General features: G+C 33.1%; 6 protein-coding genes across 6 annotated transcripts; 2 read left to right on the top strand and 4 right to left on the bottom strand.

The window, feature by feature from the left end:
* Positions 1-16,206: 16,206 nt before the first annotated feature.
* Positions 16,207-20,541, bottom strand: LOC114417056 (thiamine thiazole synthase 1, chloroplastic-like). Its single transcript, XM_028382147.1, has 3 exons — positions 20,081-20,541; positions 17,697-18,185; positions 16,207-16,637 (listed from the first exon to the last, which is right to left on the bottom strand). The coding sequence occupies exons 1-3, from the start codon at positions 20,471-20,473 to the stop codon at positions 16,482-16,484; spliced, it is 1,038 nt and encodes a 345-aa protein (XP_028237948.1). The 5' UTR covers positions 20,474-20,541; the 3' UTR covers positions 16,207-16,481.
* Positions 20,542-29,497: 8,956 nt separating this feature from the next.
* Positions 29,498-31,896, bottom strand: LOC114417055 (protein translation factor SUI1 homolog 1). The gene is made up of 5 exons (XM_028382146.1): positions 31,741-31,896; positions 30,969-31,055; positions 30,486-30,691; positions 30,354-30,407; positions 29,498-29,753 (listed from the first exon to the last, which is right to left on the bottom strand). The coding sequence occupies exons 2-5, from the start codon at positions 31,003-31,005 to the stop codon at positions 29,709-29,711; spliced, it is 342 nt and encodes a 113-aa protein (XP_028237947.1). The 5' UTR covers positions 31,006-31,055; positions 31,741-31,896; the 3' UTR covers positions 29,498-29,708.
* Positions 31,897-36,727: 4,831 nt separating this feature from the next.
* On the bottom strand, positions 36,728-39,400 carry LOC114417054 (protein translation factor SUI1 homolog 1-like). The gene is made up of 5 exons (XM_028382145.1): positions 39,211-39,400; positions 38,424-38,510; positions 37,929-38,134; positions 37,797-37,850; positions 36,728-37,031 (listed from the first exon to the last, which is right to left on the bottom strand). Exons 2-5 carry the CDS (start codon positions 38,458-38,460, stop codon positions 36,987-36,989), a joined length of 342 nt encoding a protein of 113 aa, XP_028237946.1. The 5' UTR covers positions 38,461-38,510; positions 39,211-39,400; the 3' UTR covers positions 36,728-36,986.
* A 3,501-nt stretch (positions 39,401-42,901) lies between these two features.
* Positions 42,902-47,031, top strand: LOC114417053 (trafficking protein particle complex subunit 3-like). Its single transcript, XM_028382144.1, has 5 exons — positions 42,902-43,063; positions 43,305-43,402; positions 43,868-43,967; positions 45,972-46,154; positions 46,718-47,031. Exons 1-5 carry the CDS (start codon positions 43,007-43,009, stop codon positions 46,838-46,840), a joined length of 561 nt encoding a protein of 186 aa, XP_028237945.1. The 5' UTR covers positions 42,902-43,006; the 3' UTR covers positions 46,841-47,031.
* Positions 47,032-49,402: 2,371 nt separating this feature from the next.
* LOC114417052 (putative multidrug resistance protein) lies at positions 49,403-56,684 on the top strand. The gene is made up of 7 exons (XM_028382143.1): positions 49,403-50,078; positions 50,847-50,901; positions 51,041-51,228; positions 51,636-52,093; positions 52,197-52,737; positions 53,371-55,322; positions 56,096-56,684. Exons 1-7 carry the CDS (start codon positions 49,899-49,901, stop codon positions 56,466-56,468), a joined length of 3,747 nt encoding a protein of 1,248 aa, XP_028237944.1. The 5' UTR covers positions 49,403-49,898; the 3' UTR covers positions 56,469-56,684.
* A 6,851-nt stretch (positions 56,685-63,535) lies between these two features.
* LOC114417045 (protein NDR1-like) lies at positions 63,536-64,739 on the bottom strand. The gene has a single exon (XM_028382139.1). The coding sequence runs from the start codon at positions 64,545-64,547 to the stop codon at positions 63,741-63,743; it is 807 nt and encodes a 268-aa protein (XP_028237940.1). The 5' UTR covers positions 64,548-64,739; the 3' UTR covers positions 63,536-63,740.
* Positions 64,740-65,337: the final 598 nt, after the last annotated feature.

Raw genomic sequence — 65,337 nt, 5'->3', positions numbered from 1 at the left:
ATCATAATAAGTTAATAATGTAATACAAATTATAAATAAATCGATTTTGTTTGAAATAAACTTACCGCTTCCCAATTATTCCTAAAAGTTCCTAAAATGATGGTGGACATCCAGTGTATCACATAGTAGCCGCACTCAGTACTTCCTTTTTGTCTATTACACTAAATACATAATGAAATTTGGATATTAATTAAATAACTAGTGTACGGACACATAAAGAAATATATATAAGTGGAAGTTTTATGTAAATGACGTACCTTGACGACAATTCACCTAGCAGAAGCCTTTGATTTAGGCTGTGGAGCATCATCAAGACCCTTGATAGCAATGTTCCATATGAATAACAATTAAAAACTGGTGTTGTACGTTGAGGTATTACAATGCAAATGTATTGAAAAGAACACTAACCTATTAATAATCCTCTTAAGGTAGTTGTCTGGCCTGTTATGCAATGAACAAAACCAGACAACTAGGTGTTCCTTGGACAGGATGACCACCATCTGCCAGTGTCCGCTGTAGTGGAACCTAAAATGGGTTAGTACATTAGTAAACATTAATTAAATTTAGTTATTTTGTGACTTACCCATTTAGGTAGGCTCCAAGATAGACATCGCGTTGTGAACTCTGCATCCAACTCTTTATGTAACTTTCAGACTCAAACTGCGATTGCCCAGACCTTTGAATGGACTGTGGCTCGAGGAATCCATAGATATCAGAATTCCCCACTCGCATACATGTTTCAGTGAGATGTCTGTTTATGTTAAGTCAAAGTTAAATATTTATGAATTGAAAGCCGTAACTTAGGTAATTAAAAGCCTTTTATATAAAGACTTACAGAATCCACAACTGTAACACTGATATGCTGAGACATTGACCACCGTGTGCGATTTCGGAGAGGTCTTCGTGCTTTATGTAGAGGGGGAAATCTGGATTAAAGATCCCGAACACGGTGGCATCCCATCTAACCTGATAAGGCCTCAAGAAAAGCTCTGGGATGGTCAATGTCATCAGATAAAGCGGATCATCGACCTCCGGATCGGGCTTCGGAGGTGGTTTTGCCGGAGACACAGCTACCTGTTCATGAAACAAAGTTAAATAGCCTAATTTGAGGCACGCTTAATGAATTAATTTAAAAAGAAGAAACATATAGTAAGGACAATAAGTACCTGCTGTGATAAAGACTTGACCAGATGTGTCGGCCAAGCAAGGAAGGTGTGAAGTGTCTGCCCCACTAAGGAAACCTCATCAGTGGGTACAGGAACTGGAGCATCTGCATCTGTAACCTCTTCCACACTCACCTTTACTTGGTCAGACAACAAAGGAGTGTTCTGAACAACAGTGGATCCCTCATAAACTCTCCCCATGGCAACCAGGTGGGCAGGATCTGCTTCTATGTACAAGCCGCACCTGTCAGAGTCACCCGTCTCAGGATCGTTTCCTAAGGGATCAACACAACTCCCCTTTGTGCTCACTCGAGGACCGGAGGGACCAACCAGAGGCTCAGGAGGCACTGCAAGTCCCTGAGATTGCATCTGCGACTGAAGTTGGCTGAAGGATGTCATGACCTGCCTCGTCACTTTCTCTGTGATGGACTCCTCTAGCTGGTCCCTGATCTGCTAGGTCAGCTGCTGTAATTCGTCAGGAGGTATGGAGGAAGCGCAACGGGACGTCCGTGGAGCCGATCCAAAGTATTGCTTGATGGTGACACCAGCTCCAGCAGCACGGACACGTCCAGGGTGCTCTGGACATCCAATAGCAGCGACGAGAACATGCTGATGTCCATGGAGGACGAACGATCCCTGTGTGGCCTGCTCCTCAAACGAATCATGCACAGAAAACACACAACGGTACATGACATTCTCAAAATATTGAAACATAATTGTAATGGCTAATTGAAAATGACTTACAATATTCTCAGCGATGAAGGGTCATCTTCCACTTCACGTGCGGGCCATCTTCCACTTCACGTGGCGTCTGACCGGGGATGGAGGGTCAAGGACGCCATCAACGCTTCCTGACTGTGCAGCTTCCTCCATCTTCTTCTTTGTCTTCTCAGCCAGGAGCTTCTGCTCCAAATAATCATAACCCCCACGAGACAAAACGTGAGGGGCAGTATTCTGCTTCTGGATGACCTGTGCTTTCTTGCGCACATCCTGAAAAAATTAAACAATAATGTTTGAAATGGGTAGAATGAAGTATAACAACATCATGTTTAATATGAAAAACAACTTAAATGGCAAGGAACATACCTCCCAAGAAGGGTCTCTGCGAGTCTAGCAAAACTGGGCTCACTTTTCCTTGCTGATGTCGTATTTCTCACAGACAATGTCCTCGACACCGTCCTGATCGGCTGCAAGGGCCCATTTCCTCGTGAGGTCTAATTTAAACTGCCTCCATCTCTCCCCCATGGTTTGTAGTAACTTCCTTTTCGTCCTACTGTCAGAAGCCTCTGGGATATCAAATTCCGCCTGACAACATCAAATAAAGTTTATTTGTTACAATAATGTATTTTTTCGCTATTAATTAAACAAAATCAAATAAGAAAAGAGAAATACCTGAATATCCTCCTAAATCAGGTCCTTCTGAGCAGTAGGGACCTCCTTCCAGTTCTCGTAGGTCATGTCCACCTTATCACGCGCCACAATCCCCAAATATGTTCTTAATTTATTCCTGTGGGGACCGTCGGCCTTCCCGGTAGCAGGATCAACATGTACCACTGGTCTCTCAGCACCAGGTGGTCTAGTGGACAACGATCGTAGACGTGAGGCTTTGCGTGTCCGCTTCACGGCAGACGGTGAAGCCGATGCATCCGAAGGAGGAGGAGGAGGAGAAGGAGGAGAAGGAGGAGGAGGAAGAGGAGTGGAGGCAGGTGGAGAACCCATGATCTTTTATACAATAACATACAAAATAAGATTAATGAAAAGAGACAAGACAAATTAACCAAAGCACTCCGAAAGTTTTTTATATCTTTTATATCTTTCATAAGTTTTTTTTGGAAGACAAAAGTATAATATTATTAAACAAAACCCCACCACAGAAGGAGACAAGACAAATTAACCAAAGGACTCCGAAAGATTGGTAGTTGTGCTTTTTAATTGTGATTTGGGGCAACCATGTTATAAAAAGTCTATTACATGTAATCAACAGCCAATGTATGCTTGATGGAATATAAATACTATATCTTCATAAATACACATGTACATAAAAGAGTACCAGGGTTTTTTTTTATGGAAGCTGCCTTAATGTTTCTGTCGTACTAGTATTTTCTGTGTGTGGTTTTTTTTTTTGAACCGCCAAAACTAATAATATATTGATATAAAAGAGTACCATGGGTACTACAAATAACACAGTAGAGATAGCTCCTGATAAAGTACAGATGACAAGAACCCCACAAAAGAAACAGCACCACCCCAACCATACACATCAAAAACTTAAGCAAAGACTAAAGGCATTGCTGATGACCATTGGTGATAAGGAACATTGAAGTTCTTATCCCACCCTTTGAGCCAATTCCAAGTGAGGAAAATAGAATTATCAACCAACTTATAGGTATCAAAAGAATGATTGTGAAACAACAAGCCATTCCTTGAGTGCCATATTGATTTTGTAACAGCCAACCACCATATCTTCCATCTTCTATTGATGTCCTTTCCTCCAGCTGTAGATGAGTGTTGAAGGAAGTTATCCATTGGCCTATAATGAAGAGTTGTGTCTTGCTTGACGCAGGAAAAGAATTCCCACCACAGAGGCAACACTTTCTCACAGGTGAAGAATAAATGAGAGGCAGTTTCTGGTTGAGTATGTGTTTCTCTCTCTGTGTGTGGTTATGTGTGTGTGGTTGTGTGTGTGTGTTTCTGTGTGTGTGTGTGTGGCTGTGTGTGTGTGTGTGTGTGTATGGTTGTGTGTGTGTTTCTTTGTGTGTGTGTGTGTGTGTGTGTGTGTGTGTGTCTGTCTGTCTGTGTGTGTGTTTCTGTGTGTGTGTGTGGCTGTCTGTGTGTGTGTGTGTGTCTGTGTGTGTGTGTGTGTGTGTGTGTGTGTGTTTCTGTGTGTGTGGTTGTCTGTGTGTGTGTGTGACTGTCTTCCATTGTGTTCCTTATTCTAATGACTGTGCCGCGAAGCAAAATAGGGAATGAAAAGAGAAAATCGTGAAGGGGAAGGTTAAACCGAAATCTTCCAAAAGGTTAAAAAAAGATGAAAGATAGAAAGAAATATTAAGACATGGTCGGGACTGATGATAAGAATAAAGAGAAAATAACCACTTTTGACATCATGGGGGTGTGTGAGAGAAAGAGAAAAAAAAAAGGGAATTATTCAGATGATGTTGATTCCAATAGTGTTGAGAAGGTAGTAGCTATGTGGGAGAGGAGACTTTCGTTGAAACTTCTGCTTGCTGCCTTGAATGGAAAGGATTCTGCAGTAGCTATGTGCAAATTCTGCAGGCTCATGGGTACTACCACTGGTGAGCTATTGTTGAATCGGTAAAGAAGAACAAAAGTTCAGTTTCTGCTGATAAGTCCCTAACACTGATTTCCATGTTTTATAGGTTTAAGGATACTTGGGTGTGGGGAGCTGCATGTAATTGGATCTTCTCTACCAAAAGTTCAATAAAAAAACAAATATATAGATAATACAAGAGAGAGAGAAGGGTAGTGGCAGTCACAACATATATATAGAGAAGGGCAGTAGATAAAATTACAAAAACATTCAACACTAACAATGAACAAGTTCTGAGAGTTAAAATCACAGTAAATACTTCAACACTTTCTCAGTCCAATGAAAGAAAGGTCATGTAGAGAGGCATGAACATATCAGTCCAATGAAAGAAAGGTCATGTAGACAGGCATAGCATAAGTTACAAATATACCAGTAATGCATACAACAATAATTTCAAATTAGTTTTCGAATCAAACATATAAATACCTGACTTCGAGGCTTCAGCACAATTGACTTTCTAGCAATAACCGCAGCACCAGTTTGAATTTTCAAACAGCAATCACCACAGGATCAACAATGGCTAAAATCGCTCCTAATGGAATCTGAAAATAGTATGGCAGTAGAATTTAGTGTTTAGCAAATTAAATAAAATAAGGAAAAATGACATTATAAATAATATATTTGATTATGTCCTGCATCCATTTCCTTCCCTCTATCTAGTTTGGAGTCTTATACTCAAATTACTTGCTGACTTTCTTCTATATTCACTCTTGCATTTGTGGGAGCTTGTGATTATGCTTAGCCATGTTAATTTCTTCTATATTCAAAATATCTAAATATCCAAATATTAGCTTAAAAAATATCTAAATATCCAAAATCATTAATATAATTGTAGGTTGCACAATATATGCATAGCAAAATCAGAAGAAAAAAAAATATTGATTTCATATCTAATATATACATTTCACTTTTTTTTTATTTGATGGTTTATAGATGCGTTTGAGTAAATACAATTTAAGTTCCTTTTATATATTATGTAATGGACTATCTAGTAAAAAAAATACAAGAAAGAGAGAAAAATCTTGTGTAAATGATAATTAAGTTGTTATTCTGAATTGAAGGTACATGATGAAGGGAGAAGAAGCTGTTCATGCAGCAAATCTAGATGTTCTAGTCATTCTATCTGGGCTAAATTTTGACACAAGCTTGTCATTCATTCGGGACAGACCAGTGAGCCTCACGTTCAAAGGGAAGCTAGTATTTGAGGTGCACAAGTATGGCTTCACTGATGGTGGAGCTTGGGCTGATGGGAACCCAAACCAAGTATGTGGAAAAGTGACAGCAGATATAAAGTAAACATCTACCTTCTTAGTGGACCAAGGATGGCCATTGTTTGTGAGTGAATTTGGTGGAGACTTGAGAGGTACCAATGTGAATGACAATCGATACCTTAACTGTTTTTTGGCACTGGTAGCTGAGCTTGACTTGGATTGGGCATATTGGACTCTTGTTGGTAGTTACTACTTTAGAGAAGAGGTTATAGGAATGGAAGAGTTTTATGGCCTTCTCACTTGGGATTGGACTCAGATTACAATAGTGTAAGCAAGAGGTAGAAGAAAGGAAGGGAGAGATATGGAGGAGTTTTTTTCTGGCAATGAAACTGGTTTTTTCAGTTGCTGTTGTGGGGATTCTAAGCTGGATTCTTTCTGTGTATGGTAATTTGTGGCATGAGTCTCAAAGGGTGAGGAAGAGGCTACAAATGCAAGGTATAAAAGGGCCTCCACCTTCTTTTCTACATGGGAATCTGCCTGATATGCAAAGAATTCAATCTCAGGCCAAAGCTGCTTCCACTTGCAACTCCAACCATTCTGATCAGTTTCTAGCACATGACTACACTACAACCCTCTTCCCCTATTTTGAACACTGGAGGAAACAATATGGTACCCTTCTCTTACTTTTGATCTATTAATCTTAACCATTTTTTTATAAATTTTTCTGATCATTGCCCAATTTTACTCATATCTAAGAATGTGGATTGGGGGCCTAAGCCTTTCCGGATGCTGGACTACTGGCCTCAAGATAAGTCTTTCAAGGATGTGGTTATCAATTGTCGGTCACAGTCAGAACCAAGAGGGTGGGGAGGATTTGTTCTCAAAGAAAAAATCAAATGTCTCAAAGAGAGGCTGAAGCTATGGAACAAGGAACAATTTGAAGTCACATTTAAGAGGGTTAAGAACATAGAGGCAGAAATTAATAAGCTGGAAACTGAGTCAGCTGATAGGATTTTAACCCCTGAAGAATGTATGAAAAAGAAAATGCTCCAGCAGGACCTATGGACAGCAGCTCAATCCCATGAGTCACTAATGAGACAGAAAGCAAGGTCAAGGTAGATAAAGGAAGGAGACAACAACTCTCATTATTTCCACTTGCTGCTTAATTCAAACCGGAGATTCAATGCAGTAAATGGAGTGCTTATTGATGGTGCATGGGTTGATGAACCAGCCAGAGTGAAAGAGGAAATTTATAGGTTTTTTCAACAGCGCTTTCAAGAACCTGAGTCTATCAGACCGCAGTTGAATGGTGTCAGTTTTAAAAGCATTAATCAGCAACAAAATCAGTTGCTGGTAGGGTGTTTTTCTGAGGAAGAAATTAAGAGGGCAGTATAGGAGTGCGGCAATGAGAAAAGTCCAGGCCCGGATGGACTTAATTTCAAGTTCATCAAGCAATTTTTGCAGCTCTTGAAACCAGAAATCACCCGCTTCATCTTCGAATTCCATACAAATGGGATCTTTCCCAAAGGAAGCAATGCCTCTTTTATTACCTTAGTGCCTAAAGTACCAGACCCTCAAAATCTCAATGATTTCATACCTATTTCATTAATATGTTGTGTCTATAAGATCATGGCCAAACTTTTATCTAATAGACTGAAGAGAGTCATGCCGAACATTTGGAAGCTCAAAATACCAAGTAAATCACTGGTTTTTGCTTGGAGGCTAATTAGGGACAGACTTCCAACTAGGATGAATCTTAGAAGGCGGCAGGTTGTGATAAATGAGGTACAGTGCCCATTTTGTGGAGATGTAGAGGAGGAGGCTGCCCATTTATTTTTTAGTTGTAAAAAGATCCTACCCATATGGTGGGAGTCTTTATCTTGGGTTGGAGTAGCAACAGTACTACCTCAAAATCCTAGGGACCACTACCTGCAGCACATGGCTGATTTTACAGGGGGAAAGAAACTCACAACATGGATATCCTGGTGGATTGCTATGACTTGGACAACCTGGAAGCACAGAAACAGAATAATATTCCAAAATGACACGTTTGATGGAAGTAAACTACTTGATGATGCACTTCTAGTACTCTGGACGTGGATTAGAAATATGGAGAGAGACTTTGTAACACATTTTAATCAATGGTCCTCCAATCTAAAGGAAGTGTTTAGTAAATAGGCTGGAGAGGATTCAGAATCTATGTATCAATTTGCTTGTTGTAAGTGGTTCTGTTATAAAACAGCAACCAAATGCACAAATATATCTACAAATGTAACCTTAGTACCACTGGTACTTTTCAATATATATAATATCTATTTTTGCTGAGCAAAAAAAAAACTCAAACAGATTATAATGACTGTGTTTACTGTGTCGTTTCTGAAGCTCCAAACATTAGTTGACACTTTCCAAAGCACGTAACAAAAAAGAACAACATTACTGAAAAAACTGGATACATAAAGAACACTATACTTACCAACAAACAACAAAAATCTAGGCCTCCAAACAACAAAAACTGGATACAAACTTAAACCAACAAAAACTGGATACAGAAAGAACATTGTACTTACCTAGGATCAGCTCCAAACAAGGATAGATAAACCCACCCAGTTGCCTTCACGAGTTCCACGGTCTTAATCTCCTAAAAATGTTCCCAAAGTCAACACCAAATAATTAAGCATAATCATCCCAATCAAACCCAAACCAATAAAATAAAAATTTACCTTCAAGTTGCGAAAACCATCATCGGCACGGATGGAAACTTTGCTCGGCATGTAACTCTCGTCAAGCTTGAAAACCAGAAAAAGCACAATCAACTGCCACAACAAAATGAAACCCCACATTACCATTCTTATTGATACTTTTATATGGTTAGCCAAGTGGACAAAATGACCCAATAATTTGATAAGAACCTTCGGATAATGCCACCGCACTGATTAAGAACTTACTAAGAAGAGCAACAAACTAAGGTAGAGCTCATACCTTGTTAACTGGCAGCGTAGAAAGCTTTGAGCTTTGAGCACCCACGACTGTTCCAAGAGCAGTGTAGGATTTTTTCGACCCACACAGTTCCAATAGCAGTGTAGGGTTTTCTTCGACTTTTCTTCGATAGGAGGTTCTGTGGGTTCCAGCCAGCGATTTCCGACAATATCGAAATGAATGTGGGGCAATGTGGGTGTCGACCGAGCGGTTTCTAGTAGATTTCAGGTGGGAGGAGAAAGAGAATCGAGAGTGCAGAAGGGTTTTCGAGCGCGCGAGTTGTGAAATTTCAACACGTTTTAACTTATTAACATAACAACATCAACATCGGTTTTTTAAGGATAACTGATGTTAGGATGAATCTGCTAACATCGGTTTTCTAAAACTCGATGTTAACTTCAACAAGGTAACATCGGTTTCTCAAAAAACCAATGTTCAGTTCAACTCCTTAACATCGGTTTTGTCAAAACCGATGTTAACACTATGAAGTTAACATCGGTTTTTACAAAACCGATGTTAACATATTCATCTTAACCTCATGTTAACATCGGTTATTTAAATAACTGATGTTAACATTAAGTAGTTAACATCGGTTTTTATAAAACCGATGTTAAGTAACTCCATTTATTTACAAAAATGCCACTGCGCTTTCGTTAACATCGGTTTTTGCAATAACCGATGTTAATTGACCGATGTAGAAAGGCTTTTTTTTAGTAGTGGCTTCAGTATATTAGCATATCAGATGCAACTTTTTAAACTTAGTATTTATTTGTATTAAATCAAAATTATTGAGGATCCTTATTTGTCTTATGACTCAACAAACATTGTCAAAATAGAAAACTCATGCATGAGGGTATAAGGATGGGCGTCAACAATTTTGGGTCGAAAAATCTCAATCCAAAAAAATATGGCCAATGAAAAATACGACCCACACTCGCCTATTTGAGACTTCGGATTATAATGAGTTGGGTTGAATCAAATTCGAGTAAGTGTGGGTGGGTAATTTTGGATTTGCATTCCTACATGATTTCTTGCTCCATCATGACAAAGTAGATTTGATCGTCACTCACCCCCACAATTATAAGACTGATGTCAGTTATTGTAAACACCATCACTATCTCTCAAAGGACCTATGTGTTTGGCACACTCTCTTGCCATAAAAGCCAGCATAGTCTCAACAATTTGAAGAAAAGTGTTGTCTTAGTCATGCATCATATATAAGTTTCTTTGTTTTGGGTTTGCAAAAGTAATAAACATAAAAATGACAAAAAAAAAACATGTAAAAACTCTTGTAACAGGGCCCTGAAGCCAATTTGGAGGTGCCACCGCACTTGGCCCATGACTAAAGGAGCCAAAAAAAACTTTTATGTGAGAAGGAAAAAAGATTAACTCCTTTGGTAATAATATAATTTTGTCAATTTTTTTCAAATCTCTCAATTCTTAATTTTAATTTAAAGTTCACAAAATTTTAATCTCTTTTTAAAAGAAGTTTATTCACATATAATATAATATTATGTACTTGTATTTTTTTTAGTGGAGAAAATATTTTATATATATTAAAATATATCATTTTAATAAAATTACGTGCCTAGTTTTTTATTGAACATATATTTATATTTTATAATAGGCTTAAATATATTTTTTCTCCTTTAAATTGGGATCAGTTTTGGTCTCCTAAATTTAAATTTATTTTTTTTAGTCACTCAACTTTGAAAAGAAAAAAAAAATCTATTTAATTCCTCCTTGTTTATTGTTTTCGGTTTTGATGCATAATTTGTAGTGAATTTTTATCGTAAGTAAGAAAAAAGTTTTTTTTTAAATTAAGGGACTAGAAAAAAAAAATAAACTTAGGTTCCGTTTAGAGTGGTGGTAAGTGTTGGGTTTTTTATTTTCAAATTCAATTTTTAAAATATATTTAAATATTTACAATACTTATATATAAAGTGGCCCTATATATTATTTTGCACTTGGTCCATAAAATGTCAAGATGGGCCCTAGTAACATTACATTAGACTTTAGGGCAGTGTTATTAAAATTAGACTGGTCCAACCGGAAATTAAAGAGTACACCTGACCGAGCTGACTCGGCTGGTTTTCGTTAAAACCGGTGACCCGAATCGAGTTGAGTACTTTTTTTCTGAGACACTTTTGTTTCTCAAGCTTTTTTTAAGTCAACGTTCTCTTTGCCATTTCCAATGATAAATGTCACGTGTTGGCAGCTGGCTCAATGCACTGTAAATTTACGTTGTGTTTAAATTTTTTTAAAAATCAACTTTGGCAGAGAGAATGTTCGAACCATGTTCTCAACCACGTAAAAACTACTTTTGCCACTTAGCCAGAATCTCAACTAAAGTTAGTACAACAAACTTAAATTTTATGGAATCATGATCTTGTGATTGAATTTTAAATTTGACCTCTTGGAATATAATTTTATATTTGGGAGTATAGATTGAGCTACCAATATATATATATATATATATATATATATATATATATTGATTCGATCATTACTTATTGATCGAGTGTCTTGACCTGCCCATTCTCAACATAATTTTAGAGTTTAGAATGCTTTTTAAAAAATAATATAGAATAAGATTAGTAAAAAAAAATCTTTTTGTTAATTCAAAACCTGTGGCAGGAGAGTAATTAGAGTGAAGTGAAGGAGTGCACATATGTCTTCTATGGTAGACGTGCAGTGATGGCAGTATGCAACACTTCTTAAAAAGTTTATACTCAGAAACTTATTTCAGTCTTTCAAGTATTATCGTTTGGTCGGGTTCAAATTGTTATTTTTAACACCAGTTCAAATTCGATTAAGTGTCTGAACTCGTTCGTTTTTGCCTTTTTTTTTTACCTTCGGTTAAATCGAGTCGTCAGTCGTGTTATTGCTGTTTGCCCAGCCTTAAGAGAGCATGTCTCAACCTTATAATATTCATCGAATATATATTTTTAAGAGTGGATATATGAATTCGATCACGCCAACTGACCCACAAAGCCTATGATCCAAGCGGATTATGGGTCTAAAAAAATTTGACTCGTCTAATTGTAAATGATTTTTGGTCTGGTCCATGAAACTTATCAACTTTATAGGCTTAATTTGTGAATCCTGCAAACTAACTGCGTAACAAAAAAAAAAAAAAAAACACTTTTGATTATAATCACTTTACACTTTGACTTTAACATTTGATTTGATGTGTTAAAAGTGGAAATTGCTTGGGGTACCCAGTATTTTTGTTGGGGCACCCAGTAATTTTTCAAAATACTGAAAATACCCTTATGGTATTTTCGGTTATAAATAACAGCACAAATTTTTCATTTCTTTAGTGTTATTTTTTTCACAAAATTTTCGTCACTTAGTGTAACTTGCTTTCGTTAAGGGCAGTTTGGAAGCGTATTTGATCTCCAGTGGTATACATGCATTTGTTAGGAGTATATGATGATTTTTGATCGATTTTCGTCGTTGGAGAATGAAAGGTAAGCAAAAAAACAATGGTATGCACATATAGATTAGTAATTCGTATGACTCATATGGATTGACATCAATCCATATTGGGTCTCAGGATTGTCAATCATATGGATTGACATCAATCCATATTGGGTCTCAGGATTGTCAATCCTTACGTGATCATACGGATTGTCACTCCATATTGGGCCTAAGGATTGCCAATCCTTACATGATCCATAGGATTTTTTTTTTAATTTTTTTTTCAAAAATATAATTTATGATTTAATTTAAAAATTAATGGTTAAAGATGGGATTGAACTTGTGTCACCTAAATTATTAATAAAGCATTTAAACCAACCAAGCTAATACACACATTAAGATATAAACAAATAGTGTCGCTATATATAACACTAAAATTTTTAATTTATATTTAATGTATATGTAAATTTACATAATAAATTTTATGATGATTATTTTTTATATAATAATTAATTGTTTTACATATACAAATAAAAATGATAGGTTTAATAAGTATTTACAGATGTAGAAAAATATCAAATTTATTTAATTATCAATTGCTATAAAAAAGACATCTGAATGCATCATTCAATTAAATATCATATTTATTTAATTTTTAATCATTATAATAAACATCTAAATACATCATTTAATTAAATATCAAATTTGTTTGATTATCAAATTTTGTAAATAAATTAAATGAATAAAAAATTTCTAAAAAATAATTTTTAAAAAATTAAAACATATGGATTAATAAATAAATTTTAAATCTTAAATCTTAAATTTTGGTTTTAATATTTTTTATAACTACCAAATTTAATATATTTTTAAATTTTATTTCAATCATTATCTTAAACTAACAATCTTATTATATTTTAAATTTTAAATTTTTGTTTCAATATCTTTTATAACTACAAAATCAAATAGATTTTTAAATTTAATTTTAATCATTGCCTTAAACTAACAATCTTATTATATTTTAAATTTTGGTTTCCATATTTCTTATAACTAAGAAAGTTAATATATTTTTAAATTTGATTTCAATCATTGTCTTAAACTAAAAATCTTATTATTTTAAATTTTAAATTTTGGTTTCAATATTTTTTATAACTACAAAATAAAATATATTTTACAATTTAATTTCAATCATTACCTTAAACCAACAATTTTATCATGTTTTAAATTTTGGTTTCCATATTTCTAACCAACAAATTTAATATATTTTTAAATTTGATTTCAATCATTATCTTAAACTAACAATCTTATCCTATTCTAAATTTTAAATTTTGGTTTCAATATTTTTTATAACTACTATATCAAATATATTTTAAAATTTAATTTCAATCATTACCTTAAACTAATAATCTTATCATATCTTAACTTTTGGCTTTTATATTTCTTATAACTAACAAAGTTAATATATTTTTAAATTTGATTTCAATCATTATCTTAAACTAACAATCTTATCATATTTTAAATTTTAAATTTTGGTTTCAATATTTTTTATAACTACTAAATCAAATATATTTTTAAATTTGATTTCAATCATTATCTTAAACTAACAATCTTATCATATTTTAAATTTTGGTTTCAATATTTTTTATAACTATTAAATCAAATATATTTTTAAATTAGATTTCAATCATTATCCTAAACTAAAAATCTTATTATATTTTAAATTTTAAACTTTGGTTTCATAATTTTTATAACTAACAGATTTATTGTACAATTAAAAATTATGTTTCAATATTTTTATAACAAATTTTAATTATTAAAATTTTCGTTTAAATATTTTTTGTAAATAAAAAATTTAAATTATTTTTAATTATGATTTCAATATTTTTCATAAGTAACAAATTCAATATCTTTTAAATATTTTTCGATTTTTTTAAAAAGTTAGACAAATATAATATAACAATATTGAAAATTAATTGTTTCACCAATCTAATCTTAATTTTAGCAATATAATCTAATCTTGGTAATGACTAATATATTTTTTATAAATAAAATCAATACTTAACATATAAGTCAAAAAAAAATTATAAAAATTTCACTAACATTACAAAACAACATTACACTAAGAAAAAATTAAAATAATAATTGACAAATAGAATTTTTTCAAAAAAACAAATTTAGAAGAAAAACTAAAAAAAAAATTATTCAACAAAAAAACTCATACGCATCAGCAATCCGTATGGGTCATACGGATTGCTGATTCGTATGAGGTCTTTCCAGAAAAATATCATTTTATTGTTGGAGAGGAAGAAGAAGAATCATAGCGATGCGGGAAGTGGAGGAAGAAGAAGAACCGCAAGAAACAACCACAAACACGAATGGTGACCGGAAGAAGAAACGTCATTTCGTCGTAGGAAGAGGAAGATGAACAAGAAGCACCATAGGAAGAGGAAGACGAACCGACGTAGGAAGAGGAAGAGGAAGCGAAGGCCGTAGGAACAAGAAGAAGAATGTGCGCGAAGGCCATAGGAACAGGGAGAAGAAGGATGTGCGCGTTGTACGGACGAAACTGTAGCTTTGTTTATATTACTAGGGTGAAGGGCATTTTTGCCATTTCATCATACATGCTGGGCGCTCCAACAAAAATACTGGGTGCACCAAGTAACACTCGTTACAAATTTGATGTTTTATTATTAGATATATATTAATCTTAAAAATGTTTGATGTTTTATTTAAAGTTAAATATTTAATATTTAATTAAATGCTTATATTTATATTTTTTAATGTATTTTTATTTTCTATCCTATCTTAAAGAGAGAAAAAAATCCAATTATTTAATAAATATATCATTTTTAAAAAAATAAAGTTTTTTTTATTGAATCCACTGACTGGCTTATTTAGCTGTAGGCTTCCAGCACATACTAGAAAAATTTAGTTCATTTAATTTCATTAGTATCCACATTGTCAACACTTATCCCCAAAATCGACTTAATATCATCAGGTGTCGATTTCATAGTTTTAACCCGCATTAATCCTACCACATGATCCTCACAAAGCGAGGAATAAGTCTAGGTCCTTCCATGATGTACACAAAATTATAATTAAGATAGTATATTTTAAATTATGGTAAGACTCAAATAGTGAATCAAAAAATAAGGGGACTAATTTAGTGTAATAGATAAAATAGGGGGACATATTTTATAATTAAACCTAATATTTTCCCATCTTTCTATCTTATTGGTCATGTGCTTCTAATTTTTTGGAGAAGCTTCAATCGATTTTTATAATGTTAATGAAATTTTATAATTTTTTACATAACAATTAACATCAATACACAAACTCATATATCAACCAAATCACATCATGATATATAATTTTATTTAATAAATATCACATATATTTTGGTCTCTATACTAATATAATTATGAATGATGCGCTGTCAATAACACAAACATTTTGTATAGAAATTTTTGTCAAAAGTTAACCAAATTCGCAAATTTTATGAAATCGTTATTAAATAAAATTTTAAATTTTTAAAGGGAGATATAGAATTAAAATTTGAATTTTTTAAACGACATCTATGATCACACTAGTGGTATCAAATTAAAAAAAAAATTGAGCTTCTCAACGTCTTATACTGTAAGTTGTGTCTCAAGTCTCAACCTCAGTCGAAAATCTAATAAAACTTCACTGACAACCACAAAGCATACAGAATTCATAGAATATCATTTTATCTAATTATAATTAAATTTAATTATGATTAAATTCTCATATTATTTCACTGTCTATCAGCTATTCTTGTGTTTTCTACACTGCTAGATTACAATCATATTGTATTTCTGAAGATCAACAATGACAATGAATTAAAGCATTGATCTCAATCGATCCAAAGAGAACAAACAGGGGTTTAACAGGAATAGGAAGACCCCACCGTCTTCAATCGTCAATGTCATAAGTTTCTGAGTAGGAGAAAAAATGCACTTAAAATAGAGGAATACTTTTTTAGTTAAAAAGGACATTTTTCAATCAATACCTTTTTAAGGTCCTTATTAGGAATTTTTCAAATAAAATTACTACAATAATAAATAAATTGAACAAAACATGAAACTTGAGACGAAGGTATGGATGGTACACCACCCTCTCCATTTATAATAGAAAAAAGACCCAATTAAATTAGGCTTCGAGGAAAGTAACACACAATAGATCACTAGCAACACCCTCAAAGCTTCATATAGTATTAACAAACTTCATAGAGTCGCATCAACCACCCCAATAGATCACTACTAACACCTTCAAAGCTTAATTCCCTAAGTACAAGTCTACAATTATTATTTCTAGTTGCAAGCATTGATACTATTTTAACCTAATTTGTTGCAACATTAATTAAGCCTCAGCAATTTCAGCGGATTCAGCAGCAGCTAGGACAAGCTCAGGATGAACGTTTCCCACTGAATCCAAAGCATTGGGAAGTCCCAATGATCTCAAAGCCAGATGGGCTGCTTTTTGCCCTGAAATCATCATTGCTCCAAATGTTGGACCCTGCATTCAAAATTTAACAAAGCCCAAACAATTAGTTTCTCCATTTTTATGTTAACACAAGGATATTTTATTGAGCAAATCTTCTAAAAGACATGAACAACAAAAATAAAAACTAGAGCATTACTTCACTACAAAGGGTTTGTTTAATTCCCCTTTCACTTTTTTTAAAGACCATTTTTCAAAACAATTCCACACTGCCAAGTAAGTAATTTTCCATCCCAAATCTATTGTTCGAAATTTATTTTCAAGATAATTGTTTGAAATTTCCCAAATCTGGACAGGCAACAATTTTTTTTTTTTAAAAAAAAACAGAAAGGTACTCAAAAGACAAACACTTTTCAATGTACTCAAAAGATGTAAAATTTTGAAAAACATAAAACTGTTTTTGAAAAAGACAAATGTTTTCAAAACAGTTAAGTTACCATATAAATCAACCAACATACTAGAGGATTATAAAAGGCACACCTTATTATATATGAAAACAATTAACCAAATTTCCTTCCTTTTTTACATTTCTGGTAAAATTTACTTTCTTCTCCTCCTCTAATTATCAAATGGGTCAAATTATATATGCAAACAATTTAACAACACCCCCTTCCCCTTCCCCAAAAAAGTATAAACAAATGTAAGTAACAAAAAAAAAATATATTGCAGATGCCAAATGTTAGCGAACTGGTCCCACAACCCTTTTTATAAAGAGAGTTGTTTCATGCATTATTTAAATTCCCTTTCAGTCCCAGTGTGCTGTTGGACCCATCACATAAAATATCTCTATCTCTATTTTTTTTAAAAGGCAATATCTCAATCTCTATGCTAAAGAAAACAATCTCAATCCTCAAAAAAGACAAGTGTAGTCTATGAATATCAAAAGGTAAAATTTTACCATTCTTGGAGCACCATCAATCTCAAATTTTACAATTCTTAAAACTTTTTTTTTCACTGTAAGATGATTATACTATTTCATTAATAATCAAAACACTGAGAGAATTTTAAAACTTGTTTTAAAAATCTCAAATTGAATAAGTGGCACAAGAGTATCAAGAGATAATAGAATTTTACCATCCTTGGAGCACCATCAATCTCAGCAACTTCCATCCCAGTAACAATCATGCCAGGCACAACCTCCCTAGTGAGCCTCACAATGGCATCCTCAGCCTTGTTCATGTCAAGTGCCTTCATCCCAGGCACACTATCAATTAACCCAATGCTCTTGAGCCTCTTCACCCCAGTGGCTCCAAAGGGTCCATCATGGCCACAAGAACTCACCACCACCTTAGCCTCCATCACATTGGGGTCCATGCAGGATTGAGTGTCATGGTTCAATGAAACCAAGGCCCAGTTGGTCACCACCCCACCAACTCTCCCGTTCTTCACAATCAAGTCCTCCGCCGCCACGGCATTGAAGAGCTTCACGTTTGGCCTGGCCAAGAGCTTGCTCATGATGGTGGATGTGAACAATGCTGCGTGCTTGATCACCACATAGTTGTCTTGTTCGTCATACTCCACATTGAGCTCGTCTAGGAAGAGGTGTGCGGGCTTACGCACTACCTGCACTCGCACATTCACGATACACCATTAGAGGTCTTGGGTTATCAAATTAATTATTCTTTATTTTTTATCAATAAATGTTAGTTGGTTAAAATATTAGTTTTATTTCAATAGGAGATGGAACTTTTTGCTGTTTCCTTTTCTCTCAAAGATCCAACACATCTTATATATTCAAATTAATTATTCATGCATCTTTACATTTTGTTCATTATTTGTTTCATACCCTTTGATATACTCTTAAAAATCACAAAGATATTTTTTTTAATAATCAGAAGGATAGTTAACAATTCAGAAATCACAATTATAAATAGTGTAATCAAAACGGATGATTAAACAAAAAAATCAATATAAAGTCGTTTTATAGTTTTGAAGCTAACATACAATAATAATATATAAAAAAATATGTCTGAATTAAGTGTATTCCTATATTTAGTTAAACATTTAAAGTGTTATATTATGATTATTTTTCTACACCTATAACAATATTTAATTTTTTTGCTGAATATATTTAATGGTAATTACAATAATAATTTATTATAAATTATTATATAATAAAGAGAAAAATGAATATATGTTAATAATGTAAAAGAATTTACACGATCATTTAATTTCATTTAATTTTACACCGTAGATAGTTTTTTTTTTTTTAAGAAAAGAGACTGCATTAAAATGATTTTGACATTAACAACAGATAACCATTAAACTCGTTTTTATCCCTTCTTATTCATTTTCTCTCCTAGTATAAGATTCGCATATGCGTCTACCAAACATCTTCACATTTTTGGGTGAAATTTGAAAACCGGTGATTGAATAGTAGGGGGAGTTTGTTCCACTATAACTTTTTTAATCTGGAAATATTATTCCTGAGATTAAAATATGGAAATCTTATTTTCATACATTTAACAAAAAAATTGTGTTTAGTTAATTAAAAATTTAGTTGAAAATATTTTTTATATTCTTATGAATAATTAAGTAAAATGTTTGATTAAATTATTTGATCTTTCAAATATATTATAATTATTAAAAATCTTTATACATATGTATTATTAAAATATCTTTATTATTTCAAAGATATTATTTTTTTCATAATACAAACAATTTTATTATATAAGACAAACAAATTATACTTAAAAAAAAGACGGTAAATAAAAATTGACTTATGACCGAAAATTTTAGTATCATAATGGGTATGAAAAAGATATATGTATATTTCTTCTTAAAAAAAATTGTCTAATGAAAATAAATATTTTCTCTCCCTCCGTCATGACTAAATACTAAATATTACTCCAAAGTTCAGTGGAATTTATAAATATGCTCGAAATTAATTAAAATTAATTATTTATAAGTAATAAATACAGGATTATTTTTTCCTTTACAGGATTATGTTCCATACTAAAAAATTTACCCATGAATTTTTCATTATGTCCAGTAAATTTCGCTTTCGATCAAAGATCAGGCAAAAAATACCACCTGTGTCTTAACTTCAAAATTTTATCCTCAGTAAAAAAATGTTACTATGAGATGAGGAGAAAATTACTCATTTTATTCAATATTCAATCAGCCAATAAATAAACAAAATAATTTAAACTGTAAAGAAACGGTAAAGCTATAAACTAGGAAAAATAAGTGCAACCTGCAAAATGCTGCAATAATTCTCCTAAAGACTTGATAATAACTGCCGGCTAATTAATCTCAACAAAAAAACTAAAATAAAGTGGCATTTGATAAGATTTTTCATCTGGTTTAAAGTTAAATTATTATTAATTTATTACTATGGAATTTACCGCGGCCGTTGTTTTATAAGAAGTCAACCAATATTATATCTATATTTTTCGACAAATAGAAAACAAAAAACAGAAAAAGAGGAAGGAGAATTGCTAGGGTGAGTTACCGACCATGGCGGAGAAGAGTTGGCCGCCGAGCCAGGCGCCGCCGCCGGGGCTGACGGACTGCTCAACAATGGCGATGTTGATGGAGGGATTTTTGGAGAGCTCGTAGGCGCACGAGAGACCCGCGGAGCCCGCGCCAACGATGACGACGTCGGTGTCGGCGTGGGTGACCATGTCGATCATGTACCTGCGGGTCATCTCGCGCGACACAATCGACTCTCTAATCGGATCGAACCGGAACGATCCGAAGTCGTAGGGCGGCGCTGAGGCGGACATGGAGGCGCGTGGCGCGAGGGGGCGGAGAGTAGGGGTGGCATGGAAGGAAGGGGATGATGATTTGTTGAAGAGAGATGAAGGGGGTGATGTTAGGAAGGAGGAGGTGATGGTGGAAGAAGCCATGTTATGGTATTGTTTTTTTTTTCAGTTTTGGTTTCAGTTGTGAGTGGAGTGAGTGAAGAATCAATGGACTGAGATATTTATGGGATGGGACAGGGTCAAAATTGGAAAGTTTGAAAGTACTATCATACAAGAGCGGGTTTCTAGAGAATGCACGGATGACACGTGGCAGTTTATCATGCAAAATCAACGGTGTAGACTTCTTCTGTACCATTGGTAGTGCAACGGTGGAGTGCTTATTTACCATATCCCAAGCCTAAAAGAAAATTTAAATATATTTTTCCTTTATGTAGTTTAATATTATTTTATAAAATTAATTTTTTACTTTAGTTCATGGAAAAAATGTTATGAATGGTAAAATAATATTGTCTAAAGTGTTTCAAGAAAAAAAATTAAATAAATATAATTTATATGAATTAAAACAAAAAAATTACAAAAACACTAAATCACAACAAAATAAAAAAAATTAAAAAAAAAACATTTTCCAAGAAGTAGATCAATAAAGGTAAAATTTAGATGCCAATATAGAATTAAAACTGAAGTTGATGTAAATATCGTACATGTTTTTAGTTCTTTCGTATAAAACAAAAGAATCAAAAATTAAAGTTTTAGGTTAATAAGAATAATATTTATTTAGTAGAATCATTATGTTTGATTCTTTTCATGCGCTAAATTTTTCTAGACCAACGGTCATCACTTACTGTAAATATGATTAGTCTTTAATCCAATTCAATGATCAAGATATATTTGCGGTTTCTAACCCAAAATAAAAAGAAAAAGGTAGGTTAGTATAATCATTAATGCAATAAAATTAAATTTGATCTCAATAATATTCATAAGATTATTCTCTTCGTTTCATTTTAATTTAATCTTAAGATTTTAACGCATATATTAAGAAATGCAATTAATATCTTAAATTTTATAAAATACATTATATAACTTCTTAATATATCATTTATCTCTTTATTTAATTAAATTTTTTCTCATTTACTATACAACAACTACTTTCACTAAGAGCATCTACAATGCATAATAATTTATATGAATATTTTATCATAAATTTGTGGGTTTTATAATTTTATATAGATTTAAGTATTTTAAACAAAAATTCACTCAAATATTAAGATTGTTAAAGTGAGTACTTAAATTAATTTTATGAGTTCTATAATACTAAAAAGTATATTATTTATGATATGATATTAAGGAGTGGTTGCTAATATAATCAATTATGCTTATATAAATAATTTAAGGTCATATGCTCCGGTGTGAAAAAACTTAAACAATGTTATTTAACATTAAACAACTCATATAACAATTATTTTAGAATGATTTTTTATTAGACAATAGCTATAACGGAATAGAATGAGTACAAAGTGAAAGAGACGGGGCAAACGATATAAGTAATCAATGAAAATATTTAATGATAATACACTTAATTTAAGTGATAGTTTTGTTTCACCAATGGGTGTTAATTTAATAGGTCAATTATCCCATTCATTTGCACAAAAATTACCATTTAGCAGCAAGGGATTTAGTTGAGTTAGTTGAGCAAAATACTTTAGTAAGTTAACAATATTATAAAATCTAAATAATTAAGGATTCAAAAGAGAATTAATAACTAATACCACCTTTGGAATGAAATATAAACAAAAAATAACTAATCTACGCAAATAAGAAAATTAATTAACATAATTTAATTTTAGTAGTCTCAATAAAAAATAATTAATTTTCTAAAGTATCATTTTATATTTAACTGCTTCGAACAAAAGAGAGAAAAAATTATTAGAAATAAAATTATAATTAGATGAAAGTTATTTTAAAGATGATATCATTAAATAAGGAAAAGTTGGTTAACATTTACATATATTTTTGTCCATCTACAAAGAACTTTTTTTTACTTGTAGTTTAGTTTGGAGGTAGTATATCTGAAAGTGAGTTCATATCTATTATAATTAGGATAAAAATATCAATTATTTTTTAAACAAAGGACTAGAGGAGTCTCTTTTTATTAAATTTTCTACACACTATTTCACTTCCTCATAAAAAAGGTATTTTGAAAATATATAATAAACTTAATATTTACATATAACGAAAGTGAGTATGACCAATTTGAACTACCAAAAACTGAGGCACCGGTGAATCACTTTTTTTAAAAAAAATTATAATAGTTTGTTACTCACTTCTTTTTTTAAATTATAGTAACAAGTTAATCACTTTTTTTTTCAGGATCATTTTCTCAGCCTCCCGCCCTTTCCTTCAAAGGGTTTCAGATCCAACCCTTTTTCTTCTTCCTCCCACTCTCTCAGTCCCAATGAGTTCAAGCAGATTTTTGTCCTTTATCCTTGAAAATTCTGAAAAAAATCCACATTTGAGTTGTTTTAATCCTAGATTCATGAATTGAAGTGGAAAATTTGTGATTGGGAGAAAAAACAACTTAAAATTAGTTCAGATTTAGTGCAAAGTAAGCAAACAATAAAAACACTGTAAAAAGATCAAACTTTTGTTTGAACAAAGCAAAAGGGAAATTTTTTTATTGAAACCAAAAGCAACAACATAACTAGTACAAGATGTACCCAGAATTCCAATCACAGTCATATCCTAAAACAATAAAAATACTGCTACAACCACACCCTCATCCTTGATTTTAAATAATACTCCTTGGGGATCTAAATCTAAACAACAACAAAAAAATTGAATTTAAATTTAAGTAAATATTAACTAACTTTTATCTCATTTAATAATATTCTTATCAAATCTTTCATTTAATGAAATCTTATTTTTAATGGATCATTTATCTTTATTCTACCGTCACTATTATGAAATATAATCTAAGAAGATTTTTTTAATTAAATATTATTAACTGAATTTCTTAAATAACGTATCTGGTCATTAAATTATGATTTCCTGTAGATCATTTATTAATATTCTACTCACACTCCTATGAAATATATTTTAGGAAGAGCAAGCAAACAATGAACAACATCTGGTTGTGGGCAATTTTAGATTTCCCTGGGATGTGATGAGGACATTTTTGTAATTGAGTTTTGAACCGTAACGTTAACTTACACCGTCAAGATAGAGGTACCAAAAGTAATATCTTCATTTGGAAGGGGTGCATGTATTAACTAGACTAAACCTAAGGAAGTGTCAGAATAATTAATTTTATTTTGCTTAATTCAGTCATAACCTACTACTTTAGGTAAAAATTAATTGATTTACAAAAGTTTTACTTTTTAGATTAGTTTGAAAACGATAGAAAGAAGATTTAGAATTATTATAAAAAAAAAGTAAGAAAAAAGTAGTATAGACTGGTAAGTGATGCGATTGAATTTTTTTAAAAGAGAAATAGAAAAATCAAATACAAAACAGAAATGAGATGAAATATAAATGAAATGAACATTTATATAAAGATTTTTTACTAAGAGATATAATTATTGCAGAAAAATATTCAAGTTAAACCAATTATGTGTACAACAAGTAGAATAAAAGAGATAGAAAGAAATAGGCGTTACTAGCCTTGCATCAAGTTTTACTAGCCTTTGTAAAGACGTACAGACAACAGTGTTTCTTAAAAAAATAATTTAATTTTATGTAAAAATAAAGAAAAAAGTAGTTTTTATAAAAAAAAATTAAAATAGTTAAAAAAAAGTTGTATATTCCTTCTCCCTTCTAATCCTCAATAAATAAATTACATACTAAACACATTTTGTGTCCTTACAATTTAACATTTTTTTTATTTTTTATCCTTATAAAAAGTTATTTTGTTTGTATTTTTAAATTTTTCTTATTTTTTATCCTTAAAACGATTTAAATAATGCATTAAACAGTAAAAAAGAACGTCATCTAAATTACTTAAAAAGGATGAAAATAAAATAAATATAATTTATAAAGAATAAGATTAAAAAACATTGAAAGAACAAAAAGAAAAAAAAATACTAAATTACAAGGATTAAAAATATAATTAAACCTAAATTATATATACAAGTAGAATATTGTGAGATAATTAAACATTTGAAACTAAAATAAGCAAATAATTTTTATTTTGTTTTAATTTTAAGCAAGGTTAATCTCTCTTACACAGAAAGGTTAATTAATTTGTCTCTTTACACATGCATATATTATAGAGAGAGAGATTTATTTTTTAGGTTAAAACATATTTTTTATTTTCATTAAACTAAAAATATGTTGTTGTTTTTTTAAAAATAATATTTTTTTTATAAAATTGAAATGTGTCATTTTCTTATTTTCATAAAACTCTAAATATAATAGCAGAATAGTATTAAAAATATCTAAAAATCAAATCTTAATTTTGTTACTTTTATATATGTTAGTTTTTGTCATGAAATGATCCAACATTCTAGATTATCATCTGGCAAGTGCAACAAGTGTCATTCATGGAAAAAAGTAAAGTAGAGCAAGTGGCTTCTACGGTCCCAAGTCAGAAGTATAACATGTTCCATGTTAAGAGAATCTGTAGTGAAAGAATTTATATTGAGTTTTTGGATTATTTTTTTGTCCTATAATATTATATAGAATGTAAATTTTTGTCATTTTTATTTTAGTGATAAAATCTAATTTAGGTTATTTACTTGGATTCTCAAATAACATTTTAGACAAATAAATTTTTTGAGTTATTTTCCTAAAATTCAATCTTCAACATAAAAAACTCTTATATGAAAAAATAATAATAACTCTAATAGACATATATATGTTGTTGTATAATAACTCAACTCAAGAACATCAATTAAAGTTGTTCTAACCCAAGTTCATGTGAGTCTGGGTAGTATATGCATTCTACTTTTTAATGGGGTTCCATGATTTTCTCACACGCACTTTTTGTGATATTTTGCCACCAAAAAGGTCCATTTTTATTTTTTTTTTGTCACGATATGCCCACCAATGAAGATTATCTGGTGATCACTTTCTTTGTAAAAGGACAGATATCACGGATTGTTTGGAAAATCATGAAGGTGGCTTTAATTAAAAAAGTAAAAATGTTTTTGGATTATGTAGCTTTTCATTTCGACCTCTTTGATGTCTTCATCTGTATTGTTCTTGCAAGATGAGTCATTATGGCCATTCAAGGTTCAGATTCGTTTGGAATATCTTTAGCTTGTCTTCTTTTACCAAATCGTTCGTCTAGTAGCATTTAGAAAATAATAATTACTGTTATTTTTAGTTCATTTTTGTGATTTTTCTATATCATTTATTGTTTTCTTTATACTTTTTTCTCTTTTTTCTTAGAGCTTATTTTTCTCAGTGTAAAAATTTATGCATTCACTATAACAAGGAAAAAAAATAAGAAAATAAAATATAATGAGTTTATGCATAATTTAATTTATAAAAACTGTCGTATAATTGTTTTGAAAGATTTTTGTCTATTTTTAACTTATGCATGAAATTAATTTTAATTTTAAAAAATATTTATTTAATTTTCTGATTTTTTCTCTTAAAAATCCTTTTTTACATGAAAAAATTTTCTAAACATATTCATACTTTTGTTTGTTGGTAAGATAAATAATCTATCCCGTGAAAGGGAATCATAGCATATTTCAAAATTTCTAATTAATTTCAAACTGTGAAATCAAATGAAACGGGACATACTCAAACCAATAATAAGTAAGAGCTAAAATTATATATACTTTAAGATACTACCAGCATTTTAATAGTAGATCTTGAGCTAAAAAATTCCTAGTTCAAGAACTCTTGTTTATTATATCTACTACTTTTTTAATTAAGAGTTCTTTGGGTTGGAGGTTGAGTTCCAAAACAACTTTATTTTTTTCAAAAAAATATATATTGTGTTTTAATGTCATTTGAGAGAAAAAAAAAAAAAGATTCTATTTTCTTTTTCTCTCTCAGTAAAATTTAAGAATCTAAATTAAATTCTCCCACTAGAGTAAAAAATGATAAAATTCTTACATCTTATATGATATTATAAGACCCAAAGTGATCCAAAAATTCAAAATACATTCTTTCACCAATGAAAAGCTAAAACAATTAAGAACAATGTTATTATACTACCAGAATTGCTATTTGCAATTTCGCTCTACTAAGTCTATATATGACCATTTTACCCTTTTGAGTTTTCTTATACCCTCAATCTTTATTACTTTCTCTTTCACTCTACATCATCACACCCCACCGTTTCCCTTCTTCTCTCACACTATTTTCTTTCCCTCCATTCTTTAAATTGATTTGATTAATAAAAATAATTCATATAATAATTAATTCAATTATGTTTGCAAATGTTAAATTTTATATAATTAATTCAATTTTAATTAAAAAAGATATTGATACTATTAAAAATAATAAATTATATCACAATTAATTTTATTTCTTTAAAAAAGGTAATTTACAATTAAAACTAATTAAAAATGGATGTAAAAAAATAGACAATAAAATTACAATTCTATTATATTATTTAACAACTAAATCATGACGTTGCATTTGATACTCAACAAAAGTATGTTTCCGTGAAAAGGACAATTATTTTAAAAATAAAAAGTAATTACCCAGGTGGGTAATTTAAATAGCAACTGTGGCAACGATAATAATATGTTTCAATTAGTAATCACTCAACCTAAACTAGACAAACCCATCACAAAAGGCACCAAAGCCGCTTCACATTACCACATGAAGCCCAGACATGTTCATACTGGTTAACCCATAGTGAGAGAGGCACTAATAAGAGTTAAACAGGTCATGGTGTTGTGCAAGCGAGGAAAAAATATGAAGGAAATTTATGCAAATGAAACAATAAATAATCATATAAATAAATTTGACATCACACTTCACTTATAAGATGTTCAAGTTTTTCATTTTTATCTGATGTGAGATTTTATCTCACATTTTTATTCTAATGACATGACAAAAATTTTAATTTTTTCCTTTTCAGTTGTTATTTTAAATTCTTCAATTTCCTTGAAAAAATTAGTCAATCAAACTGCTGAAGAATTAGAGATATAAGATTAGTTTGGTGGTGAAAGAGAAGAATGGAGGAAAAGATAAATCATGAATTTGAATCTTATAAAATTTTCTGAATTTTAAAACCTCTAAGCAAAAAAGTTTCTGATCCGATTTTCTTTATAAAGTGAGTCATAAGTATTCGATAACAACACCCCATTTGACATATGTCAAACTTGACACGCGAATGTAATTACTCACCACATGAGAATGTTCTTCACAATCAATATTGTATCGTTATGAGGAAAAACAAACAAATCTCTGGAGCTAGATATATCTTATTTCTATCAACTTTTTTTGTTCACTATGCTTTAGCATAAAGACCTATTTATTCTTTAATGGCTTTACAACTTCTGTGTACCGACTTCATTAGCGAGTTTAGCTCAGCCTGAAATGCTTATTCTCATCATGGACAATATTACTATTATCCATAATTTAGGTTCATAATCCCACCACGGAGAAATTATTGTATGATCGACCATGTGAGTTGTATTTCTAGTCAATAAACAAGTGATACATGAACACAAAGAGGTGAGTCACTTAATCTTGGATTGGTTGAGACTTGAGATCAAATAGGAAAGAAAGGAGAAGAAAATTTTCAAATTTTTGTGATCTCACACACCTTTATCTCTTGCTTTAATTTAAATATTTTTTTCTTCTCTTACATTCTTTTCTCTTCTCTCCTACCAAACGAACACTTGGCAGTGTTATCATAATCAATTTACACAGGAAATCATGTGAAAACCAATTTATTTAAAATTTAAAGCTTCCATTAATTAACTTAATTGCAATTCTGCAAATGTGTCAAATGGAATTTCGTAAATCATAAAAGATCAATTTCCAAAAATAAATGTAAATCTTTACTTCAATCTTCCCCATTTGAAAAATAAAATCAAGTCAATTTGCCATTGATGCACGAAAAAAACTATATCATATGAAGGATATCTTGCCTCCTTGTCATCAATACTTCACTTGCCAATGCTGTATCAAAAACAACCGCAACGCAGTTACTCAGCTTCTGTAATTCTCACGTCCGATGTGTCAAGCTCAAAGTTTAAATAGAAAATATCTCCACACTTGTGTGTAAAAGAGTGCTACATTGCATACAAAATCGTTTTCAATAACCAAACCTCTTAAAATTTCGAACATATCTACACTTTCTTCTAGAGTAATTGTCTCAATAAAACCACCTTAATTGTTTACCCGAATTATCTTGCAAAGAAGTTCTTAGCAACCAGTTAGTCCACTATCAATGAATTACTGTTAAGTGTTAACTTTCAAGAGGAATTGTCTCAATAAAACCATCTTATATTTTTACCCGCTTTCTCTATCAAAGAATTTCTCGACAACCAGGTAGTCGTCCACTATCAATGAATTACTATACTATCTATAAATAGAACACCAATCAACATGGGTATTTGATTAGTTAGCTAGGCTTCTGATTACACTAATTTACAGTGTTTAGTGTAAATTATATCAATAAATACTAACATTTCCAAGTTGCATATATTCTAATGTTGGGAAATAACTATAAACATTAGATAAAAAGATCTCTTGGTAGTGACTCGTAAGGTAAGCTATTTGAACATCGTTGTATCATTTTTTATTTTTTTTTGCGAGTACAAGTTGTCAATGTTTTTTGTTATAAAAGTGCATAAATTTCCTAAGGAATCCCCTAAACTCTAATGGCTATTGCTTCCTGCACTTTCCATGGTACTTCCTGCAAATCCTTTTTCCTTCCAGAATGTCCATTTCAGTATGCAGAATTACATTCCATACGCAGGAAGCAACACGAAAGTGCAAGGATGCAACAGCCAACTTTAAGGACTTTCTTGTGAGAAAACTATCAAGTCCCTAAACCCACCTTCTAAAGAAATTTTCAAATGCTCAAATCAATAAATTAACAACAGCGTGAGTGTAAAATGAAAATCGAATTCGTGCCCTGAAATTAGCTATAATCTTAAAATTCGTTTGAATCTCTTTCAAAATGGGTATTTTGAAGCGACAGCTTACAAGAGCTCGAGCCTTCAAAGCTACATTTTTTATATGTTCTAAATGAAATAAGATTAAATACGGGGGTCCATTAAACCGTTTTCATATAAGTCTTCAAAGCAAATAACACACAATGTTCTGAAATCCATAATCCCACATCACATGGTAAAACATAAGAACACATTAGAAATACCACAATCACATCCACACGACTCAGATTATATATTATGCCTAACACATAGTCAGGCAGGTAAAATTTGACACTTAAGACTCCAACAGCTCAGAAACCATGAATCTTGATATGATCCTTCTTCACGATACCAGCCTGTTCACATTCACAAGTGAAAACATCCAACAAGATAATTAGATACAGGATCCTGGTATCCAAATATTTCAAAGAAAATTGTTCAAAAACAATTCCAGATTAGATTTCACATCGCTGGAGGTATGCATCAAGGTGTACTTATCAAAATGTCATCGAACAAGTATGATCAAGCATTCTAGAGGGTAACAGATACAATCAATTTAAATTATAAGATTGCAAAACATTGTGATAAGACCCAACTATGATTTGTGCTAAACAAAACTCATTCAGCGACAATCCAACCATGATTTATACCATTAAAATCTACTGTTGCTTGCTTTTCGTTTTTCTTTTTGCATTCTTCCTTTTCGTTTTTCTGTTTACATTTTTCTTCTTACATGACCAAAAAACTTTTAGGTTAAATAAAATTTACACTCTTTATCAGAGCAAAAGGCAAATTGAGAAGCTTATTCTCAAAATGAGTAATTCCAAAAATAAGCCATGAAACACCATTGTGAAAAATAGCAAAGCAAGAAAAGACAAGAAAAAAATATGAAAATTAAAATGGAGAAATTAATCAGGACAAGACGCTATGTAACACAAACATGAGACTATAGTTACCTGGACTAGGAAGGTAGAAACATTCTTCCTCTGATCACCTTGAAGTTGAATAACCTACAACCACAAACAAGTGCTACATTAAGCAACAAGGGATAGATAATTGTTTAATAGGAGGATGTCAACAACACAGACCTGTCCTAGTTCTGGGTCCTGAACAACTGTTCCATTGCAACAGAACTCTTTCTTGACGTCTTTAAGTATCTTGTTATAGCTGAATTCCTTTTTCAATCCCTGAACGGTTGTCAGGCTTTTCCTACCATTTCGCTGCTGTACACGAATATGCACATACTCCTTTGACCCAGCACCCGAGTCATCAGCATTTGCATCAGCAAAAGGATCTAAAAATTGAGGACAGACAGCAAAAACATTATATAATATATAATATATATTACATTCAATCACACTAACTAAGTACCTATAAGGTACAAATTACTAGAGTAAAACATAAAAGTTAGAGCAGTTTGACATAGTGAAGTTAAACAATAGGTACCGTATTCTACAAGTACAGATAACCCAAAGAACTAAGAGAGGAAAACATATGAAGAAAAAACACACTACGCTAATTACATATATAATCAACTGATATTTATTCCATGGAGAAAGATCAGAACATACCGAAGGCAGTAGGAATTTGATCGTCTAATTCAGACATAAAACTTGACTCACTAAGACCAAAGGTTCTACCAACCAGATTGCTCAGACCTGAAAATAAAATCAACATGTTAGTTAAATTGAATTACTATAATAGCAAACTTTACAAAAATTCAAAAGCAAAACCAGTGTCATTAATCATCGCATCAAAACAATCTTCAACACACCAAACGAAAGAAGATATCAGCAATGACCATCCCATGTATTAAAAATTGCCTACCTAATTACCTTTGCTTCAAATTAAAAACACCAAAAATAATGCAACTGAATGATTTAAAATGAAAGCGATTAAAAAAATCCCACAATTAGTTTCAACTTTAGATACATTCAAAAGATCTCAGCAGCATAAAACAGAATGCTTTCCTAGATTACAGGTTTTGACTTAAAATTGATATAGTTCATGGTGACAATCTAGCAACCACACCGTCAAAAAGTTATCACAGAAAAAAAAAGCCCATAACTCAAAAATCATCGTACACTTAAATCAAAATGAAATACTGAATTAGGAAAAGGAAAAAAAAAAAAACACTTTTCACTAACAACAAATACACGATTTATAGCTGAAAGATCTGATAAAAAAATATATCGAACCCCCAAAAAAATGTACGGTAACGGGAAAAAAAAAGCAGAAAAGAAAATTGAGTCAAACTTAGATCATGGGAGACAAAGCGAAAGTCGAACCCTAAAATTAGCGCGGAAGATAAATCAAATCTGAGAAAAAATGATCGGAGATTACCTGATCGTAAATTTAAGGTTTCGATACGTGAAAGATAGGGTAGAGAACCGAAACCCTAAACTGGATAAGGCCGAAGTGAAACTATGATCGCTTTTTTCTTTTTCTGCGACTCGGTGTGGTGTGGTTATGGTTGGAAGAACAGATATTTAATAGTGAAGATATCGCAAGAAGCACGCGTGTCACGTGTTATGATCCGAAAAACAGGGAATAAAGTCGATACTTATATCAGCATTCATAAAATTGATTTTAAATAAATTAATTTTGTAAAATTAATTTTAAAATAATAAGATTTATGTTTAAATATTTTTATTAAATTAAATATTACTATTGATTTATTATATTTCACTGTCATTTTATAAATTTAAAAAATATATATTTTAATAAGTTATATTAAGAGTTTTCTTTTAGTCATTTTTTATGTTTTCCATTAAAAATATTAGCTAATGTCCATTAATGGAAAACATTAGATTAAGAGTCGCGGGAAACCGGATTGAGATGACATTAGAATGAGAGTCGCAGATGAGGTTCACGAAACTGAAGTTGTTGGTAGCACGGGCGGTGATTTGAAGAAGTGTGGTGATGAGCTTGTCAAGGGGGAAGGCGCAAAGGTCGGACCAAGAAAGGAATTGGAGGAGGAAGTGGTAGCGATTGGCGTCGATGAAGGTGGTCGGGGAGAAGTGGTGGTCGTCGGCAGCGAGGTAGGTGTTGGGGACGAAGAGAATGGAGAGGGATGAGTGGTCTGAGAGATCCACGATAAGGGGTATGGTGGAGGCGAATTGGGAGAGCTCCAGCACGATGATGGATAGGAGGGCGATGAGGTTGTTAATATTTGGAGAATGAGGCGCATATGGAATAAGAAAGAAGGTGTGAAATAATGAAAAGTCAAAAATAAGAATAGTATTGTATTTTTACTTTTGTTAGACACTAGACAAAAAGTTGTATGGAAGTTTAGTGAGTTACAAGTTTTTGGGTATTCATCCAGTCCATCCTTCTTTATTTTGTCCTATCCCTCGTCTGATGTAATCCTACCCCCCAAGGGTATTGGATAGAAGACTCCAAGAGGCTTGGGCTAGAGCTACTAAAGAAGGTCCTAAGGTTCTCATGAACCTTAGGGTAGATTTTTGAGCCCATGGGTCAAGGTTGGATCCATTCTTCTTTGTAAATGTTAGAATTGGGTTTTCCTTCTTTTGGGCCTTGTATTTTGGCCATTCTAGTAGTATAGGGTTTTAGCCTTGTATTTCAGGGCATTTTGAGTAGTCTTTGTAATAGGGATTTTTTTTTATATTTTCATGTATTTTGGCATGGGGGTGAGCTTAGCTATTATAGGGGGTGTGTGTAACTAAGCTCTAGCTTTTTTAGGAATCTTCTCAAGGAAGCTTCTCAAGGAGGTGAGCTTAGTTATTAGAGGGGTGTGTGTAGCTAAGCTCTAGCTTCTCAAGGAAGTTTTCTCAAAGAAGCTTTTCAAGAAAGTTTTCTCAAGAAAGCTTCTCAAGGAAGCTACCTAGTCTATAAATAGAAGCATGTGTAACACTTGTTGTAACTTTGATGAATGAGAGTCTTGTGAGACACAACTCAGAGTTCAACTTCTCTCCCTTTTTCTTCCTTCAATTTCGTGCTTCCCCCTCTCTCTTTCTCTCCCTCTTTCTTTTCCTCCATTGAAGCATCCTCTCCAAGCTTCTTATCCAAGGCTCATCTTGGTGGTGAAGCTCCTTCTTCCATGGCTTATTCCTTAATGGATGATGCCTCCTCTCACCTCTTTTCCTTTGTCTTCCGCTGCATCTCCATGGTGGAAAATCACCATTAAAGGACCCCAATGAAGCTCAAAGATTCAGCCTCCATAGAAGCCCCACAAGCAAGCTTCCATCATAGTCCCTTATTTTTTAGCTAATCAAACGCACCCTAACTCTCTATGTGAAACATAATACCGCAACCCTTGACATCTAGAACTTTGCAAACACGCACAGTGGCAAGAGGCTGATGAAGTTGTTGCAGTTGATTTTGATGTCGTCCATGATGTAGTGAAGGTCCTCCAACAAGATGCCAGTTTCGAGAAATCGAAGCATGTTGTCAAGCTTGTCGGCAAAGATCTTGTCATTGTGGTTGGTGTTGAAGAATATCTCTAACTCATTTATGACTTCGAAGTACGAAAAGGGCACCAAACTTAAGTTTTGGTTCAGGTCAGATTTTGAAGGCACAAGTGGGTTCGTTGCCATTGTTTCGCTCGAAAAAGATAAAGATGGTGTTTGGATCGAATCAACGAATGAAGGTGGTTTTGGTTCCAAATCTAAGTCTAAACCTCAATGGAGGAAGATAGTATTGAGTCCAGATCTTGATCTTATCCACACTAATTGCACATTTTCTTCTCAAAACTCCATCTTTTTGCCCCCTGCCGCAAACCATTTCCTCTTTGCGATACCCAAACTTTCTTGTAGTACCCAATTTCAAGCTATGACTCACCCTGTAGAGACTCTTAATGCGTTCTTGCAACACTCACTTTTACAAATCTAATTTATAGCTTTGGTCCTCACTAACTCTTAACACATAATTTCTAGATCAGAGTTTAATCACACAATTTTAGTTTTTTGTTTTTTTGCAAAACCAAAACCGTGTTTGATTCAGTTATGAAGTTTGTGGAGCGTTTCTTAGGAACAAAGATGTTGAAGGTGAGTCGGCTATTATATTTGTTCATTGAGTTCAAGAAGTAGAGTGTGATGAATGGGTGAAAAGGTAATGTCGTCGTCACCGTCATTAGCGACGAAGGCCACCACGACATCTACGACGGTGAATTTGTCGTGTCTCCATTGAAACTGACATCATCCACAATCCACAACTCTTCCTCGACGAACATCTTGCATCCCATTGCATCTTTTTTTCCACTTATGAGCTTGAAAATTCTTCACATGTTTAACAGGATCCTAGGTACCATCATAACCTTTAGGGATGTTTGCAATGCGACTTGATGCAATTTTGACTTCAAATTAGTATGAACCAAATAAGAAAATTAAGTGTGGTATGATTTGGTTTGGTTTAAATTATTTATGAAATCCAAACCAAACCATTTTTTTGTGATTTGGTTTGACTCAATTTTTTCAATTTGAAAATACTTCTTGTAGGTATTAAAAATGTTTAAAATTTTTGTTATTAATTAAACAAAACTTGATTAATAACTAGTTTAACAATCAACAATATAAATCAATAACAAAAGTTTCTAACAAGTGAACTTGAAGTAAAATAGTTATCGTTTTCAAGTTGAATAATACTTAAAAATAATCATTCAACATAAAAGTAAAAACAACACATAATACTTGCTTCTAAGTTTCAACAATTGAAGATAGAAAAAACAATAAAAACAACATTCATAATACTTGCTTTCAACCATGAAAACTTAGAAAGTAGATATTAAACAATAAAACACTAATTGCAACAATAGTTTCTAGGCGTGTTTACAATGCAATTTGGTTTTTTTCTGTTTACGCATGTCAAACCGCGCAATTTGGAAAATTATAAAACTAAACCAAACCAATGGTCATTGGTTTTTATGCGATTTTCAATTTTTTGGGTCAATTTTAGATTTTATGCTTAGTTTAATTATGTTTTGAACAATAATAACAAGTGACTGTGGGAAGCAGGTAGTGTTAGGGGATCTATTTAGCTACGATTGCCTCCACGAAGGACTAAAAATTCACTTGGGGGCTTGACCATAGTCTCACACTCAGGGCTTCTCAACATCCTTTAGGCCTCATATGTCCTCCTCTTGATCTCCTCCTTTGGAACCTGCAACACTTAGTTTGCTTGCAATGCCTCAAGAGAAATTCTCCTTGAATCCTCATGATGTTCCTTCATTGTTTGCAACTCCTACATCACCTCCTCAACTCCTCCATCACCTCCTTGGCTCCTCCATCGTTGGCCTCACCATCACCAATCTCATCTAGATACAAAGCAAACAAAGGGCATCAGGAAACACTTCGTTGAGGCCCATGGTGGGTATCAAAATGTTTTAGGATAAACTTCCTCATATATGGAGATGACCTAGTCGAGAACATTCAAGTGAAATGTATTGCTTAACATGTCTTCTTTGGTTACAATTAGGTCTTATATGTTAGTTCGTTTGTCTAGATTCCTTCCTCCTCTCAATATTCAAAGGTTGAGAGTTGTTACATATATCAAGACGTGTTAAAATCCTGTTCTCCAAATATATTGGAGTATTCAATCCCAACTATATCACAATATGATTATAGACAAATTAGTATCGATGTGGATCGGTTCAGATGGAGATCCAACCCGAAGGATGTACAACTTTAAATTCTTCAATTTTCTTAGAAGAAATTAAATTAGCCGATCAAATTGATGAATAATTTTACATTTCTCACTTATATAACAAAGTGTTACATTACATACAAAAACGTCTTAAAATTTTGAGCATATCTCTATTTTCTTCAAGAGCAATTGTCTCAATAAAACCATTTTAATTTATTTACCCGATTTATCTTGCAAAGAAGTTCTTGGCAATCAGTTAGTCCATATCAATGAGTTACTGGTAACTTTCAAGAGGAATAACTCAATAAAACCAACTTTTTACCCGCATTATCTATAAAAGAACTTCTTGACGACCAGGTAGTCCACTATCAATGAATTACCATACTAAATAGAACACCAATCTAGATGGGCATTTGATTAGTCAGCTAGGATTCTGATTACACATCTAGACTTAATTTACAATGTTAAGGTATAAATTATATCGATAAACACTTTCCACGTAATATTTCCAAGTTCCTTATTTTAATGCTGGGAAATAACAATAAACTTGATGCAAAAGATCTCTAAAGCCACCTTCTAAAGAAATTTTCAAATGCTCAAATACCTAATAATGACGTGAGTGTAAAATGAAAATCGAATTTGTGCCCTGAAATTAGCAATAATCTTATAGTTCGTTTGAATCTCTTTCAAAAGGGGTATTTTGAAGCGACAACTTACAAGAGCTCGAGCCTTAAAAGTTACAGTTTTTTTTTAATTATTATTAAATTCTAAATGAAATAAGATCGAATAGGAGGTCCATTGAACTGTTTTCATATTTGTCTTCAAAGCAAATAACACGCAATGTTCTGAAATCCATAATCCCACATCACATAGTAAAACATAAGAACAGATCAGAAATACCACAATCACATACACAACTCCGATTATCTATCTATTATGCCTAACACATAGTCAGGCAGATAAGGCTTGCCACTTGAGACTCCAATCGCTCAGAAACCATGAATCTTGATATGATCCTTCTTCACGATACCAGCCTGTTCACATTCACAAGTGAAAACATCCAACAATATAATTAGATAGAGTATTCCTGGTATCCAAATATTTAAAAGAAAATTGTTCAAAAACAATTCCAGAATTTTTTTCATATAGCTGGAGGTATGAATCAAGGTGTACTTGTCAGAATGTGATTGAACAAGTATGATCAGCATTATACAGGTAACAGATACAATATCAATTCAATTGTAAGATTGTAAAACATTGTCATAAGACCCAACTATGATTTGTGCTAAATAAAGTCCACTCAGCTACAATACAACCATGATTTACACCATTAAAATCTAGTTATGCTTCCTTTTCATTTTTCTCTTTGCATTTGTTTTCTTACAAGACCAAAAAACTTTAAGTTAAATTAGCATAGTAAATAGGGGATAGGTGCACATTCACCATATATATTTCCAAAACATTGGATATGGTCTCTGGATTTTAACTGGCAAAATATTTGTCAAAAAACTCTACAACTAACATTGCAACATCCAATTTACGTGTGAAGTATTCTTCAAAAGGATATCCAATTGCCTATGCTATTACTATATCAATATCATTGCCAAAACAATATAATAAAGCAAAAGGCACAATCAAGAAGCTTATTCTCTAAAATGAGCCATTCCAAAAATAAGCCTAGAAACACAATTATGAAAAACAGCAAAGAAAGAAGAGACAACAAAAAAAATATGAAAATTAAAATGGAGAAATTAATCGGGACAACACACTATATAACACAAAGATGAGGTTATAGTTACCTGTACTAGGAAAGTAGAAACATTCTTCCTCTGATCACCTTGAAGTTGAATAACCTACAACCACAAACAAGTGTTACTTTAAGCAGCAAGGGATAGATCATTGTTTGACAGGAGGATGTCAACAACACAGACCTGTCCTAGTTCTGGGTCCTGAACAACTGTTCCATTGCAACAGAACTCTTTCTTAACGTCTTTAAGTATCTTGTTATAGCTGAATTCTTTTTTCAATCCCTGAACGGTTGTCAGGCTTTTCCTACCATTTCGCTGCTGAACGCGAATATGCACATACTCCTTTGACCCAGCACCCGAGTCATCAGCATTTGCATCAGCAAAAGGATCTACAAATTGAGGACATACAGCAAACACATTACATAAATCACTAAACCTAACTGGTATAATCACAGTAACTAAGTACCTATAAGATATACTACAAATTACTAGAGTAAGACATAAAAGTTAGAGCAACTTGACATAGAAATTGTGAAATTCATCAATAGGTACCCTATTCTGCAAGTACAGATACCACAATATAACTAAGAGAGGAAAACATATAAAGAAAAAACACACTATGTGAATCTTACACATAATCAACTGATATTTATTCGCTAGAGAAAGATCACAACATACCGAAGGCAGTAGGAATTTGATCGTCTAATCCAGACATAAAACTTGACTCTCTAAGACCAAAGGTTCTACCAACCAGATTGCTCAGACCTGAAATTACACTCAACATGTTAGCTAAATTGAATTACTATGATAGCACGCTTTATGAAATAACAAAAGCAAAAACAGTGTCATTAATCATCGCATCAAAATAATCTTATTAGAAAAATATATCAGCAATGCCCATCCCATGAATAAAAAAATGCTTACTTATTACCTTCGTTTCGAATCAAAAACACAAAAAATAATCCAATTAAATGATTTAAAATGAACACAATCAAATAAACCCACAATTAGTTTAAAATTTTTCACAATTTAAAATACTAATGTTAGATAAATTCAAAAGATCTCAGCAGCACAACAAAACAGAATGCTTTCCTAGATTATAGGTTTTAACTTAAAATTGATATAGTTCATAGTGACAATCTAGCAACCACACCGTCAAAAGGTTATCACAGAAAAAACAATCCCATACCTCAAGAATCACCGTACACTAAAATTAAAAGGAAACGTTGAATTAGAAAAAGAAAAAAAAATATTTTTCACTAATAACAAATACATGATTTATAGCTGAAAGATCTGATCAAGAATAGATCGAACCCCAAAAATATTGTATGGTAACGAAAATAAAAAAGAAAAATAGAAAAGAAAATAGAGTCAAGCTTAGATCGTGGGTGATAAAGCGAAAGTCGAACCCTAAAATTAGCGCGGAAGGGAAATCAAATCTGAAAATAGATGATTCGGAAATTACCTAATCCCAAATTTAAGGTTTCGATACGTCAAAGGTAGGGTAAGGAACCGAAACCCTAAACTGGATAAGGCTGATGTGAAACTTCGATCGCTGCGACTCGGTGAGGTGTGGTTATGGTTGGAAGAACAGATATTTAATAAAGAAATGGCAAGGTGCACCTGCACGTGTGTCACGTGTTATGATCTGGGAATCAGTGAGTGGATGACACGACTATAAGGTGTATTTAGACCGCCGTTTATAATGCCTAATATAATAATTAATATTTGATTATTTTTATTATAAAATTAAAATTTAATATAAAATTGTTGATTCAATATAAAATTTATCTAAAATTATTTCTTTAGAATCAATTTAGTATCCATAATTAATTTTCAAAATTTCTTCTGTGTGAAACAATAAAACATCTAAAAATTTATCTCAAATCAATCATAAATTTAAAATTAATTCTAAAACATGAATCCAAATACAAGCAATAGAAGAATTTTCCTTTTTAGAAAAAGAGATAAGATAACAACAACAAATAATTAGTCGGTACAAAATAGAAGACTTCAATATCTCCTATCACAACAACAAAGTAACATGTTTTTTTTCTACCTCCAATTTTTTTCTATCCTATTTTAGTTCTTCTAATCTAGGAATATACTTGAAAATTATAAGTGTAGTATTTTCAAATTAGAAAAAAATATGATAATGAAAAATTGGATAAAAAATGGAATTAAAAAAATAAAGAAATTAAAAATATATTTTATACCGAAAAGATCTTTCAAGACTCTTTGTTAAATGACTCAAATGTAAATTTTATTACTATTACAATTTTTATAAAAAATAAAAAATATTATTATCATATAATTAATATATATATTAAAATAACTTCAATGAAATTTAATAAATTTGTTAAAAAAATAAATAAATTCAAATATAATAATAATAATAATTATCATAATAAAAAAGATAACTTATCACTTACTTTATTTATAAAAAAAATATTTGAATGATTTTTTCTTAACTCTTGATATAACTAAAAGATTTCAAATGATTTTAGTTCCATTATTCACAAGAAATATATAAGATAATATTCAAATATTCAATTAAATGTTGGCTTGTAGTCTAAGAAAATATATGTAAATATATATATAGAGAGAGAAAATGGCAACACCTAAATTTGAGGTAACAATTTTTTTATAACTTTTATTATGAAGTTTCATCTTTTTCGTTATTATTCTTGTAATTGTTGACTTCTTAAATCCTTCATAATAATATATTATATGCTAAAGTAACAAATTTCTAATGTTCAAATAACAAATCCTTCATATTGTTTACTAGCATGTCATTGGTCCAAGTGAAATTAGGAGGGTGTTGCTATTGGTACTATCACAATTTTTATTATCATTACCACAATCGCTATTGACACTATCCATGTGGGTGCCTTTACGTTGTAGTCTAAAACTACCCCTTGGACCGAAACACAATGGATTTGTGTTTCTGTTACCTATTTTGGGGGTGAAAAAGATAGATAACAATGGAAACATGATTTTGTTGTATTAGTATTCAACGAAATTGTGTTTTCGTTATTTTTTTCCATCCCCTCATATAGTCAACAAAAACACAATTCCATTATATTTTTGGTTTTTATGAAAAGAAATCATGTTTTTGTTACTCATTTTCATTTCACTCCTTGTACATGTTTGTATATTTATGAAATAGAATTGTGTTTCCGTCGATAACTTTTTCGCTATCATTTAACAAAACAAAAAACATGATTCTATTATATACTTACACCACAAAAATATGTTTTCATTGGTGTATTTTTGTTGACCCCTTTTTCCTTTAGTGTGACAGTCAATGGATCCATTTATGGCCACTTCAAAGGGTAACGGGGTCTTAGACAATGGGATCCTCTCTCCCCTTATCTGTTTGTGCTTTGTTTGGAGTACTTTTCCAGAGATATGAGCAGTCTTAAGGATGATGCCAATTTTAAATTTCATCCCAACTGTGCATGTATTCAGCTATCTCATTTGACTTTTGCAAATGATATTATGCTTCTATCTAGAGGAGATATCTCTTTCGTGTCAACTATGTTTGCCAAGCTTCAGCACTTCTGTAGGGTTTCAGGGCTTTCCATCAGCTCTGATAAATCTGCCATATACTCAATCGGTATTAGGCCTCATGAGCTTTCTCATATTCAACAGCTTACTGGATTTAGCTTGGGTGGCTTCCCTTTTAGATACTTGGGTGTTCCCCTTTTATCATCTAGATTAAATGTATGTCACTATGCTCCCTTGCTTTTCAAGATTACTGGCCTGATTCAGGAATGAAGCAAGAAGTCTTTATCTTATGCAGGTAAGCTAGAGTTGATCAGAGCAGTTATTCAAGAAATTGTGAATTTTTGGATGGGGATTTTTCCTTTGCCTCAATCTGTTCTGGACCGGATCAACGCTTCGTGTCATAATTTTCTGTGGGACAAAGCGGATATTGGCAAAAACAAGTCCTTGGTTGCTTGGTCAGTTGTTTTGTTCTCCGAAAAAAGAAAGGGGTTTAGGCCTTTTTAATCTCAAGGACTAGAACCTTGCGCTTCTTTCCCGTATCCTGTGGGACTTTCATTGTAAGAAAGATTCTATATGGGTTTGGTGGGTTCACCATTACTATTTTAGAGGGAGCGATGTGTGAAATTACAATACTTCTTCATCAGATTCAGTTTTGATAAAAAAAAAATCATTCAAATAAAGGACTTTATTATCTTCAAAGAGCTAAGTACGGAAGAGGCCAAAATGAGGATTCAATCTTGGAACACCAATGAACAATTGCTTGTTGGCAAAGTCTATGAATACATTAGAGGTGTCAAGACTACTGTTAGTTGGTGTTCTGTTATATGGAACCCAGCAATCTCTCCTAAGATGTTTTTCATTCTATGGTTTGCTAAAAGGAACCGACTACTTACTCTTGACAAAACTGCTTTTTTGAACAAGGGTTCCCTCGGCCCTTTATGTTCAAATGAGGCTGAGTCAAATACTCATTTGTTCTTTTCTTGCAGGAAATCTCTCCAAGTTTGGGCTCACATTCGTGATTTGGCTCCTTTTCGCAGACATTTTACTTCTTTGATGCGCATTACTGACTCTTTAATTAGGGGCAGATCCACATCAGGTGTTCAAGGAAAATTTCGTTGCCTGACTATAGCAATTACAGTCTACTGCATTTGACTGTCTAGGAACAAGCTGATTTTTGAAGATTATCAATTTTATGTAGTAGAGGTTATTAGCAAGATTAAGTTTCTTTTGTATAGACAAGCGCACCTGTTGTATTTGTTTTAACATCTTGATATAGGTCTTCTTGTATTAGGGAGACTTTTGATTTTCTCTAGTTGCGGGGTATGCCCCGTTTATTGTATTATTTTAGTTTAATATAATTTACATTTTTTTTTAAAAAAAAGAAGAGGAATTAGGAATGAAAAGAATTGGTGGGGGGTGTGGCTGTAAAAGAGGAAGAGAGAAGTGATGGAAAAATGAGAGAGAAAGGGAGAAAGATTGAGGATGCTGGAAAATCCTAAAAGAGTAAAATGACAATTTAGTAAGGCTTAGTAAGTTAGTAGTGCCATTAACAATTCTAATAGTGAAAATAAATATCCTTATTTTTATAAAGGAAAAACATATTTTATTCTTAAATTAAATCCTACAATAAGAAAACAAATGGAAATGATGGTTAAAGTGTCAGCCCACTGGGCCAGTGGGCATTGATCCAAAGTCGCATCTTTTGCTTCACTCTACGCAGATCGCAGCAAACCAGAGATTGAACTCCGACGATGCCTCCCGTCGCTCCTCGATCCGGCGATGCCATATTCGCCAACGTCGAACGCGTCGTAAGCAACCCATACCTAAAAGCAAAACCCTCGTTATGCCTTGTTTGGTTTTCGAGAAATAAAACATTTTAAATTCCCAACTCCCCCTGATTTTACACCCACAATGATTTCCACTCCAAACCGTCGATTCCTCGATTTTATTTTACTCTTTACACGAAAAATGCGTCAATTTTGTTTTTTCTTTCTGAAGTTAATGGAATCGTGAGTGAATTCCAATGATAACTGGTTTTGGATTGTGCAGAATGCGGAGCTGTTTACTTTGACGTATGGCGCAATTGTGCGTCAATTGCTCACGGATCTGGAAGAGGTTGAGGAGGTTAACGAGCAGCTTGATCAAATGTACAATTTTGAATATCTCTATTCTTTTGAATTTGATAAATGTTAGTTTAATCTTTTTATGTAAAAAAAAAATTGATTTTTGTGATTCCGTGGTTCAGTGTGTATTATTATGAATTAAGGTGAATGTTTGGGGTGTATTATTATACGGTCTACCATAGTCCCAAACAATCTTCATGTGACACTTGAGTTTTATTAATCCTTTCTTGTAAATTGAGAAACTAGCCGGAACCATGGACACGTGGCCGTGGTGGTCTTGGACCATGTCGTAGTTTCTCGTAGGGAAGAGAGAATAGAAATGGGAAAATGAAGAAGATTGAATGTAAAAGATGTGATCAAACCAGAAGAAAAATGGGGTAAAAAAGGAGATGAAAGAGGAATTGGGTTTAGGAATATAATTACCCTATTCATATTTAGATTACTTATATTTACAGATGTGAATTTTTGGTGTTTGATCGGTTTTTTCAGGGGTTACAATATTGGAATCCGATTGATTGATGAGTTTTTAGCTAAGTCTAATGTCTCAAGATGCAACGATTTCAGAGAGACTACTGATGTAATTGCAAAGGTATTGTATTGTCTATTGGTGTCTTTACTTGCTATAGATAAAATGTCAAAATTAATCCTTTTTTTACTGCAGAAATTATGCATCTCTGCTTGTTCATTTGATCTTTGTTATTTAATGTGCAACTTACTGAAAGTAACTTGAAATTTAATTTTGTGGATAGTATTGAAAAAAAGGATCTTGTTGATGAGTGCTCTAAGAATGCTGATTAAAAAATCAATAAATAAAATGTTATCAGAAATCATGGTGAGAGTGCATTCCTAATATTAAATATTACACTTTTCTGGATTTTTTTTCCACTTTTGATTCCTTAACTGATGCTCTTTAAATGAAGCTAAAGCTTAAGTGGACAAGTTCCACAAATTTGTTTTATTTTTCCTCATTAAAAAGGTAATTCTTTTTATTATTTCATTATCTCCCATGCTTTTAATTTTTTAATTAAAATTTTTCATATATTACATCTTTATGAACTGTATTTCTATGAAGTATGTTTTAAAAAAACTAGCTTAACCCATTGCCTGGAGTCTCCTCTCTAAGAGGAGGTATGGGGGAGGGTAATCGAACATAGCCTTACCCTTGCATATGCAAAGAGGCTGTTTCCAGAATTGAACCCATGATCAACTAGTCACCAAGGCACAACTTTACCGCTGTGTCAGGGTTTGCCCTCCTATGAAGTATGTTAATGGATTTATTATTTTATTGAAATGAATATTCATTTTCATTTTAAATGTGATTTAAATATTCTAGAATGCATGCAGGTGAGCCACACCTGCTCCATATTATTATTTAACTGTTATATACACGAGTTTGTAGTTGGATGTCTTGGTTACAATTTATAGGATTTTGGTTTGGCCTGAGTAATTAGTTAAAATAGTACGTTTATGAGATTGAAATATTAGGGCATAGGAATGACCTTAAATAAGATGAAAGGGCTTCAACCTTGACTTGAACTTCAATGTGATGGTATTCATACAGCCTGAGTAGTTGGTTGGAACATTGATGTTTGAGCAGTTAAAGTGTTACGGGTTAGAAATTAGCTTAAATAGGAGGAAAAAGGTAGAAGAGGGGGGTCAAGGGGCATATTCTGAATTGTTAGCATTTGGGAATTGAACAAATGTTCAGGGAAGCCCTGTATGAAGGGGAAATGCTTGGAAGAGGGATTTCCTCCTTGTTCTGTTCATATTTAGTGAAGAAATAAAATCATTCATTTCTTTTCTCTATTTCCTTTGTGGTTTCCTAACAGATTTGCACTCGAGTCTGCACAACACATTTGTTACCTTCTTTTTGGGAGGAGGGTGTGTGTGTGGAGTAGTAGTGTCGTTTTTGAAGTGTGTTTTAACCTGAATATGAAGATAGAGTAAGGACCTAGAATTATTATAAGTGCTACCATTGAAGAGTTATGACTTGGAACATTTGATATAATGACATGTTCCTTTCTTTGTGTATATACTAATATAGTGTGTCAAACTGACCACTCCTGTGCTTTCATAGTTTCATTAAGTGGGTTGGGTTTCCAGATTAGCTTATTTTGGGAAAACAATCCCTTTCACTCTCTGCAACTTCCAACAAAAAGCTTTTGGAAGAAAACAATCAATCACTTAAAAAAAACAATTGGTGCCCAAACTTGCTTTAAGAATATTGATTGTCTATTTTTCTAATCAAATCTCTTATCAACCTAGGCTAGTCATCTCCAACTATCTAGTCAATATTAACTCATATTGGCTGAGTGTTATAGAAGGATACCATACATGGAGTTCCTTTGCAATCTGTTCTATTGTACTTCCCTGGCTTTTGTCACATGTTATGATTTGTTTGGGCTATTGATGTTTAATTTCAGTATGAAACAGTTGGGTGACATTTTGATTGGTATGATGTTTACAACATTAAGCATTGATTCTTGGTTGTGTGATCATCATTTTTTGGTTGTTTAAATTATATTACTAGTCAAGTGTATTTAAGGGAGAAGGTAAGTTTTTATTTAGTCAACTCTAATTTTTCTTTTTACAGGTTGGTTTTAAAATGTTCCTTGGTGTTACTGCATCTGTGACCAATTGGGATGCTGATGGAACATGTTGTAGTATTGTTTTGGAGGATAATCCATTGGTAGATTTTGTTGAGCTTCCTGACAACTGCCAAGGTTTGTACTATTGCAACATCTTAAGTGGAGTCATCAGAGGAGCCTTAGATATGGTAAGTTTCTGTTCCTATTTGTTACATCAATTGCTTCAATTTTCTTCAATTTCAGTTATCAAATATCAGTAATATTTTTTTTTAATTTTTTTTTTCGCTTTTAACACTTGGGAAACTGGGAAAATATAATAGCAGTATTTTCTCTAACGTGAAATAGATTGCTCTTATGTTTTTTTGTGTATAGCATTAGCTGTACATGGAAGGGCATTTTTTTATATCAATTTTTGCTTTGAGTTGTTATTTCTGTTCTATATAAATTATTTAATACTTTATGAATGCAATTTTTACACCTTCCCTTTTGTAGAGAAAAAGAAAGTCATTGTTTAGCTTGAAAATTTCCACATTATGGGCAAGTTTAGCTTGATCAAAACCATGTCACTGAACTCAACCTAATTAAATTGCTAAAGAACTTAGTGATAGTAAATTGTCCTGGAGGAAAATGAGGCATGACATGTAATGTTCTCGGGAACTGGGTAACATGGTGAAGCGTTAATGTTTTTTTTTCCTACACCATAAGCTTTGTTCTTTTTCTTTAAACATGATTTGCATTCATCCATGTACAGGTGTCAATGAAAACTGAGGTAACTTGGCTTCGTGATGTACTTCGTGGTGATGATGTGTTTGAGTTGCAGGTAAAACTTCTCAAGCATGTTCCTGAAGAGTATCCATACAAGGATGATGAGTGAATTTGTTTTTGTAGTGATATATGCTCGAGGTTTTTATTACTTCATTTCTGCAGAATTAGATTATCATCTTCTGACTTGTCCTGTGTGTATTTTGATAAAGCACTAAATACAACAGAAAATCTTTAGTTAAATCATTATCATATTGGCTTTGACGCGAGCTACGATCTATTATGATTTCAGATTGCCATATAGATTTTGAGTTTCTCTTATTATCTTCCTCATTATATGTTATCATGGGCTTGATACGGATGTTTTAGCTATTAGATAGTACTAATTAGCAAACAAATTTCATAATTCAAACGGATTTAAGTTTGGAATCCGTGTATTATCATTAGTCACTGGATATTTGAATGCCCTGCTCCATTTGAAATGTAATGTTCCTAGGATTTAAAATCACTTATTTAAGCTTCCGGCTTCTATTTTTTTTTCTTCTTTTGGTGTCTCAGAGATGCCATTTGTCATGTACTGATTTTGGTTTTCTAAATGATAATGATGTCTTGCAAGTGACATATCCAGTGAGAGGAGTTAATTTTGGTCATACAATCATTCAAGATGGTTAAGATTATCTTAAATCTAATTTTAACCATGTCCTTCTCACAAGGGACATATCTAGTGAGGGTGAGAAGTGAGAGTTATTTTTTTTACATGATTGAAATTTGTTCTTCTCGCAGTCTCATCTCGTACCTAGTTTGTTGTTTCCTATCTCAAAATGTGAGAGGTATGTAAATAATTGGAGTTTTTTTTTAATAATTGGAGATTTTTGGAGTCATTTAGAAAACAAAAATTATATAAGTACGGGTGTGTCGTTACTCTTTTTTAATGGTTCCTGTGGAAAACAATGTGAGGGGAGGAAATAAATTTATGCATTAAAGATTTTTTTTTAATTTTGACTTTCCTATTATCCCATTTCCCAACAAGGGGTGTAAAGAGAAATGAACGTAACAGCTTCTATTTTAACTAGACATCATAAGGGAATGTGGGATTTTTGTGGCAAACAAGGTCATTATTTATCATCCCCATGAAGAGAAAGAAGCATAAGAATTATTGAAATAAATAAATTAGATGTTTTTAACAAGCATTAAGATTACATTAGATAAACAATGTAGATTAAGGAAACACAAAACTGCATTTTGTATTATTCTGTAAGCTTAATTAAACTATTTATATTTTTTGCTAAGCATATTTGTTGAAATTTTTAGGAATGTCATAAAGAAATCTTTTCAAACTTCCGGCGACATTTTTAAGGTTGAAAGAATACTCGTAAAAGTTTTATGAAGAATGGAAAAAAAGAAAAAACTGTATCTGATAGTACTTGTTTGGCTAACGAAAATCCTCAAGGATATCACTGCTGAAAGCAAATGAACAGGTAAAATATTTTAGAAAGAAAAAGGAACTCTTCAAAGTTCAAACTCTGCAATGAACATATCTGTTCGGTAAAGTAGAAACAAATGGAATGGAAGTGCATTGACATGAAAATTTTGAATTAAAATACAATGTAAAAGTGTGAATCCCATCTTATTTTACAGTTTCTTTCACTCTTTTTTTTTTTTTTTTTGCTTTATTTCTCTGCAAACGAATGAAATTAGCTACTGTTTGAATATTTTTATTAGCTACTATCTTTTTTTACTAGGTGAATAACTACTACCATTTGACAGTATAAAGAGGAATCAGAATCGATTCCCTCAAGCATACCTACTACTAGTACTCAACCGTTGACGTTGTACCCTCAAAACAAAAGAACACTTTCCACACCACAATAAAAAATACAAGGCACCAAATCAAATCCTTCTAAGTAGCTCAAAGGACTTCGTCTTTAAGCAAATTTAGAAAGCTTACAAATATTAAATGGTTAAAGATGATGTTATGGGAATCTCCTATTGCAAATTCTCCTTGTGTACTGAATCCGAAACTGTCCAATATAAAAATGCGAGTGAGAAAAACAGAGAATATGATATGCAACAAAAATTGACTCAAGCACCTCTAGCTGAGTAAGGCCGGCAGCATATTTTATTACTAAGTACATTCCCTAATTACAAATGGCAAAAAAGTAGAGATTGTGGTAGCTGCTTAGAATGAAGTGTGCAGTTTCATCATTGTTTAAACTAAGCGTTTATATGTATATTAGTTTCATTTTCATATACTGATCAGTGTAAAAAAAAAATTATATTATCATCAAACTAAAAATCATTTTATATATGACATTAGAGACAACAAGATTAGAACCTAGGATTTTTGAGCATGCTACCCAAACGTGTCAGTTAAGCCAACCTAATGGCTAATATGATTTTTAAAATAGTTATTATAAAATTTAATAATCTTATCTTAATACATGATTAAATAATACTATAAAATATCTTTACACAATGCATTTTATATATGTATATATATATATTTGATAATTTCTTTGTAGTGTTTTGGATGGAATGACACCATTGAAGGCAAGTACATCCTGATTGATATCAAAGACAATAAAATGGAAATTTTGGACCCCTCATGTGAGACTGGCCCTACATAACAATGGAAAGGCAGGAACACAATTCCAATAAACCTGCCTTAGAAATATCGAATCATTGCCTTATTAAGTTGGCAACAATATACTTGACTAGGTCCAACTGGTAACACATCATATATCCACGATTGTAACGGGAATGATTCTTTGCAAGTATCTAAAACTGCAAGAAGACACGTTAACAGTGACCCTTATGGAACTATGTGCCGGGGTAATTAACTAGGTGGAGCCACAACAACTAACAAACATCGCATATCAAGTTGCATAATGTTTTTTAAGATTGAATAATGTATTGCTGTCAAAAAAAAAGTTTGAATAATGTATTAGCCCGGCCAATTCCACACTTACATGTTGTGTCAATTCCGGCTTTGGTTGTAAAAAAGACAATAGTAAGAGCCATTTTGTTGGCTGCTGATTTTGCATAGCTAAGAGATTATATAATGTGTATATATTAGTCTTTCTATATGTTTTCAATGAGATTGCTGATAAAGCTTATTAAATCTTGAGAAAAAATAAATTAAGCTCTCCATAGGGAGGGTGCAAGGGGAAATGGGAAACAATAGTATGTTTCGTTATGCAGATGGAATGGACAAGTTGTTGATGTTCTTTGGGACCTTGGGAAGCCTTGGAGATGGACTACAAACCCCTCTCATGATGTACATTCTTAGTGATGTGATCAACGCCTATGGTGACAAGAATAGTCATTTGACAAGGCATGATGTGAACAAGGTGAGCTTACTCAATAATTAAAGTCTTCTGCTATAGACTACACATGCAATTCGTGAGGCATAAATACATCATCCTGTTTAGTACACAAATTTGCTTGAAACAGCTTTTGCCAACTTTTGACAGTTATTTGATTTAGGTGTGAGCTTGAGTTAACATTTGCAAATTTGATTTTGAATGAAATTGATTTTTCTTAGTTAAAATTGATTTTGAAGTGAAGTGATTTATCAGTATGTTTGGTTTGGTGATGCATTTAGTAAAATTGATTCAGTTTTCCATGTTAACAATGAAACAACTATTTGTCATTCAATTTTATTTTTTGTTTTTTATGTGCGTAGTGTGGTTTCAACACTAAACCAAACACACTATGTTTGAATGTTTTTATCCTGGAAACAGGTTTGCTGTAAAACTTGGTGTAAACTTTTAAACCTAAAGTAAATGCAACTTTTTATAACTTCTAGCAAAGCAAGGTTTGAAGACAGAATCAATTTTACCTAACAATGACCAAATATTTGTATTCTTATTAAAACCACATTTGACAAGAGGCAAAGTCAATTCTAATACTTTCCACCACGAAACGAACATATACTAAGTAGTTATGAAACTTTATTTAAAGACACTGATAGTGCAAGTGGAGTATGCTCGTACAAAATGATTTATGCATCTATGGAAGGAGACCACTTAATTAAGCAAGGTCTTTCCACAATTTGATTTTTGGGACATGATTGCTCAACAGTTTTTGAAATTACCATTTCTCTTGCCTTTTTTCAGTATGCGTTGAGGCTTTTTTGTGCTGCACTTGGAGTTGGACTTTCAGCTTTTATTGGTAAGCTGCACACTTGGTAGCTTAGTTACTTACAGAATTCACATCAACTTTGAAGTTATGTAAATAGCATGACTAGCAATTGAAAAAGTAAATCTAACTACTTTTCATGCTTTATACTTATTGATTCTGGCTATTACAGAAGGAATGTGTTGGACAAGAACTGCAGAGAGACAGGCTTCCAGAATGAGAATGGAATACCTAAAATCAGTCCTAAGACAAGAAGTTGGCTTCTTTGACACTCAGACTGCTGGTTCTTCAACAACCTACCAAGTTGTCTCCCTCATTTCCTCAGATGCAAATACAATCCAAGTTGTCTTGTGTGAGAAGGTTTTTCTGAAGTTATATCTCCCCTTTAAACTTTCTTGGAATGCAAATATAGACATATATATTTTCATTAAGTAGATTCTAAGATGAAATTTAACATGGTATCAGAGCCTATTCTAGTAGGCTCGCTTGCTCTAGCAGGCCTTTGTGGAGGGAGAGGGGTGCGGGGGATGTTGGAAGGTCCCATTTCGTCTGCCTCAATTCTTGGGGTGCAACTTATATATTTGTTGGGTAACTTCACTTAGTGCCAATTTTCACAAGGAAACCAAAGAGTTTGACATTCACATGAATTTCTAATCTAATTAATTTGGTAGCATTTTTAATAATAGATGGGTTTGAAAATCTGATAAAAATAGAACTCTTTTATATCTATGCTTTATTAATTTATACTTCTTTTTTTCTGAATGTAGATACCTGACTGCGTAGCTTACATGTCAACATTCCTATTCTGCCACATCTTGGCATTTGTACTTTCATGGAGACTTACACTGGCTGCCATACCACTGTCTGTCATGTTCATTGTTCCGGCACTTGTATTTGGGAAGATCATGTTGGATCTTGTAATGAAAATGATCGAGTCTTATGGGATTGCTGGTGGGATAGCAGAACAGGCAATATCTTCAATAAGAACTGTTTATTCATATGTTGGGGAGAATCAAACACTAACCAGATTTAGCAGTGCACTTCAGAAAACTATGGAATTTGGAATAAAGCAAGGTTTTGCAAAAGGGTTAATGTTGGGAAGTATGGGAGTTATTTATATAAGTTGGGGATTTCAGGCTTGGGTTGGAACTTTTCTGATCACTAATAAAGGAGAAAAAGGAGGCCATGTATTTGTAGCCGGCTTCAATGTCCTCATGGGAGGCTTGTAAGTGATTTTCTCATCATTTATATTCTATTTTTTATGTCATATAGTTCACATTTTTAATATGACATACTAATACTAATATGATTAAATTCATGAATTTCAGGAGCATTTTAAGTGCCCTTCCAAATTTAACTGCCATCACAGAGGCAACTGCTGCTGTCACTCGCCTTTTCGAAATGATTGATCGAGTGCCGACTATAGATTCTGAAGATAAGAAAGGAAAGGCCTTATCATATGTGAGGGGAGAAATTGAATTTCAAGACGTCTACTTCTGTTACCCGTCTAGGCCAGACACACCAGTCTTGCAGGGATTCAATCTCACTGTCCCAGCAGGCAAGAGTGTAGGCCTTGTGGGAGGGAGTGGTTCAGGTAAATCCACTGTCATACAACTGTTTGAAAGGTTTTATGACCCTGTTGAGGGAGTAATACTCTTGGATGGTCACAAGACTAATAGGCTTCAGCTCAAGTGGTTGAGATCTCAAATTGGCCTAGTAAATCAAGAGCCTGTTCTCTTTGCCACTTCCATAAAAGAGAATATATTGTTTGGAAAAGAAGGAGCCTCAATGGAAAGTGTGATTAGTGCGGCTAAAGCAGCTAATGCACATGATTTCATAGTCAAGTTGCCAGATGGATATGAAACTCAAGTAAGTTGATCTCAACTTGTTTGCTCAGACATAGTATGAAAACAATCTAACCCTATACGTGAAAGAGAAAAGAAGGAAACAGAAAAAAATCTCTAAATTTGTTTGTGTTTGAGTTAAAATTTTCAGTTACTTTGAGTGTGCTTCTTTTGAAATTTCATAATCATATCTAAAGGTTTCCAACTAATACTTTTTCACTTGAGCACGCCAAAATAGTTTGATCTTGAATATTGTATTAAACAAAACTTTATACCATTTTTATATTTTGACCACTACATCAGAAAATTTTACAATTTGGTCCTTACATGAAAAATGTTTATGAATTGATTCTAACTGTTTAACAAAGTTATTAGTGTTAGATTTTGCAAAGTTGAATGACATCTAATCCTATGTATCCCCATGCTATCTTATTGGACAACTCAGAAAAATCTTACACAATCATACCTTCAATAAACAGCGAGTACCATTTTACAAGCATTTTTTTTCATGTAAGGACCAAAATATAATTTTTTCATGTAAGGACTAAAACAAGAAACCATTTGAGATGTAGAAAACAAACTTTTAATCAAATTTTTGTTATTTAAGATGTTTGATTGATTAAAGCCTTGTTATTGCAAACCATTATGGTTTTCCTAGGTTGGACAGTTTGGATTCCAACTGTCTGGTGGGCAGAAGCAACGCATTGCCATAGCAAGAGCCTTACTAAGGGATCCTAAGGTTCTCTTGCTTGATGAAGCTACCAGTGCACTGGATGCTCAGTCTGAAAGAGTGGTACAGGCAGCAATTGATCAAGCTTCAAAAGGAAGGACAACAATCATCATTGCTCACCGTTTGTCTACAATTCGAACGGCTAACTTGATTGCAGTCCTTCAAGCAGGGAGAGTCGTTGAATTAGGTACACATAATGAACTCATGGAATTGACTGATGGTGAGTATGCTCACATGGTAGAGTTGCAGCAAATAACAACTCAGAATGATGAATCCAAACCTTCCAATCTTCTAACAGAGGGAAAGAGCTCCCACAGAACGAGCATTCCTCAAAGTCCAACTGTAAGTTTCAGATCAAGCACTGTAGGAACTCCCATGTTGTATCCCTTTAGTCAGGGATTTTCCATGGGAACACCTTACTCCTACTCTATCCAATATGACCCTGATGATGATAGTTTTGAAGATAACTTGAAAAGACCAAATCATCCAGCTCCTTCGCAGTGGCGTTTGCTGAAAATGAATGCACCTGAGTGGGGAAGAGCAATGCTAGGAATCTTAGGAGCAATAGGATCAGGAGCAGTACAACCTGTGAATGCATACTGTGTAGGAACACTTATTTCGGTTTATTTTGAAACTGATAGCTCTGAGATGAAGTCTAAAGCTAAAACCCTGGCCCTCGTTTTCTTAGGAATTGGTGTTTTCAACTTCTTCACTAGTATTCTCCAACACTATAACTTTGCAGTCATGGGAGAAAGATTGACCAAAAGAATAAGAGAGAAGATACTAGAGAAGTTGATGACTTTTGAGATAGGGTGGTTTGATCACGAAGATAACACAAGTGCATCCATTTGTGCAAGATTGTCCTCAGAAGCCAACTTGGTTCGTTCCCTTGTTGGCGATCGGATGTCTTTGTTGGCCCAAGCAATTTTTGGGTCTATCTTTGCCTACACTCTAGGACTTGTGCTCACATGGAAGCTTTCCCTTGTGATGATTGCAGTGCAACCATTAGTCATTGGAAGCTTTTACTCAAGAAGTGTCTTAATGAAGAGTATGGCCGAGAAAGCTCGTAAAGCGCAAAGGGAGGGAAGCCAACTTGCAAGTGAAGCTGTTATAAACCACAGAACCATAACTGCCTTCAGCTCTCAGAAAAGAATGTTGGCACTTTTCAAATCCACAATGGTGGGGCCTAAAAAGGAGAGTATTAGGCAGTCATGGATTTCAGGCTTTGGTCTTTTCAGCTCCCAGTTTTTTAACACTTCATCGACAGCATTGGCTTACTGGTATGGTGGGAGGCTCTTGATAGATGATCAAATAGAACCAAAGCACCTCTTCCAAGCATTTTTAATATTACTCTTCACTGCATACATTATTGCAGATGCTGGAAGCATGACTTCTGACTTGTCCAAAGGAAGCAGTGCAGTTGGATCAGTTTTCACAATCCTTGACAGGAAAACTGAGATTGATCCCGAGACCTCCTGGGGAGGCGAGAAGAAGAGGAAAATAAGGGGCAGAGTTGAGCTTAAGAATGTATTCTTTGCATATCCATCTAGACCTGATCAAATGATTTTCAAGGGTCTGAATCTTAAAGTTGAACCTGGGAGAACAGTGGCTCTAGTCGGGCACAGTGGTTGTGGTAAATCAACTGTCATTGGTCTTATTGAAAGGTTTTATGATCCTGCAAAGGGAACGGTGTGCATAGATGAACAAGACATCAAGTTCTATAACTTGAGAATGCTGAGGTCACAAATTGCATTAGTGAGTCAGGAGCCAACACTTTTTGCTGGCACCATTCGAGAAAACATTGCCTATGGGAAAGAAAACACTACTGAATCTGAGATAAGAAGGGCTGCATCTCTGGCTAATGCTCATGAATTCATAAGGTACGAGAGAACTGCAATGCAAAATATTTTTTTTAAAACCAAAAACTCTCACAATCACTTTTTTTAAAAAAAATAATTCTTTGTTCTGATGCTAAAATATCTTTCATTTGCCTAAACTCAACACTAAGGAAACAAACAAGAATTACAATCAACACTGAGCATAAGCCTAGCATAATTGACATGAACAGGCTGCTAGAGTCTTTTTATTTTTTATTTCTCTTCTCCTTGAAAGTAAAAACTTCTCCAATTAGCTTTTGAGGAAGCTCTATTTAGGGTGCATTTGAGTAAATAACTTAATTAAGCAACAAGTGTTTATCATGTAAGCACTCATGTATAATTTGTTTCTATATTCCAAGAAGAAATAGGGTAAAATTGTCTTCATATAAGTTGTAGTTATTTTCATAAGCTATCCTAGAGCTCATGAAAATAAACTAAAAACAGCTTATGAACATATCATAAACTTTCTCAAATACTTACTCAAGTGCTTATGTCATAAAATAAGTCCCAATAGCTATAAATAAGCTCTTCGAATTGATTTATAAAGGTTACTTTTATTTTTTTGAGATTATCTGACATTGTGTTTTGGCCTGACACTTATCTCTTTAAGGAGAAGAGAAAATCAAAACAAAGTCAAATCATTGACATTAACTAAACTCTCTTTTTGTGTTAGCAAATTATTTTTCCCAAGTTAAACCGAAACTAGCTGAACCTTGAAACCTTCTTCCTCTTTGCACTGACATCTTTTTCTGTCTTGGCGATGTTTGTCATGGCAGTGGAATGAATGATGGGTATGAGACATACTGTGGAGAAAGAGGAGTTCAGCTATCTGGAGGTCAGAAACAAAGAATAGCCTTAGCAAGGGCCATACTGAAGAATCCTGCAATACTGCTTCTGGATGAGGCTACTAGTGCACTTGATAGTGTGTCAGAGATCTTGGTCCAAGAAGCACTAGAGAAGATAATGGTTGGAAGAACATGCATTGTAGTGGCACACAGGCTCTCTACAATACAGAAATCCAACTACATTGCTGTTATTAAGAATGGGAAGGTTGTAGAACAAGGTTCACATAACGAATTGATTTCGCTTGGACATGAGGGTGCATACTATTCTCTTGTTAAACTTCAAGGTGGTAGCTCCCCTAGGTAAACTTGATTAGTAGTTGTAATATATGGTAGAATTTTTTTTTTCTTTTTCTCTTTTGCCTTTTTGAGACAATAACGTACATGTTACCTAGAATCGGGGTTGCCCCTTATGAGATTTAAGTGTATTCCATGTTTGCATGCTTGAACGTGATGTGAAAAGAAAAGTTAGAACTGTTTTTCTTTTTTTGGAGAAAAAAATCAATGATCTTATTACAAACTAGTAAACTTTTGCTTTCCTTTTCCCCCAAGTTTGCATTGTTTCCTAAGTAGCGCTAGGTATTTCATATTATATTATAACATTTTATCTGTATTATATATCATATAAATTTATTTAACTACAGTAAAGACAATTTATATTTATATATAAATAAATTCAGGAAAAAAAATGTTAGGGAAGCCATTTAAACTCAAACAGACCATGTATTACAATCTATCATATAATATGTTATAACTAAGAGGCAGACTGTGACAATGCACTACAAGAAAAACATAAATTAGCATTCTCACTCTGTTTTATGGGTTTTCTCTCCCTCACAACCTCTGATTTTCTCTCCTTCATGGACCCTTAGAGATCAATGAAGCTCTGGATACCATGTTAAGAAATTGTATATGAAACAGGTGTGAACAGAAAATAGCTATAAGACTGAACAGACCAATCAATAAGACTGATCAGGTGAAGCAATAAGACCGTAAGATGATGCGTAAAGGGTGTAATTAGAAAAAACAACCTCACAAATACGAAAGGGAGTAAAAACTCATCTGATATATGTCAGTTATATTAGATGCTCAGTTTTTCCCACAAATGAAGCGTTACAACAAGTGTTTAAATTGAAAAACTACAAAGTCCCTCGTTGAGCAAACCAAAAAGCACTCACTTTATGATATTGTTGTTACTAAGTTGCTCTTCATGTTATTGTTTTGTTGAAAAATTTCAAAGTTCAAACACCAAAAAAATTACAAATGTTCTTACATGGTCAAGTTGAATTAATTGTTGATTGAAGAAAAGGTGTTGAAAAATAAAATAGGACGTGTCACTTCTGAAATCATGAACGAAATTGTATCATCTTCTACTTGTTTGATTTTGTTGATCTATTGCATGGTAGATTAGGACATGTTAGAACCACTAGGATTGGCCTAGTGTTGGGGTTTGGGTTAGTATACATGAGGACCTAGGTTCAAATCTCAGTGCCACTAGGACATGTTAACTTTTCCTAAATAAACAAATGAGAGTTAGGAATTCTGCATAATTTATAATTAACCAATAATAAAAAAATGCCCGATATGTAAAAGCACGCATAACCGTGATGTAAACCTCCAGAATTTCGCAAAACTGATATCTTAGACATAATATACTTTAGGTAACTCAGTCTCAAAATCTACAATGACTAGAGGAGGTAAAGAATTTTATATGACTTCTATAGATTATTATTCAAGATTCTCATGTATATTTACTAAGAACAAAAGATGAAGCAAAAGACAAATTTAAAAAATACAAACTAAAGTAGAGAACAAATCAAACAAGATAATTAAAGACTTGGAACAAATCAAACCTTAGTGATCTTAGTTTTTTTTGTGAATAATATGAAATAAGTCACGGGTTAACACCTCTTCATTATTAGTTAAAAGGAAAAATTATATCATTAAGGTGAATAATGAATGAGGGCGAGCCCTGGTGCAGCGGTAAAGTTGTGCCTTGGTGACTTGTTGATCATGTGTTCGAATCTGGAAACAGCCTCTTTGCATATGCAAGGGCAAGGCTGGATACAATATCCCTCCCCCATACCTACGAAGTTTTTTTTAAGGTGAATAATGAATGCTATGCAAACTGCTGGATCTCCTTCTAATTTATGGAGGAAAACAGTACTTTAATTTCTTCTTGTCATATATAAAATATAATTATGCATAGGAAAATTAATAAAAATCCTTTAGAACTTTGGGGAAAATGATTTCCTAATTTGAAAAAATATTGAAGTGTGGGTAGCTCTTTAATTTTGCTAAAGTTTTATTACCTAAACCTAAGAAAAGAAAACTGGCTCTAAAACTAGTGATTGCAGGTTTATTGACTGTTGAAAATATTTTCTAGCTAGTGTTGAAAAGTGATGTTATAGAAATTAATACTATTACTTGATCAAAAAATATGTTGAATTCTTTGTAAATGTGTTTACACTAAAATTTTCAATAGAAAAAATTAATGAGTAAACCTTCATGTGAACCTGCAGGTTATTCTAAGAATTTTGATCCTGCAACTCTTATGTGAACCTAGAAGAGTTGACTTTGGGGGTACTTTTAAATTGAAATTTTCAATAAAATTGATTCTTAATCTGCAGGGCTAGCAGGATTACTCTCCAACATACAAAAGCAAGAGTTGACTTTGAAAACTAACACCCAAAAGCATCACTTAGCTATATAATATTTGGGATACTTTCAATGAAATTGCTTCTTAAATAGCATGTGGCAGGCAGGATGACATTCCAACTTGCATGAGCAAGAGTTGACTCAAACCCTGACTTCGCTACATACTGTTCGAAGTCCATGACAGCTTTACTCCGATCTCTGTCAATTATTCATTTTTGGGCAAAGAAAAGAAGAACTAAGGCTTAATTTGGAAGCTTGCTAATCTTGAAGAAGCTGGTATTGTATTTGTCATATGACTTCCTCCTCCTTCCTCACTTGAATTTGTCTCTCGGTTATTTCAAAAACTAGAGGGTGTTGGGCTAAAACCCAAGTTAGACAACAACACTCCTCAAGTAAAGTATGATGCTTTTGTTAGCTTCAGGGGCGAGGATATCCGTGACGGATTTGTTAGACATTTGGTTGACACTTTTTAAAGGAAGAAAATAATTGCCTTTGTGGATGATAAACTCTAGAGGGGAGATGAAATATGGCCATCACTTGTTGGAGCAATTGAAGGATCATTCATTTCCTTGATCATATTTTCAGAAGGCTATGCTTTTTCACGTTGGTGTTTAGAAGAGCTTGTGACTTTACTTGAATGCAGAGAGAAACATGGGCAGATTGTAATCCCAGTTTTTTACCATGTAGAACCCACAGATGTAAGACATCAATCAGGGAGTTACAAAAATGCATTTGCTTAGCATGAAAGAAAATATAAGACCAGGGTGCAAACCTGGAGACATGCTTTGAATAAATCTGCTGATTTATTGCATAAACTGATTGATTTTTATCAGAAGGAAGCATCAGAAATATTCAAAGAAATAAAGAAGCACTGATTTCTATATTGTAGAGGATGTCGATGTTTGACTCTGATACCATATAGAAAGATTTAAAGAATAAGTCTGATGTATTTTATTCATAGAATAATGTTGTATATATATATATATATATATATACAATGATCATATAATTTCTCATCTATTAAAGGAATGACAGCTGTACAAATTACCTCAGTTGTAATAAAGCCTAAATTACAGCCAACATAATATTTATTTGCTTAATATTAGCTAATAGAATATTTGACATATCTTAACAGTGATAATATGCATATAAGTTATATAACTGAATGTTTATAGGGAAAAAAGAGTTTATATAAATTTTGATGACTCAATTCCGCCGCCAAGAGGCTATGCTTGATAGTGAGTCTACTATGGGGACTACCTTTGCTGTTAAGAAGTATTCTAATAAAGGAATCCGCAAGTGTACCCACTGCAATGGGGATAATCATGTTGTGGAGACATGTTTTAAACACCATGGCTATCCGGATTGGCATCCAAAAGGCAAAACTACTCCAAATACCAAGGTAGACGCTACTTCCAAGAGCCATATTTCTATTGTTGCTGAATTTGTGACCAAGCCAGGTATATCTAACTCTTGCTCTTAATCTTTCCGTTGTTACCAGGAGTAGTGAGTGGATAATTGATTCGGGTGCTACTGATCATATGACTTGTGATCCTCATAATACATAGAGCAATAAGTAGATAAAACAATCAGGCTTCAACCTTCTGAAGTAGACACTACTGTCATAGGAACTTCTGCTGAAACCATTTGACACTACAAAAGAGTCAAATCTTTTGTACCACTGCCTTGGGGACTGTTTCAGTCCATACAGAGATTTCTTCAGCAAACATACCATCTCCTCTTTCCCTTTTACCTCATATCCTTCAGGTTGACTCATATAGATTGTTTCTTCTAGATTCCTATGTAAAAATGTTGTTTTTACATCCATTTGCTCCAATTCAAGGTTGTGAACTACAACTAGTGCCAAGATGATTCTGATGCTTGTATGCTTCACAACTGGAGAAAAAATCTCATTATAGTCAATTCCTTCTCTTTGTGTGAAACCCCTAGCCACAAGCCTTGCTTTGTATCTGTAACTATCCATTCCTGTTTCTTCTAGTTTCCTTTTCAAAATCCATTTACACCCTACAACTTTCTGCTTTGCTGGCTTTTCAACAAGTTTCCAAGTATCATTCTTCATTAAAGAGTCAAACTCATCTTGCATTGCTGATCTCCACTGATCACTGTCGGTTCTGGAAATTGCATCTTTGTAAGAAATTGGTTCTGAGCCTTGATAATCAATTTCTATACTCAAAGCATAAGCTATGAGATCAACATAACCCAATCTTACAAGAGCTTTAATATGCCTTCTTTGTCTGTCTCTGATCAGGTTATATGAAGTATCAGCAGGTTCAGGAATTGATGAAATCATAGGTTCATCATGAGATGCTTCATTTATGTCCTCTACTGGACCTGATGTTTGTGCAAGCTTCTCCACCTCCAACCTAATTCCTTGATCAGAGTGTCTGTTTTGCTCAACTTGAACATCATTTTGAACTGAATCAGACTTCTGTTGATAATCTGCTATCACGTCTTCTTCTCTAAACAAGACATCCTTGCTGATAATTGATTTGGGACCTACAGGATCTAATAACCACATTTTATATCCCTTCACTCCTTCTGGATAACCTAAGAAGATTCCCTTCTTAGCTCTAAGTTCAAGTTTGCCTTCATTAGAATGAACATATACAATGCTTCCAAAAATTCTTAAGTTTTCATAGCTCGGAGCTTTTCCTGTCCATCTTTCCTCTGGTGTTTTGAATTCAATTGCACTTGAAGGACATCTGTTTATTAGATAACATGTTGTATTCACAGCCTTTCCCCAAAAACTCTTTGCCAATTTTGCATTGGACAACATATATCTCACCCTCTCCAAAATGGTCCTGTTCATCCTTTCAGCAAGTCCATTTTGTTGAGGGGTCAATCTGACACTTTTGTGCCTTCTTATTCCATTGTCTTTGCAAAATTCATTGAATTCCTTACTTAAGTATTCAAGGCCATTATCAGTTCTGAGCAGCTTCACATGCCTACCAATTTGATTCTCAACAAGCAATTTCCATTGTTTGAAACACTTGAAAGCTTGATTTTTATGTTTCAACAAATAAGTCCAGACTTTCCTAGACCAATCATCAATGAAAGTTATGAAATATTTTGCTCCTCCTAATGAAGGTACCCTGGCTGGCCCCCAAACATCAGAGTGTACATAATCTAGGATACCTTGAGTTTGTGAGTTGCATCATGGAATAAGATACTGTGTGTGTAATGTCCGACTGAAGATGTTCTGGCTTCCTAAATAGCAGAGCCAAAAATCAAACAAAGTTTAAAATTGAGGTTACAGTGAAAGCAAAATTTCTCAACTCCGGAAACTTATAATGCACTGCCACAGCAGGTTTTGAAAGGATTTGGGGTCAGCGCAGTATGCACCTCGGCGTATAACAGTTCCATTCTACAAATGGAATTGAGTTAAGGTTCATATCATCCCAGGCATTTTCTTCACATGGTTTACGACAAAATCTTTTAAAGTTATAAGAAATTAATTGGTCACAGCATTGAAGTTATTAATGTGAGTTCTTATCAGTTGAAGTTATCATATGGACCAACTAAGTTCTTAAACAAACCACTACAAGTAATGATTTCTCAAAAGATAGTATGCAAGGGTACTCAAAACTACCAAGGAAAATACTAGTATACATGCACTGATATTAGAAATATAATCATTCTTAAGTATCAATGTTTTAATTTTTAAACTTGATTAAATCTAAATATAAACTAATAGAATTAATTCTTAAACTTCAATAATCAATACTATGTTTTATTTTTAGTAATAAAATTAATAATTAACAAAATATATATAACATATTTTAATTAAATAATTATATATGGGGTATGGTATACTTACACTTATTCCCATTAAAAATTACGAGCTAATACTAGGCTCCAAACTCATCCCCACTGAGTAACTAATTATTTTACCTATTTACAGGTATTTTTGTAGCTAGAGATATTCGTAGTGTATGAATACGATTGTCATCCCTACTTTTGATACGCTACCATTGTGAAAACTATACTATCATTATTCTTCTCTTAGTTATGCATGTAATTTTGGAGCATAATTTGAAAAGGTCAATAAAAACATAAAATCTTACACTCCCATTCTTCTTATCTTGACTTAGAGTTTTCTTTCCTAAATTTGCATGAAACATATGCATTAACTTCTAAGGGTCATTAGGTCCCTAGCTAGGTTTGAGACACTTGTTAATTTTCTCTCACACTTGCATTCTTTAATTCACTTAGTCAACCACGAGTCCACCAGCAAGATCATCGCAAAGGATTGTGATCAGAGATCTTCTGTATCCTAGCTATATCAAAACCGTGATAATAACATTTTCCTTACTTTTGGATAATAATTTGCATTGTTTTTGAAAATTTGTCGCCCATGAGATGTATATTATCCTTTCCAAAAGAATCAAAAGTTGATGGGTTTTTCTTCTTCTTTTCTGTTATCATTCATTGTCCAGTTTGTTAAAGTTGATGATTTAGTTTTTATTATAACTTCATTTGTCTCTTTTTCTTTTAAAGTTGCTGTATATAGATTAAGAAAAATATCTTTTTATTAAAATTATTTATGATTTCTTCTTGTGCCTCTTACCTCTCTCTTTTTATTACTTCGATGTTTTATGCACTATTACTTTTTTTATCAATTGAAAGATTGATAATTAATGATTTCTTAATTTTTTTAACCCTAGTAAAAAAATAAAACTTTTCTTCAAAACAACATAAGCTGAAATTTTCATCATCTCACTGATCGATCGAAAATTGACCTGTTACGCGTGTTATACATCTCCTATTTGGGAACTCAACAAATACAGAACAAAACAATGAACACATCCATCCAAATACTACCAAAAACCAATTTAACCCAAAAAAAAACCAACAACAACAATAATAGTAAAATAATACTCAATAATGAATAGTCATCAATTCAAGTAAACGCAGTGAGAAACAATCCAGTAACCAAAACTCCGAGAAACGCCACATAGCAACTCCGAGCCTTGGCAGCTTGGGACCCGAGCCTAGGCGGCATTTCCCCAAGCCTAATCCCCTTAGGCTCGACCTTCTCCCCGGAGCTAGCATTCACCTCCACATTCGCCCCACCAACCAAACGCTGCCGTTTAACATAAAACAGCGTCCATATCTTATACCTCACCCTAGTCCTAAACTCCACGCGCACGAACACCTTCCCGTTATTCCTCACCGTGGCGTCGGCAGAGCGATTCGCTGTCGCTATCGCTCTGCCGTCGCGTGGGACTCTGGCGGAGCCCCACTTGCGCGCGGTCTTGCTGCGGCCCTGGTAGAAGGGCTCCAGGGTCGCATTCGCGAGGGGCCGCGTGGTGATATTATCGAGGAAGATCGCGAAGGTGAAAAGGACAGCACCATATTTGATGGATTTGTCCTTGTTGTCGTTTTGGAGGGAGAGGTTGAAGAAGAGGGTGTCGTTTTTGTGGTGGGGGGAGGTGAAGGAAGGGAGGTAGAGGGATTGGAGGGTGCATTTGGGGGGAGAGGTGCGGAGGGTGAGCCAGAGGAAGGCCGCGGTGAGGCCAAGGGAGAGGAGGGTGCCGAAACAGCACCTGCAGCAGTTGGTGTTGCGTTCTTGTGCCATGCATGCATGCATGCACGTGACTGGTGAAGAAGAAGAAGAAGAAGAAGAAGAAGAAGAAGAAGAAGAAGAAACTAGAAAGAGAGGGTTGGTTTTTTGGGAAGGGGTGTGAGATATTGAGATAGATGGCATGGTATATGGAATCTGTGTTGGAGTGTTTCTGTGTGTTATTTCAAATTCTTTGCTTTCTCTTTGTTTCTTCGTGTTTTTTTTTCTCTCTCTTTCTTTTGCTGCATGTCTTTTCTCTTTGAATGTGAATGTGGGAGACAACGTGAAAGGGGTTTTGGAGCTTCCATGTTCTTTCTTCCTACTTACTGCTTAATTAGTTACTTTCTTTTTCTTTTTTCGTGTTACTGGGTAATATAACATTTTAAATAATCATTTGGTTAATCTTTTGTGAGATTGGATTCTCTCCTGCAAAAATTTATTGGTATAGTAAATTTATTTAGGCTATATAATTATGTTTTTATCCCTAATTTTTTTGAGTTTTTACTTTTAATTCTTAAAAAAAATTGTCAATCTTAGTCCCTATTTTTTTTGCCTGTTAATGATTTTGGTCCTTGCTGTTAAATGATGTGTTAATTGATAAGTGATGATGGTTGTGAGTGCATGTTATATTTTTGTGACGGTTCGTTTTCTGAAAATTTTAAGTGGGTTTTGTTGAGAGACATTAAACACTATCCAGCGACAGTAGTTGATCCACTGAAATTCAATTCTTAACAGGTATACAATGCTTGAGATCTAAATCCACAAAGGCAACGATAAGACATCATAGGCTGTGTAGCATAATGAATCGTTTGGTGTTGTTGGGGGAGAGGGAGAAGATGGAGGTGAGCACACCAGATAGACTCTATCTCACTCAATTATCGTCTAAAGTCTAAACTACTTGATCCTTCTAATTAAAAAAACTTAAATATGATTT

This window comes from Glycine soja, chromosome 6 (assembly GCF_004193775.1).
Source record: "Glycine soja cultivar W05 chromosome 6, ASM419377v2, whole genome shotgun sequence".
In the NCBI taxonomy this organism is placed as follows: domain Eukaryota; kingdom Viridiplantae; phylum Streptophyta; class Magnoliopsida; order Fabales; family Fabaceae; genus Glycine; species Glycine soja.
Note: the sequence above shows the minus strand (reverse complement) of the source record. Positions and strands in the feature narration are given on the sequence as shown.

Excerpts from the sequence above, each read along its gene's own strand:
- LOC114417052 (XM_028382143.1), top strand. The coding sequence starts at position 49,899 with ATGGGAAACAATAGTATGTTTCGTTATGCAGATGGAATGGACAAGTTG. Across the intron at positions 51,229-51,635 it reads AAGTTGTCTTGTGTGAGAAG|ATACCTGACTGCGTAGCTTA; the intron begins GTTTTTCTGAAG and ends TTCTGAATGTAG. Across the intron at positions 52,738-53,370 it reads CAGATGGATATGAAACTCAA|GTTGGACAGTTTGGATTCCA; the intron begins GTAAGTTGATCT and ends TGGTTTTCCTAG.
- LOC114417055 (XM_028382146.1), bottom strand. The coding sequence starts at position 31,005 with ATGTCTGAATTAGACGATCAAATTCCTACTGCCTTCG. Across the intron at positions 30,692-30,968 it reads TCAAATTCCTACTGCCTTCG|ATCCTTTTGCTGATGCAAAT; the intron begins GTATGTTCTGAT and ends CTCAATTTTTAG. Across the intron at positions 29,754-30,353 it reads TTTCTACCTTCCTAGTCCAG|GCTGGTATCGTGAAGAAGGA; the intron begins GTAACTATAGTC and ends GAATGTGAACAG.
- LOC114417054 (XM_028382145.1), bottom strand. The coding sequence starts at position 38,460 with ATGTCTGGATTAGACGATCAAATTCCTACTGCCTTCG. Across the intron at positions 37,851-37,928 it reads AGGACCCAGAACTAGGACAG|GTTATTCAACTTCAAGGTGA; the intron begins GTCTGTGTTGTT and ends TTGTGGTTGTAG. Across the intron at positions 37,032-37,796 it reads TTTCTACTTTCCTAGTACAG|GCTGGTATCGTGAAGAAGGA; the intron begins GTAACTATAACC and ends GAATGTGAACAG.
- LOC114417053 (XM_028382144.1), top strand. The coding sequence starts at position 43,007 with ATGCCTCCCGTCGCTCCTCGATCCGGCGATGCCATATTCGCCAACGTC. Across the intron at positions 43,064-43,304 it reads TCGCCAACGTCGAACGCGTC|AATGCGGAGCTGTTTACTTT; the intron begins GTAAGCAACCCA and ends TGGATTGTGCAG. Across the intron at positions 46,155-46,717 it reads TCAGAGGAGCCTTAGATATG|GTGTCAATGAAAACTGAGGT; the intron begins GTAAGTTTCTGT and ends ATCCATGTACAG.
- LOC114417045 (XM_028382139.1), bottom strand. The coding sequence starts at position 64,547 with ATGCCATCTATCTCAATATCTCACACCCCTTCCCAAAAAACCAACCCT.
- LOC114417056 (XM_028382147.1), bottom strand. The coding sequence starts at position 20,473 with ATGGCTTCTTCCACCATCACCTCCTCCTTCCTAACATCACCCCCTTCA. Across the intron at positions 18,186-20,080 it reads GCCAACTCTTCTCCGCCATG|GTAGTGCGTAAGCCCGCACA; the intron begins GTCGGTAACTCA and ends GTGCGAGTGCAG. Across the intron at positions 16,638-17,696 it reads TTGATGGTGCTCCAAGGATG|GGTCCAACATTTGGAGCAAT; the intron begins GTAAAATTCTAT and ends TTTTGAATGCAG.